At 52.1% G+C, this 71,727-nt stretch overlaps 2 protein-coding genes across 3 annotated transcripts in view; one reads left to right on the top strand and one right to left on the bottom strand.

The window, feature by feature from the left end:
* The window catches only part of LOC141225687 (uncharacterized), an 18,075-nt gene extending 8,782 nt beyond the window's left edge, over positions 1–9,293 (bottom strand). Inside the window, exons 1-4 of the mRNA XM_073667093.1 lie at positions 9,212–9,293; positions 575–721; positions 266–445; positions 59–182 (exon numbers count right to left, since the gene is read on the bottom strand). Of these exons, the coding sequence (XP_073523194.1) occupies positions 59–182; positions 266–445; positions 575–667 (397 nt within the window). The 5' untranslated portion in view covers positions 668–721; positions 9,212–9,293. The remainder of the gene's footprint in view (positions 1–58; positions 183–265; positions 446–574; positions 722–9,211) is intronic.
* Positions 9,294–46,631: 37,338 nt separating this feature from the next.
* Positions 46,632–71,221, top strand: LOC141225680 (uncharacterized). 2 transcript variants are annotated; one of them, XM_073667088.1, is made up of 9 exons: positions 46,632–46,693; positions 63,392–63,488; positions 63,584–63,654; positions 64,261–64,401; positions 64,531–64,710; positions 64,794–64,917; positions 65,001–65,098; positions 65,297–65,387; positions 68,491–71,221. In XM_073667088.1, the coding sequence occupies exons 4-9, from the start codon at positions 64,324–64,326 to the stop codon at positions 69,426–69,428; spliced, it is 1,509 nt and encodes a 502-aa protein (XP_073523189.1). In that variant the 5' UTR covers positions 46,632–46,693; positions 63,392–63,488; positions 63,584–63,654; positions 64,261–64,323; the 3' UTR covers positions 69,429–71,221. The 2 variants fall into 2 exon arrangements, with proteins under 2 accessions (XP_073523189.1, XP_073523187.1); XM_073667086.1 differs by lacking the exon at positions 46,632–46,693 and adding an exon at positions 50,820–51,858.
* Positions 71,222–71,727: the final 506 nt, after the last annotated feature.

Genomic DNA, 71,727 nt, shown 5'->3' with positions numbered 1-71,727 from the left:
AATTCATTCTTTACATACAGATAATTATAGGCTGTGTGTATTCAGTCTTGTCTATTACCTGGTGATGTGAGGGGCTGGGGAACCTCCATCATGACGTCTTTGTACAAATCTTTGTGTCCTTCTAAATACTCCCACTCTTCCATGGAGAAATAGACAGTGACATCCTGACACCTTATAGGAACCTGACACATACAATGATACAGTCATCCCCCCGATCCTTTCATTGTGTTACTGTATAATATCCCAGTATTCCCAGCAGTGTCACCTCTCCAGTCAGCAGCTCAATCATCTTGTAGGTGAGTTCTAGGATCTTCTGGTCATTGATGACCTCATGTATCAAGGCTTGAGATGGAGGCACTGTGAATGGGCTCAGGGGTCTTCCCCATCCCTCAGACATATGGACCTGACGGTGCTCACTAGAGGTTTTCTTCACTACTGTGTAATCCTGGTTATGGAGAGACACATTAATAAATCTTACTACAGACATTTCCAGAGTCCTCACCTCTCCAGTTCTGTCCATCTGTTATTCCCATAGATAAGAATGATGTAATGTGACATCATCAGAATCTCTCACCTCTCCAGTAAGCCGGAAGAGGATCTCTAGGGTGAGGTGTAATATCCTCTCCATCATCTTGTCCCTGTCCAAATCCACCTTTGATGATTCCATAAGGAAAATTCTCTTTAATAGATCTTCACTGAGAGGATCTGATATTGTAGGGACCTGAATGAGAAGATGATGAGCCGATGTAACATCATAAAAATCCTGTGTAATAATACAATTACTGGAGATAATAAAGGAAAACATATGAGGAGATATATTATTTTACAGTATTTAGTTTTTTCTTTACATCTAGTAATAAAACCTATATATTTTAGGCCACAGACAACAAGCAGTTTCTTCCTTGGAGTCTGTAGCTGAACTAGTTTCTCAAAGACTCATCTTCCATAAAGCTAATTCTCAGCTCATTTATCGACACTGGAATCGGCATTAGCAATACTGCAGGAGATATTCATTACACGTGACATGAGGAATAACTACTTCATGATGAGGACGACATCTTCATCTTCTACTACGGCTCCAGAAACATATTTGGCTAGAGTGCTTCACTGACTACATCTCCACCGGTCGTCTATATGAATGTTTCCCATCTTCCCTGGACAGTAATCTTCTATCACTTTAGATCTCATGTCTGATTCACACACAGAAGTTTGAGGCTTTGACACATGGTAAGGTTTTTAATATTATACAGAGTAGGACTATCCCGAATGGGTTCACCTTGCCGTGGTGGGATAGCTTTCATGCTATTTTTGATCAAAAACAGACAGCCGGGGGGAGGGAGCCGCCTGAAAAATGCTTGAGTTTCCCATAGACTTACATTGGGCTCGTTGCTCGGGTTGAGCACCCGAGTATTCCAATGTGCTCAACCCGAGTATCGAGCACCCGAGCATTTTAGTGCTCGCCCATCACTAGTTCTGAGTTTAAATCCCTGGTGCAGAAAAAATAAACTTTTATTTTTTAAATGATGTTGGCGAGCACACAAACTTCACTGATGCTTGGCTTTGATATCTGACTTTTCTCACACATCAGAATAAGAATCACAATTACTAAGTATTATCATGGTTAATCTCATAAGCCAAGAAAAACCTGTAGGGATACTGAACTTTTTATTATTAATTATTATTATTATTACTATTATCCTTTCAAACCAAAACTATGTTACACAGATGCCTTACCATTAAACTGTAGGTTCATTATCTGATTATTTAGGTAGTGATATATAATTATAATAATTACATAGCAAAAGTAAATTGGGAGTTTGCAGCCTGTTCTTGGGTGGATGGAAAGAAAAATTGACAATAAAGAAATGTTATCGTTAGACCCCTTTAAGAAATTATGCAAATGAACACTCACTTGGAAATAGATATGTAGTAAATTAGTGCCTCCCAATTTACTTTGGCTATGTAATTTACCATGCAAATAGACAGCTTGTCTGAAACTCTTAACACGTCACGATGACAATCAAAATGTCAGATATTTAAAAGTAAAACACCCCTGTAGTTTGTGTGCTAAATAGGGATAGTTAAAAAAAAACTAATAATAATAAAAATAATATTTCTATTGGGATTTGAACTGTGACACTTTAGTTTCAGAGGCTGATGCCTTACCATTGAGCTATCCAGGCAAGTGATAGTAACTGGCAGCTTTTCAACCATGAAACTACTCAGGGTGACTAAAAGTCATTGTGATTCTGATGTTTGAAGAAAGTCACACATCAGACTCACACATCAAAATCAAACATCATTTGAATTGGTCTTGCTTGCAGTCTGTGCATAAGTCCCAATGAGTTTCAATCAGATTTGCACTGAAAATTATAAAACCAAATGGAACTCCTAGGTTTCTTCAACTGAGTTAATAGCTCAGTGGTTAGTGCACTGGTGTCTGGATACAGAATTTTAGGTTCAAATCCCATCAGCGAACAGTGACTTTTTTTTTATTATTATTACAGTTGTAAAAGTCACTTATCAAAGTCACTTGTCAGAAACACTTGTTAGACAGGGTATTTAGCCTCAAACTGACATCATTATGATGTTTGATTTTGATATCTGATCATGTCCTAAAATAGACACAGTACTCCTGTGACTGTGTTAACCCCTCTAGTTGCTGGATGCTTCTAGAGCACAACACTTCCTGTCTCATGTGCTTGTGTTACTGCTAATAGCTGCTGAATGCTTTTAAAGCAACAGCACTACTTCGGCATGTCACACTCTGCAACAGCACTACTTCTGCATGTCACAACGGGCACTGCAGAAAATGACTTTGGTGGATGACGTTCAGGCCTTCCCAACGTTGTTTAAAATGGTCGCTGAGAGGGAGAAACTTGCGTCAGAGCAGTGGGCTGAGGTATTGGCGCCATACTTGACGGGAGAGCCCCAGAAGGTGTACTATGATTTAGCTTTGCAGGACGCCAAAGGGTATGGCAAGCTAAAAACTGAGATTCTCGCCCACTTGGGGGTGACAATGACTATCAGGGCACAGTGGGTTCACCGCTGGGGTAATCACCGGGACAAACCACCTCGCTTCCAAATGTTTGACCTGTTGCACCTGGTCCAGAAGTTGCCGGTACCGGATTCCCCTACACCTGCGCAGATGGTAGAGCGGGTGGTGATGGACCGGTTTGTGCACTCCCTGCCAAGGCCCATACAGACTTTGGTTGCCCAGGGTGATCCCTGGAATGCGGATGACCTGGTTGAACTGGTCGAGAGATACCAGGGGGTTGAAGGTTCCTTGGGAAGGCAGCCCACTGCATACTAGGGTTCCCAACAGGGGGCGGAGACTCAAAAGGGGGTGGGCCATCCAAGGGGTGACCAGCGAGAATTTTGGGTTTGCCCCACATAGTGACCTAACTCTGAAGGAAGCTTTTAATAATGTCACTGTTATAAATGGGCTTACACAGGGGCCGGGGGCTGACACAAGGTTTCCCCATTTTATGATGAGTGGGGAGTCGTTGTACCGGGTCAAGAAAGTGAGGGAGGAGCGAGTGGAGCAGTTAATAGTGCCGGGCCACTGTAGACAGAAGGTGTTGGACATGGCCCATTGACATGTCTTGGGGAGATATCTGGGAGTAGAAAAACCGCAGGAAATGTTTGTGCAGAGCTTCTATTGGCCCGGATGTAAGTATTGCAAGTCTTGCTCTACACGCCAGTTAACCGCCCCCACCTCTCACTTTCGAAGTCCCCTTGTGCCTTTGTCCATTATTGTGGAGCATTCAAGAGAATTGCTATGGAAATTGGTTGGTCCCCTAATTGAATCTGCCCGCGGGCAACATCAATATACACTGCTCAAAAAAAATAAACAGAACACTCAAATAACACATCCTAGATCTGAATGAATGAAATTTTCTCATTGAATACTTTGTTCTGTACAAATTTGAATGTGCTGACAACAAAATCACACAAAAATCATCAATGGAAATCAAATTTATTAACCAATGGAGGCCTGGATTTGGAGCCACCCCCAAAATTAAAGTGGAAAAACACACTACAGGCTGCTCCAACTTTGATGTAATGTCCTTAAAACAAGTCAAAATGAGGCTCAGCATTGTGTGTGTCCTCCAGGTGCCTGTATGACCTCCCTACAATGCCTGGGCATGCTCCTTATGAGGTTGCGGATGGTCTCCTGTGGGATCTCCTTCAGGATGGCACATCAATGCGAGCTGTGGCAAGAAGGTTTGCTGTGTCTGTCAGCGTAGTTTCCAGAGGCTGGAGGCGCTACCAGGAGACAGGCCAGTACACCAGGAGACGTGGAGGGGGCTGTAGGAGAGCAACAACCCAGCAGCAGGAATGCTACCTCCTCCTTTGTGCAAGGAGGAACAGGAGGAGCACTGCCAGAGCCCTGCAAAATGACCTCCAGAAGGCCACAAATGTGCATGTGTCTGCACAGTTAGAAACCGACTCCATGAGGGTGGTATGAGGGCCCGACATCCACAGATGGGGGTTGTGCTTACAGCCCAACAAAGTACAGGATGCTTGGCATTTGCCACAGAACACCAGGATTGGTAAAGTCGCCACTGGTGCCCTGTGCTCTTCTCAGATGAAAGCAGGTTCACGCTGAGCACGTGACAGATGTGACAGAGTTTGGAGACGCTGTGGAGAGCGATCTGCAGCCTGCAACATCCTTCAGCATGACCGGTTTGGCAGTGGGTCAGTAATGGTGTGGGGTGGCATTTCTTTGGAGGGCCGCACAGCCCTCCATGTGCTCGCCAGAGGTCGCCTGACTGCCATTAGGTACCGAGATGAGATCCTCAGACCCCTTGTGAGACCATATGCTGGTGCGGTTGGCCCTGGGTTCCTCCTAATGCAGGAGAATGCCAGACCTCATGTGGCTGGAGTGTGTCAGCAGTTCCTGCAAGATGAAGGCATTGAAGCTATGGACTGGCCCGTCCGTTCCCCAGACCTGAATCCGATTGAGCACATCTGGGACATCATGTCTCGCTCCATCCACCAACGTCACATTGCACCACAGACTGTCCAGGAGTTGGCGGATGCTTTAGTCCAGGTCTGGGAGGAGATCCCACAGTTGGATCAGCCTGTAGTGTGTTTTTCCACTTTAATTTTGGGGGTGACTCCAAATCCAGGCCTCTATTGGTTAATAAATTTGATTTCCATTGATGATTTTTGTGTGATTTTGTTGTCAGTACATTTAACTTTGTACAGAACAAAGTAGTCAATGAGAATATTTCATTCATTCAGATCTAGGATGTGTTATTTGATTGTTCCCTTTATTTTTTTGAGCAGTGTATATTGGTTATCCTGGACTATGCCACACGCTTTCCTGAAGCGATTCCACTGAGAGGCTCCTTCGCAAAGAGTATAGCCTGCGAGTTAGTCCACGCTTTTTCCCCAAACAGGCTCACCAAAGGGAGATACTCACCGACCAGGGAACTCCCTTTATGAGTAAGGTGATGAGGGAGTTATGCAAAGTCCTGCAATTCTCCCAAGTGAGGACTTCAGTATACCATCCTAAGACAGATGGCCTTGTCGAAAGGTTTAACAAGACTCTGAAGAGTATGCTGAGGAAGGCCATAGAAAGTGCCGCAGAGACTGGCATTGTCTCCTACCGTATCTCTTGTTCTCCATCCAAGAGGTTCCACAGGTCTCTACAGGGTTCTCGCCATTCGAACTCCTGTATGGCTGACATCCGCGGGGTCTCCTGGATGTCGCAAAGGAAACCTAGGAAGCGGAGGTCGCGCCCCACAGCAGCGTCATCGCGCACATCGCTCTGATGCAGGAGAGGATTGCGAAGGTGATGCCCATTATGAAAGAACATCTCCTCCAGGCACAATAAGCTCATGCCAGAGTCCACAACCGCTCAGCCAGAGTGATCCAATTCAATCCGGGAGACCAAGTGCTCGTGCTAATTACTACGGTGGAAAGTAAGTTCTTGGCCAACTGGCAAGGACCGTATGAGGTGGTGGAAAAAGTAGGTGAAGTGAACTACAAGGATCATCAACAGGGACGACGTAAGCCGTACCAGATATATCGTGTCAACCTCATCAAGCCGTGGCAAGACAGAGAGGCTGTGGAAGCTCCATGCTTGCTGGGCAAGCCAGAAGGGGACGTTGGAGGAGTCGCAATAGCGGAAACGCTACCGAAGGCCCAGAAACAGCAGCGTCGAGAGTTGTTGCAGAAGAACTGGGATCTGTCTACAATAATGTACTGCACCTACGCAACTTCTCATAAGCTAGAAGTCCAATAATGTCCATTCCCTAGTGTGCATGTCCGGAAGTGAAGTATTTTGCACTGAAAAGCTAGATAAACATGGAATCAATAGCGCTATATAAATTAATAAGAATAATAATAATAAAAAACTGATTGCCGCCGCTTCACTCGTACCTGTGACTGTGCATGCCCGTAGTTATCATTCCACACTGGAGCGCATCTAGGATCATGGTCACGAATGCGCATGCCCAGATGTCTGCGTTCCATGCCGGAGCATATATGGTGTTGGATTGCATTCCACAAACAAAAAAATCCTCTCTCTGAGATCAGGGTCATGGGAGACTAAAAACAACTATTGCACATCCTCCCATCATGCAATAGGCATGTAGATCTACTTTATCACTACAAAAAATATGGGATGATGGCCCACAGTATATTCCTAAATGGTGATATTTGACCCCTATTGCATAATTAGAGATACACAAGGAACACCACACTAGTTAGTTACTAAACAGTATAAGTGGGATATAACTGATAAGAAATAATTCTGATATAGAAGCTCAGATATCTTGATGAAGTAAAACAGTAAGTGAACCTCATTCACAGGGAACTGAGTAGCAATGGGTAGAGTATAAAACCCAAAAATGTAATCCAGAATGGGGCTGTATTCACACAAAACAGGCATAAGAAATTTGCTCATTGAGTTCCTTTGGAGCTTGTGAATCCAGTCTGGAAATCCACTCACTTTCCATTTTGAGGATACATCTATTGAGATCACCTCCTCTCACATTGGCTTTAACCACCTCAATGATGCAAAAGGAGATGTCTCCGGTTTCACCTCAATGTACACTGTTCATGTGTCTCACTAATGAGGTGTCCCGGCCATGGAATATTTCGCCCAAATGCCCCCCCACAATCCTCTTGGTCGTGCATACATAATCTAGGGGGCAGTTGCATGTGGCCATATATACAAGTCCTGAGGTTTTACAGCTGGAATAATCCCTCTAGAAAAAGGCTTCAACCGTAGATGAACTCGAGAAAGATTTATATGGTCTCATCCAATTACATGTACAACTTTCTCCACAACTAAAGAAACCACAGATTCTTCTATCTAGCCAAGTCCACTTGAGTGCAGGTTTTTATAGAAACTATGCACTAAACGGTCCCTAATAGACCAACCCTTTATGAAAGTTATTGTGGGAGTAGATCACACAGCACCCTCAGGTCCGGGTCGACCACAAGTACATACTAGTGTTTTCTGAGGATATTAAAGATATGGTCACTCTGATTGTGACAAGTTCCTATTACTTGAGTTATCCCATATTTTTCTTGGTGTCTTGGTTAGGTATGGAGGAGTGTCTGTCTATCCTGTTTTTCTGCAAACAATCGTGCGGAATCCAAAATATACTATGGGTACCTTTTTCCTTGAATCTGGTGTTCATGTCTATTGCCTGTATATTAATATCTGTGACATTAGAGCAGTTTCTACTCAACTGTAAAAAATCGTCCTTGGATATTGCTTGTTTTTTTTTTTAGTAATTTAATAGTTTATTAGTGCTCATAGGTTAATGGTAGATGAGTGTCCCTAGGGTCCCATCCCGTTCTTTCTTGATTAGTACATCCAGGAAAGGCAACTGGTAATAATTAAACTCTGATATAAATCTAAGGCCCACTCTATGGATATTGAGTACCCAGACAAATTCAAGAAATTGTTCACTCGTCTCTGACCAGATGATAAAAATGTTGTCAATATATCTATATAATACCCCAATATATGAATGCCACCACTTATTATCATCCCTGAATATTGTGGTTTCTTCCTATGAGCCAAGGAATAGGTTAGCATACGAGGGAGCACAGGGGCTCCCCATCGCAGTACCCCTGAGCTGGTGGAAGTACTTCCTGTGAAAAAGAAATATGTTGTGAGTAAGAGTGAATTTTAGAAGATCCTCCATGAAGTCATTATGTCTGCTACACTCTATTGATCTCGATTTCAAGAAATGTCTTACTACTCTGATACCGTCCTCATGCGGAATATTACTGTACAAAGCCTCAATATCTAGTAAGGCCTGCTCCCCTACATGCATGTATACATGCTCGAGGGTCTACATGTAGGGGAGCAGGCAAAGGGAAAACCAACTCCAGAGGGATTATTCCAACTGTAAAACCTCAGGTGGTACTGTGGAAATATTATACTGTGTGTAGGGGGATGGCGGTAGTGTAGGAATATAATATACACCTGTTTATATGGAATGTGTTCATGCCCTTGTAATCTTCATATACTGTATTTCATGTTCATCCCATGTGCAAGATACACAAGAAATCCATAATATCTCTCCATATGTTTGGACCTGTATGTTTCTATGTTCATTCTTTTTATTTATTCCCGATCTTCACTCTTTTTAGTACGTCCCGGAACATTAAACTGTGAGGGGGGCATCAAACATCCTGCATAAGGGGCATAATGGGGGCATTACACTGTGTGGGGGCATCATACATCCTGCATAAGGGGCATAATGGGGGCATTACACTGTGTGGGGGCATCATACATACTGCATAAGGGGCATAATGGGGGCATTACACTGTGGGGGGCATCATACATTCTGCATAAGGGGCATAATGGAGGCATTACACTGTGTGGGGGCATCATACATCCTGCATAAGGGGCATAATGGGGGCATTACACTGTGTGGGAGCATCATACATACTGCATAAGGGGCATAATGGGGGCATTACACTGTGTGGGGGCATAATACATCCTGCATAAGGGGCATAATGGGGGCATTACACTGTGGGGTAGTAAAGGGGTCCTGTACTATGAGAACAATACGTTTCCTCCCTTCCTGTCTCCATAGTTGGGTCGTATGTATCTATTACAGGAAACAGAACAAAAACCTTATGATTCTTATAAAGGGGCAACACAAGACCCCAAAAGTCTCCGTGCTGAAGGGGTTAATGCCCCCTGCGCCCAGTAATGGGGGTCTCCACATACCTCCACCTGCAGAGCCGCCACCACATATATGGCTGCTCTGTGTGCACAGGAGCTGTGATGAGGTCACAGGAGGGGAGGAGTCAGGGGTCACATGATCAGGGGCCTCAGTGGATGCAGGACTCTGCTGTGCTGGTTGTCATGGTGCTGGATGAGCTGAAGTTTATGTGTGGGGTCAGGAGGGGTTTACAGTGTGGATGTAGCAGAGCCGCGTGTGTACGAGGTGTACGGAGCGGAGCCGTGTGTGTACCAGGTGTACGGAGCGGAGCCGTGTGTGTACGAGGTGTACGGAGCGGAGCCGCGTGTGTACGAGGTGTACGGAGCAGAGCCGTGTGTGTACGAGGTGTACGGAGCAGAGCCGTGTGTGTACGAGGTGTATGGAGCAGAGCCGTGTGTGTACGAGGTGTACGGAGCAGAGCCGTGTGTGTACGAGGTGTATGGAGCAGAGCCGCGTGTGTACGAGGTGTACGGAGCAGAGCCGCGTGTGTGCGAGGTGTACGGAGCAGAGCCGCGTGTGTACGAGGTGTACGGAGCAGAGCCGCGTGTGTACGAGGTGTACGGAGAGGAGCCGCGTGTGTACGAGGTGTACGGAGCGGAGCCGCGTGTGTACGAGGTGTACGGAGCAGAGCCGTGTGTGTACAAGGTGTACGGAGCAGAGCCGCGTGTGTACGGAGCAGAGCCGCGTGTGTACGAGGCGTGCGGAGCGGAGCCGCGTGTGTACGAGGTGTACGGAGCAGAGCCGCGTGTGTACGAGGTGTACGGAGCAGAGCCGCGTGTGTACAAGGTGTACGGAGCGGAGCCGCGTGTGTACGAGGTGTACGGAGCGGAGCCGCGTGTGTACGAGGTGTACGGAGCGGAGCCGGGGGTGTACGAGGTGTACGGAGCGGAGCCGGGGGTGTAATAGGCGTACGGAGAGGAGCCGCGTGTGTACGGAGCGGAGCCGCGCGTGTACTAGGCGTATGGAGCGGTGCCGCGCGTGTACGAGGTGTACGGAGCGTCGCGTCGCGTGTACGAGGCGTACGGAGCGGAGCCGAGGGTGTACGAGGTGTACGGAGCAGAGCCGTGTGTGTACAAGGTGTACGGAGCAGAGCCGCGTGTGTACGGAGCAGAGCCGCGTGTGTACGAGGTGTACGGAGCGGAGCCGCGTGTGTACGAGGTGTACGGAGCAGAGCCGTGTGTGTACAAGGTGTACGGAGCAGAGCCGCGTGTGTACGGAGCAGAGCCGCGTGTGTACGAGGCGTGCGGAGCGGAGCCGCGTGTGTACGAGGTGTACGGAGCAGAGCCGCGTGTGTACGAGGTGTACGGAGCAGAGCCGCGTGTGTACAAGGTGTACGGAGCGGAGCCGCGTGTGTACGAGGTGTACGGAGCGGAGCCGCGTGTGTACGAGGTGTACGGAGCGGAGCCGGGGGTGTACGAGGTGTACGGAGCGGAGCCGGGGGTGTAATAGGCGTACGGAGAGGAGCCGCGTGTGTACGGAGCGGAGCCGCGCGTGTACTAGGCGTATGGAGCGGTGCCGCGCGTGTACGAGGTGTACGGAGCGTCGCGTCGCGTGTACGAGGCGTACGGAGCGGAGCCGAGGGTGTACGAGGTGTACGGAGCAGAGCCGCGTGTGTACGAGGTGTACGGAGCAGAGCCGCGTGTGTACGAGGCGTGCGGAGCGGAGCCGCGTGTGTACGAGGTGTACGGAGCAGAGCCGCGTGTGTACGAGGTGTACGGAGCGGAGCCGCGTGTGTACGAGGTGTACGGAGCGGAGCCGCGTGTGTACGAGGTGTACGGAGCGGAGCCGCGTGTGTACGAGGTGTACGGAGCAGAGCCGCGTGTGTACGAGGTGTACGGAGCGGAGCCGCGTGTGTACGAGGTGTACGGAGCAGAGCCGCGTGTGTACGAGGTGTACGGAGCGGAGCCGGGGGTGTACTAGGTGTACGGAGCGGAGCCGCGCGTGTACGGAGCGGAGCCGCGCGTGTACTAGGCGTATGGAGTGGAGCCGCGCGTGTACGAGGTGTACGGAGCGGAGCATCGCGTGTACGAGGCGTACGGAGCGGAGCCGGGGGTGTACTAGGCTTACGGAGCGGAGCCGGGGTTGTACTAGGCGTATGGAGCGGAGCCGCGTGTGTACAAGGTGTACGGAGCGGAGCGTCGCGTGTACGAGGCGTACGGAGCGGAGCCGGGGGTGTACTAGGCGTACGGAGCGGAGCCGGGGGTGTACTAGGCGTATGGAGAGGAGCCGCGCGTGTACGGAGCGGAGCCGCGCGTGTACTAGGCGTATGGAGCGGAGCCGCTCGTGCAGGAGGCGTACGGAGCGGAGCCGCGCGTGTACGAGGCGTACGGAGCGGAGCCGCGCGTGTACGAGGCGTACGAAGCGGAGCCGCGCGTGTACGAGGCGTACGGAGCGGAGCCGCGCGTGTACGAGGCGTACGGAGCGGAGCCGCGCGTGTACGAGGCGTACGGAGCGGAGCCGCGCGTGTACGAGGCGTACGGAGCGGAGCCGCGCGTGTACGAGGCGTACGGAGCGGAGCCGCGCGTGTACGAGGCGTACGGAGCGGAGCCGCGCGTGTGCGAGGCGTACGGAGCGGAGCCGCGCGTGTGCGAGGCGTACGGAGCGGAGCCGCGCGTGTGCGAGGCGTACGGAGCGGAGCCGCGCGTGTGCGAGGCGTACGGAGCGGAGCCGCGCGTGTGCGAGGCGTACGGAGCGGATCCGCGCGTGTGCGAGGTGTTCGGAGCGGAGCCGCGCGTGTACGAGGTGTACGGAGCGGAGCCGCGCGTGTTCGAGGTGTACGGAGCGGAGCCGCGCGTGTACGAGGTGTACGGAGCAGAGCCGCGTGTGTACGAGGCGTGCGGAGCCGCGTGTGTACGAGGTGTACGGAGCGGAGCCGTGTGTGTACGAGGCGTACGGAGCGGAGTCGCGCGTGTACGAGGCGTACGGAGCGGAGTCGCGCGTGTACGAGGCGTACGGAGCGGAGCCGCGTGTGTACGAGGCGTGCGGAGCAGCGCGTGTACGAGGTGTACGGAGCGGAGCCGCGAGTGTACGAGGTGTACGGAGCGGAGCCGCGCGTGTACGAGGCGTACGGAGCGGAGCCGCGCGTATGCGAGGCGTACGGAGCGGAGCCGCGCGTGTGCGAGGCGTACGGAGCGGAGCCGCGCGTGTGCGAGGCGTACGGAGCGGAGCCGCGCGTGTGCGAGGCGTACGGAGCGGAGCCGCGCGTGTGCGAGGCGTACGGAGCGGAGCCGCGTGTGGACGAGGTGTACGGAGCGGAGCCGCGTGTGGACGAGGTGTACGGAGCGGAGCCGGGTGTGGACGAGGTGTACGAAGAGAAGCCGCGTGTGTACGAGGCGTGCGGAGCCGCGTGTGTACGAGGTGTACGGAGCGGAGCCACGTGTGTACGAGGTGTACGGAGCGGAGCCGCGTGTGGACGAGGTGTACGGAGCGGAGCCGCGTGTGTACGAGGTGTACGAAGGGGAGGCGCGTGTGTACGAGGCGTACGGAGCAGAGCCGCGTGTGTACGAGGCGTACGGAGCCGCGTGTGTACGAGGCGTGCGGAGCCGCGTTTGTACGAGGCGTACGGAGCGGAGCCGCGCGTGTACGAGGCGTACGGAGCAGAGCCGCGTGTGTACGAGGTGTTCGGAGCGGAGCCGCATGTGTACGAGGCGTGCGGAGCCGCGTGTGTACGAGGTGTACGGAGCGGAGCCACGCATGTACAAGGTGTACGGAGCGGAGCCGCGCGTGTACGAGGTGTACGGAGTGGAGCCGCGCGTGTACGAGGTGTACGGAGCGGAGCCGTGTGTGTACGAGGTGTACGGAGGAGATCCGTGTGTGTACAAGTTGTACGGAGCGGAGCCGCGTGTGTACGAGGTGTTTACGGAGCAGAGCCGCGTATGTACGAGGTGTACGGAGCGGAGCCGCGTGTGTACGAGGTGTACGGAGCGGAGCCGCGTGTGTACGAGGTGTACGGAGCGGAGCCGCGTGTGTACGAGGTGTACGGAGCGGAGCCGCGTGTGTACGAGGTGTACGGAGCGGAGCCGCGTGTGTACGAGGTGTACGGAGCGGAGCCGCGTGTGTACGAGGTGTACGGAGCGGAGCCGCGTGTGTACGAGGTGTACGGAGCGGAGCCGCGTGTGTACGAGGTGTACGGAGCGGAGCCGCGCGTGTACGAGGCGTGCGGAGCCGCGTGTGTACGAGGTGTATGGAGCAGAGCCGCGTGTGTACGAGGTGTACAGAGCAGAGCCGCGCGTGTACGAGGCGTTCGGAGCCGCGTGTGTACGAGGCGTTCGGAGCCGCGTGTGTACGAGGCGTTCGGAGCCGCATGTGTACGAGGCGTTCGGAGCCGCGTGTGTACGAGGCATACGGAGTGGAGCCGCGCGTGTACGATGTGTACGGTGCAGAGCCGCGCGTGTACGAGGTGTACGGGGCGGAGCCGCGTGTGTACGGAGCGGAGCCGCATGTGTACGAGGTGTGCGGAGCAGAGCCGCGTGTGTACGAGGCGTGCGGAGCCGCGTGTGTACGAGGCGTGCGGAACCGCGTGTGTACGAGGCGTGCGGAGCCGCGTGTGTACGAGGCGTACGGAGCCGCGTGTGTACGAGGCGTACGGAGCGGAGCCGCGCGTGTACGAGGTGTACGGAGCAGAGCCGCGTGTGTACGAGGCGTGCGGAGCCGCGTGTGTACGAGGTGTACGGAGCAGAGCCGCGTGTGTACGAGGCGTGCGGAGCTGCGTGTGGACGAGGCGTGCGGAGCCGCGTGTGGACGAGGCGTACGGAGCGGAGCCGCGCGTGCACGAGGTGTACGGAGCAGAGCCGCGTGTGTACGAGGTGTTCGGAGCGGAGCCGCGTGTGTACGAGGCGTGCGGAGCCGCGTGTGTACGAGGTGTACGGAGCGGAGCCACGCATGTACAAGGTGTACGGAGCGGAGCCGCGCGTGTACGAGGTGTACGGAGCGGAGCCGCGCGTGTACGAGGTGTACGGAGCGGAGCCGCGCGTGTACGAGGTGTACGGAGCGGAGCCGCGCGTGTACGAGGTGTACGGAGCGGAGCCTCGCGTGTACGAGGTGTACGGAGCGGAGCCGCGTGTGTACGAGGTGTACGGAGCGGAGCCGTGTGTGTACGAGGTGTACGGAGGAGATCCGCGTGTGTACAAGTTGTACGGAGCGGAGCCGCGTGTGTACGAGGTGTTTACGAAGCAGAGCCGCGTATGTACGAGGTGTACGGAGCGGAGCCGCGTGTGTACGAGGTGTACGGAGCGGAGCCGCGTGTGTACGAGGTGTACGGAGCGGAGCCGCGTGTGTACGAGGTGTACGGAGCGGAGCCGCGTGTGTACGAGGTGTACGGAGCGGAGCCGCGTGTGTACGAGGTGTACGGAGCGGAGCCGCGTGTGTACGAGGTGTACGGAGCGGAGCCGCGTGTGGACGAGGTGTACGGAGCGGAGCCGCGCATGTACGAGGCGTGCGGAGCCGCGTGTGTACGAGGTGTATGGAGCAGAGCCGCGTGTGTACGAGGTGTACGGAGCAGAGCCGCGCGTGTACGAGGCGTTCGGAGCCGCGTGTGTACGAGGCGATCGGAGCCGCGTGTGTACGATGTGTACGGAGCGGAGCCGCGCGTGTACGATGTGTACGGTGCAGAGCCGCGCGTGTACGAGGTGTACGGAGCGGAGCCGCGCGTGTACGAGGTGTACGGAGCGGAGACGCGTGTGTACGAGGCGTGCGGAGCCGCGTGTGTACGAGGTGTACGGAGCGGAGCCACGCATGTACAAGGTGTACGGAGCGGAGCCGCGCGTGTACGAGGTGTACGGAGCGGAGCCGCGCGTGTACAAGGTGTACGGAGCGGAGCCGTGTGTGTACGAGGTGTACGGAGCGGAGCCGCGTGTGGACGAGGTGTACGGAGCGGAGCCGCGTGTGGACGAGGTGTACGAAGAGAAGCCGCGTGTGTACGAGGCGTGCGGAGCCGCGTGTGTACGAGGTGTACGGAGCGGAGCCACGTGTGTACGAGGTGTACGGAGCGGAGCCGCGTGTGGACGAGGTGTACGGAGCGGAGCCGCGTGTGTACGAGGTGTACGAAGAGGAGGCGCGTGTGTACGAGGCGTACGGAGCAGAGCCGCGTGTGTACGAGGCGTACGGAGCCGCGTGTGTACGAGGCGTGCGGAGCCGCGTTTGTACGAGGCGTACGGAGCGGAGCCGCGCGTGTACGAGGCGTACGGAGCAGAGCCGCGTGTGTACGAGGTGTTCGGAGCGGAGCCGCATGTGTACGAGGCGTGCGGAGCCGCGTGTGTACGAGGTGTACGGAGCGGAGCCACGCATGTACAAGGTGTACGGAGCGGAGCCGCGCGTGTACGAGGTGTACGGAGTGGAGCCGCGCGTGTACGAGGTGTACGGAGCGGAGCCGTGTGTGTACGAGGTGTACGGAGGAGATCCGTGTGTGTACAAGTTGTACGGAGCGGAGCCGCGTGTGTACGAGGTGTTTACGGAGCAGAGCCGCGTATGTACGAGGTGTACGGAGCGGAGCCGCGTGTGTACGAGGTGTACGGAGCGGAGCCGCGTGTGTACGAGGTGTACGGAGCGGAGCCGCGTGTGTACGAGGTGTACGGAGCGGAGCCGCGTGTGTACGAGGTGTACGGAGCGGAGCCGCGTGTGTACGAGGTGTACGGAGCGGAGCCGCGTGTGTACGAGGTGTACGGAGCGGAGCCGCGTGTGTACGAGGTGTACGGAGCGGAGCCGCGTGTGTACGAGGTGTACGGAGCGGAGCCGCGCGTGTACGAGGCGTGCGGAGCCGCGTGTGTACGAGGTGTATGGAGCAGAGCCGCGTGTGTACGAGGTGTACAGAGCAGAGCCGCGCGTGTACGAGGCGTTCGGAGCCGCGTGTGTACGAGGCGTTCGGAGCCGCGTGTGTACGAGGCGTTCGGAGCCGCGTGTGTACGAGGCATACGGAGTGGAGCCGCGCGTGTACGATGTGTACGGTGCAGAGCCGCGCGTGTACGAGGTGTACGGGGCGGAGCCGCGTGTGTACGGAGCGGAGCCGCATGTGTACGAGGTGTGCGGAGCAGAGCCTCGTGTGTACGAGGCGTGCGGAGCCGCGTGTGTACGAGGCGTGCGGAACCGCGTGTGTACGAGGCGTGCGGAGCCGCGTGTGTACGAGGCGTACGGAGCCGCGTGTGTACGAGGCGTACGGAGCGGAGCCGCGCGTGTACGAGGTGTACGGAGCAGAGCCGCGTGTGTACGAGGCGTGCGGAGCCGCGTGTGTACGAGGTGTACGGAGCAGAGCCGCGTGTGTACGAGGCGTGCGGAGCTGCGTGTGGACGAGGCGTGCGGAGCCGCGTGTGGACGAGGCGTACGGAGCGGAGCCGCGCGTGCACGAGGTGTACGGAGCAGAGCCGCGTGTGTACGAGGTGTTCGGAGCGGAGCCGCGTGTGTACGAGGCGTGCGGAGCCGCGTGTGTACGAGGTGTACGGAGCGGAGCCACGCATGTACAAGGTGTACGGAGCGGAGCCGCGCGTGTACGAGGTGTACGGAGCGGAGCCGCGCGTGTACGAGGTGTACGGAGCGGAGCCGCGCGTGTACGAGGTGTACGGAGCGGAGCCGCGCGTGTACGAGGTGTACGGAGCGGAGCCGCGCGTGTACGAGGTGTACGGAGCGGAGCCTCGCGTGTACGAGGTGTACGGAGCGGAGCCGCGTGTGTACGAGGTGTACGGAGCGGAGCCGTGTGTGTACGAGGTGTACGGAGGAGATCCGCGTGTGTACAAGTTGTACGGAGCGGAGCCGCGTGTGTACGAGGTGTTTACGAAGCAGAGCCGCGTATGTACGAGGTGTACGGAGCGGAGCCGCGTGTGTACGAGGTGTACGGAGCGGAGCCGCGTGTGTACGAGGTGTACGGAGCGGAGCCGCGTGTGTACGAGGTGTACGGAGCGGAGCCGCGTGTGTACGAGGTGTACGGAGCGGAGCCGCGTGTGTACGAGGTGTACGGAGCGGAGCCGCGTGTGGACGAGGTGTACGGAGCGGAGCCGCGCATGTACGAGGCGTGCGGAGCCGCGTGTGTACGAGGTGTATGGAGCAGAGCCGCGTGTGTACGAGGTGTACGGAGCAGAGCCGCGCGTGTACGAGGCGTTCGGAGCCGCGTGTGTACGATGTGTACGGAGCGGAGCCGCGCGTGTACGATGTGTACGGTGCAGAGCCGCGCGTGTACGAGGTGTACGGAGCGGAGCCGCGCGTGTACGAGGTGTACGGAGCGGAGCCGCGTGTGTACGAGGCGTGCGGAGCCGCGTGTGTACGAGGTGTACGGAGCGGAGCCACGCATGTACAAGGTGTACGGAGCGGAGCCGCGCGTGTACGAGGTGTACGGAGCGGAGCCGCGCGTGTACAAGGTGTACGGAGCGGAGCCGTGTGTGTACGAGGTGTACGGAGCGGAGCCGCGTGTGGACGAGGTGTACGGAGCGGAGCCGCGTGTGGACGAGGTGTACGAAGAGAAGCCGAGTGTGTACGAGGCGTGCGGAGCCGCGTGTGTACGAGGTGTACGGAGCGGAGCCACGTGTGTACGAGGTGTACGGAGCGGAGCCGCGTGTGGACGAGGTGTACGGAGCGGAGCCGCGTGTGTACGAGGTGTACGAAGAGGAGGCGCGTGTGTACGAGGCGTACGGAGCAGAGCCGCGTGTGTACGAGGCGTACGGAGCCGCGTGTGTACGAGGCGTGCGGAGCCGCGTTTGTACGAGGCGTACGGAGCGGAGCCGCGCGTGTACGAGGCGTACGGAGCAGAGCCGCGTGTGTACGAGGTGTTCGGAGCGGAGCCGCATGTGTACGAGGCGTGCGGAGCCGCGTGTGTACGAGGTGTACGGAGCGGAGCCACGCATGTACAAGGTGTACGGAGCGGAGCCGCGCGTGTACGAGGTGTACGGAGTGGAGCCGCGCGTGTACGAGGTGTACGGAGCGGAGCCGTGTGTGTACGAGGTGTACGGAGGAGATCCGTGTGTGTACAAGTTGTACGGAGCGGAGCCGCGTGTGTACGAGGTGTTTACGGAGCAGAGCCGCGTATGTACGAGGTGTACGGAGCGGAGCCGCGTGTGTACGAGGTGTACGGAGCGGAGCCGCGTGTGTACGAGGTGTACGGAGCGGAGCCGCGTGTGTACGAGGTGTACGGAGCGGAGCCGCGTGTGTACGAGGTGTACGGAGCGGAGCCGCGTGTGTACGAGGTGTACGGAGCGGAGCCGCGTGTGTACGAGGTGTGCGGAGCCGCGTGTGTACGAGGTGTACGGAGCGGAGCCGCGTGTGTACGAGGTGTACGGAGCGGAGCCGCGTGTGTACGAGGTGTACGGAGCGGAGCCCCGTGTGTACGAGGTGTACGGAGCGGAGCCGCGCGTGTACGAGGCGTGCGGAGCCGCGTGTGTACGAGGTGTATGGAGCAGAGCCGCGTGTGTACGAGGTGTACGGAGCAGAGCCGCGTGTGTACGAGGTGTACGGAGCAGAGCTGCGCGTGTACGAGGCGTTCGGAGCCGCGTGTGTACGAGGCGTTCGGAGCCGCGTGTGTACGATGTGTACGGAGCGGAGCCGCGCGTGTACGATGTGTACGGTGCAGAGCCGCGCGTGTACGAGGTGTACGGAGCGGAGCCGCGCGTGTACGAGGTGTACGGAGCGGAGCCGCATGTGTACGAGGCGTGCGGAGCCGCGTGTGTACGAGGTGTACGGAGCAGAGCCGCGTGTGTACGAGGCGTGCGGAGCCGCGTGTGTACGAGGCGTGCGGAGCCGCGTGTGTACGAGGCGTGCGGAGCTGCGTGGGTACGAGGCGTACGGAGCGGAGCCGCGCGTGTACGAGGTGTACGGAGCAGAGCCGCGTGTGTACGAGGCGTGCGGAGCCGCGTGTGTACGAGGTGTACGGAGCAGAGCCGCGTGTGTACGAGGCGTGCGGAGCCGCGTGTGTACGAGGTGTACGGAGCAGAGCCGCGTGTGTACGAGGCGTGCGGAGCCGCGCGTGTACGAGGTGTACGGAGCGGAGCCGCGCGTGTACGAGGTGTACGGAGCGGAGCCGCGCGTGTACGAGGCGTACGGAGCGGAGCCGCGCGTGTACGAGGCGTACGGAGCGGAGCCGCGCGTGTACGAAGCGTACGGAGCGGAGCCGCCCGTGTACGAGGCGTACGGAGCGGAGCCGCGCGTGTACGAGGCGTACGGAGCGGAGCCGCGCGTGTACGAGGCGTACGGAGCGGAGCCAAGCGTGTACGAGGCGTACGGAGCGGAGCCGCGCGTGTACGAGGCGTACGGAGCGGAGCCGCGCGTGTACGAGGCGTACGGAGCGGAGCCGCGCGTGTACGAGGCGTACGGAGCGGAGCCGCGCGTGTACGAGGCGTACGGAGCGGAGCCGCGCGTGTACGAGGCGTACGGAGCGGAGCCGCGCGTGTACGAGGTGTACGGAGGAGATCCGCGCGTGTGCGAGGTGTACGGAGCGGAGCCGCGCGTGTGCGAGGTGTACGGAGCGGAGCCGCGCGTGTGCGAGGTGTACGGAGCGGAGCCGCGCGTGTGCGAGGTGTACGGAGCGGAGCCGCGTGTGTGCGAGGTGTACGGAGCGGAGCCGCGTGTGTGCGAGGTGTACGGAGCGGAGCCGCGTGTGTGCGAGGTGTACGGAGCGGAACCGCGTGTCTGCGAGGTGTACGGAGCGGAGCCGCGTGTGTGCGAGGTGTACGGAGCGGAGCCGCGTGTACGAGGTGTACGGAGCGGAGCCGCGTGTGTACGAGGTGTACGGAGCGGAGCCGCGTGTGTACGAGGTGTACGGAGCGGAGCCACGTGTGTACGAGGTGTACGGAGTGGAGCCGCGCGTGTACGAGGCGTGCGGAGCCGCGTGTGTACGAGGTGTATGGAGCAGAGCCGCGTGTGTACGAGGTGTATGGAGCGGAGCCGCGTGTGTACGAGGTGTACGGAGCAGAGCCGCGTGTGTACGAGGCGTACGGAGCGGAGCCGCGTGTGTACGATGTGTACGGAGCGGAGCCGCGTGTGTACGAGGTGTACGGAGCGGAGCCGCGTGTGTACGAGGTGTACGGAGCGGAGCCGCGTGTGTACGAGGCGTGCGGAGCCGCGTGTGTACGAGGTGTACGGAGCGGAGCCGCGCGTGTACGAGGCGTACGGAGTGGAGCCGCGCGTGTACGAGGCGTACGGAGCGGAGCCGCGCGTGTACGAGGCGTACGGAGCGGAGCCGCGCGTGTACGAGGTGTACGGAGCGGAGCCGCGCGTGTACGAGGTGTACGGAGCGGAGCCGCGCGTGTACGAGGTGTACGGAGCGGAGCCGCGCGTGTACGAGGTGTACGGAGCGGAGCAGCGCGTGTACGAGGTGTACGGAGCGGAGCCGCGCGTGTACGAGGTGTACGGAGCGGAGCCGCGCGTGTACGAGGTGTACGGAGCGGAGCCGCGCGTGTACGAGGTGTACGGAGGAGATCCGCGCGTGTGCGAGGTGTACGGAGCGGAGCCGCGTGTGTGCGAGGTGTACGGAGCGGAGCCGCGTGTGTGCGAGGTGTACGGAGCGGAGCCGCGTGTGTGCGAGGTGTACGGAGCGGAGCCGCGTGTGTGCGAGGTGTACGGAGCGGAGCCGCGTGTGTGCGAGGTGTACGGAGCGGAACCGCGTGTGTGCGAGGTGTACGGAGCGGAGCCGCGTGTGTGCGAGGTGTACGGAGCGGAGCCGCGCGTGTGCGAGGCGTACGGAGCGGAGCCGCGCGTGTACGAGGCGTACGGAGCGGAGCCGCGCGTGTACGAGGCGTACGGAGCGGAGCCGCGCGTGTACGAGGCGTACGGAGCGGAGCCGCGCGTGTACGAGGCGTACGGAGCGGAGCCGCGCGTGTACGAGGCGTACGGAGCGGAGCCGCGCGTGTACGAGGCGTACGGAGCGGAGCCGCGCGTGTACGAGGCGTACGGAGCGGAGCCGCGCGTGTACGAGGCGTACGGAGCGGAGCCGCGCGTGTACGAGGCGTACGGAGCGGAGCCGCGCGTGTACGAGGCGTACGGAGGAGATCCGCGCGTGTGCGAGGTGTACGGAGCGGAGCCGCGCGTGTGCGAGGTGTACGGAGCGGAGCCGCGCGTGTGCGAGGTGTACGGAGCGGAGCCGCGCGTGTGCGAGGTGTACGGAGCGGAGCCGCGTGTGTGCGAGGTGTACGGAGCGGAGCCGCGTGTGTGTGAGGTGTGCGGAGCGGAGCCGCGTGTGTGCGAGGTGTACGGAGCGGAACCGCGTGTGTGCGAGGTGTACGGAGCGGAGCCGCGTGTGTGCGAGGTGTACGGAGCGGAGCCGCGTGTACGAGGTGTACGGAGCGGAGCCGCGTGTGTACGAGGTGTACGGAGCGGAGCCGCGTGTGTACGAGGTGTACGGAGCGGAGCCGCGTGTGTACGAGGTGTACGGAGTGGAGCCGCGCGTGTACGAGGCGTGCGGAGCCGCGTGTGTACGAGGTGTATGGAGCAGAGCCGCGTGTGTACGAGGTGTATGGAGCGGAGCCGCGTGTGTACGAGGTGTACGGAGCAGAGCCGCGTGTGTACGAGGCGTACGGAGCGGAGCCGCGTGTGTACGATGTGTACGGAGCGGAGCCGCGTGTGTACGAGGTGTACGGAGCGGAGCCGCGTGTGTACGAGGTGTACGGAGCGGAGCCGCGTGTGTACGAGGTGTACGGTGCGGAGCCGCGTGTGTACGAGGCGTGCGGAGCCGAGTGTGTACGAGGTGTACGGAGCGGAGCCGCGCGCGTACGAGGCGTACGGAGTGGAGCCGCGCGTGTACGAGGCGTACGGAGCGGAGCCGCACGTGTACGAGGCGTACGGAGCGGAGCCGCGCGTGTACGAGGCGTACGGAGCGGAGCCGCGCGTGTACGAGGTGTACGGAGCGGAGCCGCGCGTGTACGAGGTGTACGGAGCGGAGCCGCGCGTGTACGAGGTGTACGGAGCGGAGCCGCGCGTGTACGAGGTGTACGGAGCGGAGCAGCGCGTGTACGAGGTGTACGGAGCGGAGCCGCGCGTGTACGAGGTGTACGGAGCGGAGCCGCGCGTGTACGAGGTGTACGGAGCGGAGCCGCGCGTGTACGAGGTGTACGGAGGAGATCCGCGCGTGTGCGAGGTGTACGGAGCGGAGCCGCGCGTGTGCAAGGTGTACGGAGCGGAGCCGCGTGTGTGCGAGGTGTACGGAGCGGAGCCGCGTGTGTGCGAGGTGTACGGAGCGGAGCCGCGTGTGTGCGAGGTGTACGGAGCGGAACCGCGTGTGTGCGAGGTGTACGGAGCGGAGCCGCGTGTGTGCGAGGTGTACGGAGCGGAGCCACGCGTGTACGAGGTGTACGGAGCGGAGCCGCGCGTGTACGAGGTGTACGGAGCGGAGCCGCGCGTGTACGAGGTGTACGGAGCGGAGCCGCGCGTGTACGAGGTGTACGGAGCGGAGCCGCGCGTGTACGAGGTGTACGGAGCGGAACCGCGCGTATGCGAGGTGTACGGAGCGGAGCCGCGTGTGTGCGAGGTGTACGGAGCGGAGCCGCGTGTACGAGGTGTACGGAGCGGAGCCGCGCGTGTACGAGGTGTACGGAGCGGAGCCGCGCGTGTACGAGGTGTACGGAGCGGAGCCACGTGTGTACGAGGTGTACGGAGCGGAGCCGCGCGTGTACGAGGCGTGCGGAGCCGCGTGTGTACGAGGTGTATGGAGCAGAGCCGCGTGTGTACGAGGTGTATGGAGCAGAGCCGCGTGTGTACGAGGTGTACGGAGCAGAGCCGCGTGTGTACGAGGCGTGCGGAGCCGCGTGTGTACGAGGCGTACGGAGCGGAGCCGCGTGTGTACGATGTGTACGGAGCAGAGCCGCGTGTGTACGAGGTGTACGGAGCGGAGCCGCGTGTGTACGAGGTGTACGGAGCGGAGCCGCGTGTGTACGAGGCGTGCGGAGCCGCGTGTGTACGAGGTGTACGAAGCAGAGCCGCGTGTGTACGAGGCGTGCGGAGCCGCGTGTGTACGAGGCGTACGGAGCGGAGCCGCGTGTGTACGAGGCGTACGGAGCGGAGCTGCCCGTGTACGTGGCGTGCGGAGCCGCGTGTGTACGAGGTGTATGGAGCAGAGCCGCGTGTGTACGAGGTGTACGGAGCAGAGCCGCGTGTGTACGAAGCGTTCGGAGCCGCGTGTGTACGAGGCGTGCGGAGCCGCGTGTGTACGAGGCTTACGGAGCGGAGCCGCGTGTGTACGATGCGTACGGAGCGGAGCCGCGTGTGTACGATGCGTACGGAGTGGAGCCGCGGGTGTACGAGGTGTACGGAGCGGAGCCGCGCGTGTACGAGGTGTACGGAGCGGAGCCGCGCGTGTACGAGGTGTACGGAGCGGAGCCGCGCGTGTACGAGGTGTACGGAGCGGAGCCGCGCGTGTACGAGGTGTACGGAGCAGAGCCGCGCGTGTACGAGGTGTACGGAGCGGAGCCGCGCGTGTACGAGGTGTACGGAGTGGAGCCGCGCGTGTACGAGGTGTACGGAGCGGAGCCGCGCGTGTGCGAGGTGTACGGAGCGGAACCGCGTGTGTGCGAGGTGTACGGAGCGGAGCCGCGTGTGTACGAGGTGTACGGAGCGAAGCCGCGTGTGTACGGAGCGGAGCCGCGTGTGTACGAGGTGTACGGAGCGGAGCCGCGCGTGTACGAGGCGTGCGGAGCCGCGTGTGTACGAGGTGTATGGAGCAGAGCCGCGTGTGTACGAGGTGTATGGAGCAGAGCCGCGTGTGTACGAGGTGTACGGAGCGGAGCCGCGTGTGTACGAGGTGTTTACGGAGCGGAGCCGCATGTGTACGAGGTGTACGGAGCGGAGCCGCGTGTGTACGAGGTGTACGGAGCGGAGCCGCGTGTGTACGAGGTGTACGGAGCGGAGCCGCGTGTGTACGAGGTGTACGGAGCGGAGCCGCGTGTGTGCGAGGTGTACGGAGCGGAGCCGCGTGTGTACGAGGTGTACGGAGCGGAGCCGCGTGTGTACGAGGTGTTCGGAGCGGAGCCGCGTGTGTACGAGGCATGCGGAGCAGCGCGTGTACGAGGTGTACGGAGCGGAGCCACGCATGTACAAGGTGTACGGAGCGGAGCCGCGCGTGTACGAGGTGTACGGAGCGGAGCCGCGCGTGTACGAGGTGTACGGAGCGGAGCCGCGCGTGTACTAGGTGTACGGAGCGGAGCCGCGTGTGTACGAGGTGTACGGAGCGGAGCCACGTGTGTACGAGGTGTACGGAGTGGAGCCACGTGTGTACGAGGTGTACGGAGTGGAGCCGCGCGTGTACGAGGCGTGCGGAGCCGCGTGTGTACGAGGTGTATGGAGCAGAGCCGCGTGTGTACGAGGTGTATGGAGCGGAGCCGCGTGTGTACGAGGTGTACGGAGCAGAGCCGCGTGTGTACGAGGCGTACGGAGCGGAGCCGCGTGTGTACGATGTGTACGGAGCGGAGCCGCGTGTGTACGAGGTGTACGGAGCGGAGCCGCGTGTGTACGAGGTGTACGGAGCGGAGCCGCGTGTGTACGAGGTGTACGGTGCGGAGCCGCGTGTGTACGAGGCGTGCGGAGCCGAGTGTGTACGAGGTGTACGGAGCGGAGCCGCGCGCGTACGAGGCGTACGGAGCGGAGCCGCGCGTGTACGAGGCGTACGGAGCGGAGCCGCACGTGTACGAGGCGTACGGAGCGGAGCCGCGCGTGTACGAGGCGTACGGAGCGGAGCCGCGCGTGTACGAGGTGTACGGAGCGGAGCCGCGCGTGTACGAGGTGTACGGAGCGGAGCCGCGCGTGTACGAGGTGTACGGAGCGGAGCCGCGCGTGTACGAGGTGTACGGTGCGGAGCAGCGCGTGTACGAGGTGTACGGAGCGGAGCCGCGCGTGTACGAGGTGTACGGAGCGGAGCCGCGCGTGTACGAGGTGTACGGAGCGGAGCCGCGCGTGTACGAGGTGTACGGAGGAGATCCGCGCGTGTGCGAGGTGTACGGAGCGGAGCCGCGCGTGTGCAAGGTGTACGGAGCGGAGCCGCGTGTGTGCGAGGTGTACGGAGCGGAGCCGCGTGTGTGCGAGGTGTACGGAGCGGAGCCGCGTGTGTGCGAGGTGTACGGAGCGGAACCGCGTGTGTGCGAGGTGTACGGAGCGGAGCCGCGTGTGTGCGAGGTGTACGGAGCGGAGCCACGCGTGTACGAGGTGTACGGAGCGGAGCCGCGCGTGTACGAGGTGTACGGAGCGGAGCCGCGCGTGTACGAGGTGTACGGAGCGGAGCCGCGCGTGTACGAGGTGTACGGAGCGGAACCGCGCGTATGCGAGGTGTACGGAGCGGAGCCGCGTGTGTGCGAGGTGTACGGAGCGGAGCCGCGTGTACGAGGTGTACGGAGCGGAGCCGCGCGTGTACGAGGTGTACGGAGCGGAGCCGCGCGTGTACGAGGTGTACGGAGCGGAGCCACGTGTGTACGAGGTGTACGGAGCGGAGCCGCGCGTGTACGAGGCGTGCGGAGCCGCGTGTGTACGAGGTGTATGGAGCAGAGCCGCGTGTGTACGAGGTGTATGGAGCAGAGCCGCGTGTGTACGAGGTGTACGGAGCAGAGCCGCGTGTGTACGAGGCGTGCGGAGCCGCGTGTGTACGAGGCGTACGGAGCGGAGCCGCGTGTGTACGATGTGTACGGAGCAGAGCCGCGTGTGTACGAGGTGTACGGAGCGGAGCCGCGTGTGTACGAGGTGTACGGAGCGGAGCCGCGTGTGTACGAGGCGTGCGGAGCCGCGTGTGTACGAGGTGTACGAAGCAGAGCCGCGTGTGTACGAGGCGTGCGGAGCCGCGTGTGTACGAGGCGTACGGAGCGGAGCCGCGTGTGTACGAGGCGTACGGAGCGGAGCTGCCCGTGTACGTGGCGTGCGGAGCCGCGTGTGTACGAGGTGTATGGAGCAGAGCCGCGTGTGTACGAGGTGTACGGAGCAGAGCCGCGTGTGTACGAAGCGTTCGGAGCCGCGTGTGTACGAGGCGTGCGGAGCCGCGTGTGTACGAGGCTTACGGAGCGGAGCCGCGTGTGTACGATGCGTACGGAGCGGAGCCGCGTGTGTACGATGCGTACGGAGCGGAGCCGCGGGTGTACGAGGTGTACGGAGCGGAGCCGCGCGTGTACGAGGTGTACGGAGCGGAGCCGCGCGTGTACGAGGTGTACGGAGCGGAGCCGCGCGTGTACGAGGTGTACGGAGCGGAGCCGCGCGTGTACGAGGTGTACGGAGCAGAGCCGCGCGTGTACGAGGTGTACGGAGCGGAGCCGCGCGTGTACGAGGTGTACGGAGTGGAGCCGCGCGTGTACGAGGTGTACGGAGCGGAGCCGCGCGTGTGCGAGGTGTACGGAGCGGAACCGCGTGTGTGCGAGGTGTACGGAGCGGAGCCGCGTGTGTACGAGGTGTACGGAGCGAAGCCGCGTGTGTACGAGGTGTACGGAGCGGAGCCGCGTGTGTACGAGGTGTACGGAGCGGAGCCGCGCGTGTACGAGGCGTGCGGAGCCGCGTGTGTACGAGGTGTATGGAGCAGAGCCGCGTGTGTACGAGGTGTATGGAGCAGAGCCGCGTGTGTACGAGGTGTACGGAGCGGAGCCGCGTGTGTACGAGGTGTTTACGGAGCGGAGCCGCATGTGTACGAGGTGTACGGAGCGGAGCCGCGTGTGTACGAGGTGTACGGAGCGGAGCCGCGTGTGTACGAGGTGTACGGAGCGGAGCCGCGTGTGTACGAGGTGTACGGAGCGGAGCCGCGTGTGTGCGAGGTGTACGGAGCGGAGCCGCGTGTGTACGAGGTGTACGGAGCGGAGCCGCGTGTGTACGAGGTGTTCGGAGCGGAGCCGCGTGTGTACGAGGCATGCGGAGCAGCGCGTGTACGAGGTGTACGGAGCGGAGCCACGCATGTACAAGGTGTACGGAGCGGAGCCGCGCGTGTACGAGGTGTACGGAGCGGAGCCGCGCGTGTACGAGGTGTACGGAGCGGAGCCGCGCGTGTACTAGGTGTACGGAGCGGAGCCGCGCGTGTACGAGGTGTACGGAGCGGAGCCGCGCGTGTACGAGGTGTACGGAGCGGAGCCGCGTGTGTACGAGGTGTACGGAGCGGAGCCGTGTGTGTACGAGGTGTACGGAGGAGATCCGCGTGTGTACAAGGTGTACGGAGCGGAGCCGCGTGTGTACGAGGTGTTTACGGAGCAGAGACGCGTGTGTACGAGGTGTACGGAGCCGAGCCGCGTGTGTACGAGGTGTACGGAGCCGAGCCGCGTGTGTACGAGGTGTACGGAGCGGAGCCGCGTGTGTGCGAGGTGTACGGAGCGGAGCCGCGTGTGTGCGAGGTGTACGGAGCGGAGCCGCGTGTGTGCGAGGTGTACGGAGCGGAACCGCGTGTGTGAAAGGTGTACGGAGCGGATCCGCGCGTGTACGAGGTGTACGGAGCGGAGCCGCGCGTGTACGAGGTGTACGGAGCAGAGCCGCGCGTGTACGAGGTGTACGGAGCGGAGCCGCGCGTGTACGAGGTGTACGGAGCGGAGCCGCGCGTGTACGAGGTGTACGGAGCGGAGCCGCGCGTGTGCGAGGTGTACGGAGCGGAACCGCGTGTGTGCGAGGTGTACGGAGCGGAGCCGCGTGTGTACGAGGTGTACGGAGCGAAGCCGCGTGTGTACGAGGTGTACGGAGCGGAGCCGCGTGTGTACGAGGTGTACGGAGCGGAGCCGCGCGTGTACGAGGCGTGCGGAGCCGCGTGTGTACGAGGTGTATGGAGCAGAGCCGCGTGTGTACGAGGTGTATGGAGCAGAGCCGCGTGTGTACGAGGTGTACGGAGCGGAGCCGCGTGTGTACGAGGTGTTTACGGAGCGGAGCCGCATGTGTACGAGGTGTACGGAGCGGAGCCGCGTGTGTACGAGGTGTACGGAGCGGAGCCGCGTGTGTACGAGGTGTACGGAGCGGAGCCGCGTGTGTACGAGGTGTACGGAGCGGAGCCGCGTGTGTGCGAGGTGTACGGAGCGGAGCCGCGTGTGTACGAGGTGTACGGAGCGGAGCCGCGTGTGTACGAGGTGTTCGGAGCGGAGCCGCGTGTGTACGAGGCATGCGGAGCAGCGCGTGTACGAGGTGTACGGAGCGGAGCCACGCATGTACAAGGTGTACGGAGCGGAGCCGCGCGTGTACGAGGTGTACGGAGCGGAGCCGCGCGTGTACGAGGTGTACGGAGCGGAGCCGCGCGTGTACTAGGTGTACGGAGCGGAGCCGCGCGTGTACGAGGTGTACGGAGCGGAGCCGCGCGTGTACGAGGTGTACGGAGCGGAGCCGCGTGTGTACGAGGTGTACGGAGCGGAGCCGTGTGTGTACGAGGTGTACGGAGGAGATCCGCGTGTGTACAAGGTGTACGGAGCGGAGCCGCGTGTGTACGAGGTGTTTACGGAGCAGAGACGCATGTGTACGAGGTGTACGGAGCCGAGCCGCGTGTGTACGAGGTGTACGGAGCCGAGCCGCGTGTGTACGAGGTGTACGGAGCGGAGCCGCGTGTGTGCGAGGTGTACGGAGCGGAGCCGCGTGTGTGCGAGGTGTACGGAGCGGAACCGCGTGTGTGAAAGGTGTACGGAGCGGATCCGCGTGTGTACGAGGTGTACGGAGCGGAGCCGCGTGTGTACGAGGTGTACGGAGCGGAGCCGCGCGTGTACGAGGTGTACGGAGCGGAGCCGCGCGTGTACGAGGCGTGCGGAGCCGCGTGTGTACGAGGTGTATGGAGCAGAGCCGCGTGTGTACGAGGTGTACGGAGCAGAGCCGCGTGTGTACGAGGTGTACGGAGGAGATCCGCGTGTGTACAAGGTGTACGGAGCGGAGCCGCGTGTGTACGAGGTGTTTACGGAGCAGAGCCGCATGTGTACGAGGTGTACGGAGCGGAGCCGCGTGTGTACGAGGTGTACGGAGCGGAGCCGCGTGTGTACGAGGTGTACGGAGCGGAGCCGCGTGTGTACGAGGTGTACGGAGCGGAGCCGCGTGTGTACGAGGTGTACGGAGCGGAGCCGCGTGTGTACGAGGTGTACGGAGCGGAGCCGCGTGTGTACGAGGTGTACGGAGCGGAGCCGCGTGTGTACGAGGTGTACGGAGCGGAGCCGCGTGTGTACGAGGTGTACGGAGCGGAGCCGCGTGTGTACGAGGTGTACGGAGCGGAGCCGCGTGTGTACGAGGTGTACGGAGCGGAGCCGCGTGTGTACGAGGTGTACGGAGCGGAGCCGCGTGTGTACGAGGTGTACGGAGCGGAGCCGCGTGTGTACGAGGTGTACGGAGCGGAGCCGCGTGTGTACGAGGTGTACGGAGCGGAGCCGCGTGTGTACGAGGTGTACGGAGCGGAGCCGCGTGTGTGCGAGGTATACGGAGCGGAGCCGCGTGTGTGCGAGGTGTACGGAGCGGAGCCGCGTGTGTGCGAGGTGTACGGAGCGGAGCCGCGTGTGTGCGAGGTGTACGGAGCGGAGCCGCGTGTGTGCGAGGTGTACGGAGCGGAGCCGCGTGTGTGCGAGGTGTACGGAGCGGAGCCGCGTGTGTGCGAGGTGTACGGAGCGGAGCCGCGTGTGTACGAGGTGTACGGAGCGGAGCCGCGTGTGTACGAGGTGTACGGAGCGGAGCCGCGCGTGTACGAGGTGTGCGGAGCTGCATGTGTACGAGGTGTATGGAGCAGAGCCGCGTGTGTACGAGGTGTACGGAGCAGAGCCGCGTGTGTACGAGGCGTGCGGAGCCGCGTGTGTACGAGGCATATGGAGCGGAGCCGCGCGTGTACGATGTGTACGGAGCAGAGCCGCGTGTGTACGAGGTGTACGGAGCGGAGCCGCGTGTGTACGAGGCGTGCGGAGCCGTGCGTGTACGAGGTGTACGGAGAGGAGCCGCGCGTTTACGAGGTGTACGGAGCGGAGCCGCGCGTTTACGAGGTGTACGGAGCGGAGCCGCGCGTGTACGAGGTGTACGGAGCGGAGCCGCGCGTGTACGAGGTGTACGGAGCGGAGACGTGTGTGTACGAAGTGTACGGAGCGGAGACGTGTGTGTACGAGGTGTACGGAGTGGAGCCGCGTGTGTACGAGGGTGTAATGGGCGTTCTTACATTCTTATCCCACAGGTGTGTCACTGATTTCTTTACCACTCGGTTGGGTGTAAATAATATTATATTTGCTCAGAGCCGCAGCGAGGGGTTCAGCCAGGGGTGGACACACCGTCGATGCAGCCGCTCCCGGGCCCAGAGGTGGAGGGGGGCCCATGCAGGAAGGGGCGTAGTGCTCAGGCAGTAGACCACGCAGCTGCTATGGTGCCCCTTGACTGAGGGCTGATGCTTCTTAACCCCGTCCACTCCCACCCGTAATGATTTTTGATACCCTGGGCAGAGTGCGGACATTGAAATAGGGGGCATGTCATGCAGGAGAGAGGCCGCTGGCCAATGAACGCTTCCCCATCAGACTGATAAGAGCGCTCATTGGCTGCTGTGTCTGTCCTTCTGCAGGGACTTACAGGGGGTCTTCTGCCTCCTGCGGTTCCTTTCCCAGCAGCATTTCCTCAAAGAGTAGAGGGTGGGGGAGGAGAGTCCACAGCATCGGACAGCACATAGGGGCAGGAAGCTGAAATCAGTCCTGTCTGCTGTGTCCACTCCTCCACAGTGGGTTCTGCAGCCCTCTCCAGAAGATCGTGATATCATGAAAGATTAGTATATGAGTGTATGTATATGTGGCAGGGCTGCCGCCAGGAACTTCAGTCCCCATACTGGCCAAAAAATTTCGGGCACCCTTGAGACTCTGCCCAGGCTCCACCTCCACGCCTCCAACCTTCCACAGTCACACGGCCCACTCTTGGAAAAACTCCACTTCTGCACCACATCCTTATCAATCACACATTAAGGGTATGTGCTCACGCTCAGGAGGCGCCTGCAGCCCCGAAGCTGCGGGATAGACGTGCGGCTTCTGCCCTCATTTTATGCAATTGAGTTAGTCTGTGGAGAAAGTCCACATGTGGACCCGCAAGAGAAATTGACATGCTGCGGGTCTGAAAGACGTACTGCATGTCAGTTTCCGTGGGTGATCTATAGGTGCTCAGAGTCGCATAGTGGACATGGGATTTCTAGAAATCCTCTTCACTACACTGTGATCTGAATTATTAGGCAAGTTGTATTTTAGAGGATTATTTTTATTATTGATCAACAACTATGTTCTCAATCAACCGAAAAGACTCATAAATATCCAAGCTTAATATTTTTGGAAGTTGGAGTGTTTTTTTTTTTAGATTTGGCTATCTTAGGAGGATATCTGTTTGTGCAGGTAACTATTACTGTGCAGAATTATTAGGCAACTTAATAAAAACCAAATATAATCCCATCTCACTTGTTTATTTTCACCAGGTAAACCAATATCAGTGCACAAAATTTAGAAATAAACATTTCTGACATGCAAAAACAGAAACCAAAAAAATTAGTGATGAATATAGCCACCTTTCTTTATGATGACACTCAGCAGCCTCCATCCATAGATTCTGTCAGTTGCTTGATCTGTTTTCGATCAACATTGTGTGCAGCAGCCACCACAGCCTCCCAGACACTGTTCTGAGAGGTGTACTGTTTTCCCTCCCTGTAGATCTCACATTTTATGATGGACCACAGGTTCTCTATGGGGTTCAGATCAGGTGAACAAGGGGGCCATGTCATTATTTTTCTTCTTTTAGACCTTTACTGGCCAGCCACGCTGTGGAGTAGTTGGATGCATGTGATGGAGCATTGTCCTGCATGAAAATCATGTTTTTCTTGAACGATACCGACTTCTTCCTGTACCACTGCTTGAAGAAGTTGTCTTCCAGAAACTGGCAGTAGGTCTGGGAGTTGAGCTTCACTCCATCCTCAACCCGAAAAGGTCCCACAAGTTCATCTTTGATGATATCAGCCCATACCAGTACCCCACCTCCACCTTGCTAGCGTCTGAGTTGGAGTGGAGCTCTCTGCCCTTTATTGATCCAGCCTCTGGCCCATCCATTTGGCACGTCAAGAGTCACTCATTTCATCAGTCGATAAAACCTTTGAAAAATCAGTCTCAACATATTTCTTGGCCCATTCTTGACGTTTTATCTTATGTTTCTTATTCAAAGGTGGTCGTTTTTCAGCCTTCCTTACCTTGGCCATGTCCTGAGTATCGCACACCTTGTGCTTTTTGATACTCCAGTAACATTGCAGCTCTGAAATATGGCAAAACTGGTGGCGAATGGCATCTTGGCAGCTTCACGCTTGATTTTTCTCAATTCATGGGCAGTTATTTTGCGCCTTTTTTGGCCAACACGCTTCTTGCAACCCTGTTGGCTATTTGCCATGAAACGCTTGATTGTTCGGTGATCACGCTTCAAAAGTTTGCATCCCTCTGCAAAACATCTCACAATTTTAGACTTTTCAGAGCCTGTCAAATCTCTCTTCTGACCCATTTTGCCAAAGGAAAGGAAGTTGCCTAATAATTAAGTACACCTTATGTAGGGTGTTGATGTCATTAGTCAACATCCCTCCTCATTACAGAGATGCACATCACCAGATTTACTTAATTGGTAGTTGGCTCTCAAGCCTATGCAGCTTGGAGTAGGACAACATGTATAAAAAGTATCATGTGATCAAAATACTCATTTGCCTAATAATTCTGCACACAGTGTATGCTGTAACACCAGACTGCTGCAGGTTTGATGCTGCATAAGCACGCAGTGTCAAACCCACAGCGGCTCCTGACCAAGTGCACATACCCTAACAGTTCCCATAGAACACCATATCACATACATAGCAGCAGCTTTTGTTTTGGCCAAAAGATTTTGTAAGCCGCCGCCACGACAATGTAGACTCTTCTGGCAGGGCCCTACTCTACTCTAACATATTAAACATTTCTTAAAATATCCAGTACTCTATTTAGGTATATTTTTCTTTAAGGGAATGTGTCACATACATTTTTTCAAATAATATCACATACAAAGGGACAAAAACCGTCACACCATGGACGGACTGCATATTACCACCACATAGTGACCAAATAATACTACATACAAGGAGCAAATACCACCACACCATGGCCGTACCACATATTACCACCACATAATGACCGAACAACACCACATACAAGGAACAAATACCACCACACCATGACCAGACCACATATTACCACCAGATAGTGACCAAATAATACTACATATAAGGAATATAGAATTAAACCTCATACTCTTGTTCATGCATATTTGTATCCCACCCTGTATATAAACTGTTTATTGCAGGAAATTTGTGTGAAAACCACCGATGTTAGGAAATACACCCGCATCTGATCTGGTGCAAAGCATAATATCCTGGCAAAGGATCATAGAGCCGCAGATATACCGAGCATTATCAATCATATCAACGGGAGGCAAATAGATGCATCATTGTAAAACAGACGAAAACAAGTATGTACAAAACACTGGCGAGATTACTGTAGAACATTGCAATGGTGAATCAGATTAGATGGAACGTACAAATCCATGCTATCCAGGAGTTGGATGTATAACAGATCAATTGCAATGGGATACGTCTGCATAGAGTCTGATGAAAAACCTGATCGTGAGGCTATAGGTATAGCAAGCATTTCTATCTGTATCAATGAAAAACAGATTGTCATGGAAATATTGAAAATCTTTTCTTCTCCCCTGTCATAGATATTAAGAAGTCTCTCTCTCAGACTCCTCTACCCTCCTCCCCTATAGTAATTGTCCACGGGAGAAGAGCTGACACTTTGGCCAGTTGCCTGTATGCAAATCAACACACACATGAGAAGGGCCTTGTAAGCAAGTTCCATATGTCCGATAATAATGGGGCCTATATTTTGGGTGGCAGGGTCAGCTAAGGAACAATATGGCTATTTTCCCATCTCTGTAAGCCCCTCTGGGGAGCTGTGGCGCAAAAGTAACAAAATAGCAGACGGCAGCTATACCGTGTGTGGTCTCTGGAGAAAGGTAAAATCATAACGGAAAATATGGTATTACTTTCGGGCCTCTACGATCAACCCATGATAAGTTATCGCAAAAAACATATCTAATAAAAATATGAAGGCTGGAGACCAGCCCCTGTGATGTCATCACAGGGGGTACAGTACATACCAAAAGTTTGGACACACCTTCTCATTTAAAGATTTTTCTGTATTTTCATAACTATGAAAATTGTACATTCACACTGAATGCATCAAAACTATAAATTAACCCCTTAACAACATTTGACGTACTAATAAGCGTCTGTGCCCTGGGACTTAAGAGCCAGACCCGCATTAGTACGTCATGGCTGTGCGGGCGCGATCGCCGCCGGGTGTCAGCTGATTGTCACAGCTGACACCCGATACTATGTGCAGGGAGCGGTCCTGCACCGCTCCCAGCACATTAACCCCCGCGATGCTGCGATCGAAGTCGATCGCAGCATTGAGGGGGCAAGGGGAGGTGATCGCAGATACTCACCTCCTCTTCCGGCTTCCAGCGCTGTCTGCAAAGGCTTCCCGGGTGTTGCCATGACAACATCCAGGTCACCAGACAGCAGGAAGATTGTTTGGACATGCGCAGTGCATCTCCAAACAATCTTCTCCCTGTCCAGCGCTGACAGCCTGCATAGCACAGGGATGGTGCTGCATTCCTGTGCTATGCAGGCGATCAGAGAAACAAAAGTGAAAGTCCCAGAGTGGGACAAAGTAATAAAGTATATAAACTTTCAGAAAGCGAAAAAAAAAAAAAAAATTGCAAAAATATAAAAAAAAATAATAATAATAATCCACCAAAAATAAAAATATAATGTACCCATCAATAAATATTATTAAAAAAAAAAAATAAAAGTACACATATTTGGTATCGCCGCGTCCGGAACAACCTGACCTATAAAACTGTCCCGCTAGTTAACCCCTTCAGTGAACACGGTAAAAAAAAAAACAAAACGAAGCAAAAAACAATGCTTTATCACCATACCGCCAAACAAAAAATGGAATAACACGCGATCAAAAAGACAAATATAAATAAAAATGGTACCGCTGAAAACGTCATCTCGTCCCGCAAAAAACAAGCCACCATACAGCTCCATCAGCCGAAAAATAAAAAAAGTTATATCTCTCAGAATAAAGCTATGCTAAAAAATAATTTTTTCTATAAAATTGCTTTTATTATGTAAAAGTCCAAAACATAGAAAAACGATATAAATGTGGTACCGCTGTAAACGTACTGACCCGAAGAATAAAGCTACCTTATCAATTTTACCACACGCGGAACAGAATAAAAAAAAAAAAAAATTCCTGAATTGTTGGTTTTTGTTTATTCTGCCTCCCAAAAATCGAAATAGAAAGCGATCAAAAAATGTCACGTGCCTGAAAATGGCACCAATAACAACGTCAACTCATCCCGCAAAAAATGAGCCGTCACATAACTGTCTGCCAAAATCTGGAAAATCTGGAAAAATTATAGCTCTCAAAATATGGCGATGCAAAAACTAGATTTTACAAAAAATGCGTCTTTCAGTGTGTGACAGCTGTCAGTCATAAAAACCCCATATGATTCTGGTATTGCTGTAATCACACCAACCCGAAGAATAAAGTCGTCTAATCACTTATACCGCACGAGGAACGGCTTCAAAAATAAACTCTTGGGTTAGGATTGGGCTAGGGTTAGGGCTGGGTTTGGGGTTAGGGTTGTGCTAGGGTTAGGGTTGTGCTAGGGTTAGGGTTGTGCTAGGGTTAGGGTTGTGCTAGGGTTAGGGTTGTGCTAGGGTTAGGGTTGGGGATGGGGTTAGGGTTGGGGATGGGGTTAGGGTTGGGGATGGGGTTGTGATGGGGTTGGGATTTTTTTCAAAGGTAAGAAAAAAAGATGACGATATGGCGACTAGTGTTGAGCGCAAGTGCTCGCTACTTGAGTTTGCATCGGGTGCTCTGGTATGCATTGAGTATCGTGGGTATTTGAGTGACATGCTCGAGTCTCTGCCCCATATGCTTCGCGGCCAAAAAAACTTTACGGGGATTGCCTGCCATGCACGAGCGATCCCCGCATGTTTTTTTTGGGTGTCTAATTACCGTGAAACATGCGGAGCAGGGACTCGAGCATGTCACTTGAGCACACGCTGTACATGGTGCATACCTGAGTACCCGATGCAAACTCAAGTAGTGAGCACTTGCGCTCAAGACTAATGACAACTTATTCAATATGATGACCTAATGTAAACAAATTCTGTGTCGTACCTCTGGGTTCAAAATGTTCACTATACACCTTAATAAAATCCTTGAGGGGTATAGTTTCCAAAAGGGGTCACTTGTGGGGGAGCTCCACTGCTTAGGCACATCACGGGCTCTCCAAACGCAACATGGTGTCCGCTAACAAATTGAATGGAAAATCGGCTCAAATTGTTAGCGGACGCCATGTTGCGTTTGGAGAGCCCCTGTGTGCCCAAACATTGGAGCTCCCCCACAAGTGACCCCATTTTGGAAACTAGACCCCCCAAGGCACCTATCTGATCAGACCTTCATATCGACATCTCCCAGGCACGACTCGTCTTGTCACGATGATCTCCAGCCTAGAAAATAACAAGGTCACATATTGTATGCATACATGTGTCTCCCCCGCTCTGCGCCCCTGAATACAGATATGTAACCCCCCCTTTAATATACTATTAGCCACTTAGTAATCAAAATATAAAGTGATAAGCAGCACTGTGCCCCCCATTAACTATAATTTGCACCAGTCAATAATATAAATTACTCAGTCTCTGTGACTCTCCCCAATTAACTGTAAGGCTATGTGCACACGGAAAACATACAAGGCTTCACAGTACAAGCAAAGTGAAACCCCCATAATTGCTCTCTCCCAGCACCCCCATCATTGCTCTCTCCCAGCACCCCCATCATTGCTCTCTCCCGGCACCCCCATCATTGCTCTCTCCCGGCACCCCCATCATTGCTCTCTCCCAGCAACCCCATCATTACTCTCTCCCAGCACCCCCATCATTGCTCTCTCCCACCACCTCCATCATTGCTCTCTCTCAGCACCCCCATCATTACTCTCTCCCAGCACCCCCGTCATTGCTCTGTCCCAGCACCCCCGTCATTGCTCTGTCCCAGCACCCTCATCGTTGCTCTCTTCCAGCACCCCCATCATTGCTCTCTCCCAGCACCCGCATCATTGCTCTGTCCCACCACCCCCATCATTGCTCTCTCCCAGCCCCCATCATTGCTCTGTCCCAGCACCCCCATCATTGCTCTGTCCCAGCACCTCCATCAATGCTCTCTCCCAGCCCTCCCATCATTGCTCTCTCCCAGCACCCCCATCATTGCGCTCTCCCAGCACCCCCATCATTTCCTCTCAGCACCCCCATCATTACTCTGTCCCAGCACCTCCATCATTGCTCTCTCCCAGCCCCACATAATTGCTCTCTCCCAGCCCCCCACCATTGCTTTGTCCTAGCACCCCCATCAGTGCTCGCTCCCAGCACCCCCATCATTGCTCTCTCCCAGCAACATGTCATTGCTCTCCCCTTCCCCACCATCCCCATCATTGCTCTCCCCAGCCCTATCTGCCCCATTATTGCTCTTCCCAGCCCCATCATTCCTCTCCCCAGCCCCATTATTGCTCTTCCCAGCCCCATCAGCCCCATTATTGCTCTTCCCAGCCCCATAATTCCTCTCCACAGCCCCATCAGCCCCATTATTGCTCTCCCCAGCCCCATCATTCCTCTCCCCAGCCCCATCAACTCCATTATTCCTCTCCCCAGCCCCATCAGCCCCATTATTGCTCACCCCAGCCCCACCATCCCATCATTGCTCTCCCCAGCCCCACCATCAACATCATTGCTCTCCCCTGCCCCATCATTCCTCTCCCCAGCCCCATCATTGCTCTCCCTAGCCCCACCATCCCATTATTCCTCTCCCCAGCCCCATCAACCCCATCATTCCTCTCCCCAGCCCCATTATTGCTCTTCCCAACCCCATTAGTCCCATTATTCCTATCCCAAGCCCCATCACTCCTCTCCCCAGCCCCACCAGCCCCATTATTGCTCTCCCCAGCCCCATCAACCCCATTATTCCTCTCCCCAGCCCCATCAACCCCATTATTGCTCTCCCCAGCCCCATCAACCCCATTATTCCTCTTCCCAGCCCCATCAGCCCTCTCCCCAGCCCCAATATTTCTCTCCCCAGTCCCATCAGCCCCATTATTGCTCTTCCCAGCCCCATCATTCCTCTCCCCAGCCCCACCATTGCTCTCCCCCCACCTCCCCTCCCCACATTTCAGTAAAAAAAAACAAAAAAAACAACAACAACTTACCTCAGCTCGCTCTCCTGCAGCAGCATCCTCCTGGTTGCCGGCAGCTTTCTTCCTGACCCAGGCGCACGCTGCATGATGACGTCATCAAGCTGCGTGTGCCTGGGTCAGGGAGGAAGCCGAGGACGAACCCTCCAGCTCCGCTGCTATTCTCCTCCTGACAGCAGCGGAGCTGCAGGGATCGCTCCCTGACCACCGCGTGCAGGGAGCAGCTGCACCTTGCGGGCCCCTTGGTGCAGCTGCATGGTGGGGACCCGGCGCAACTGCACCGGTGGCGGTATGTCCACACCTGGACTGCTATGGGCTCCCCCGGCTTACGGGCCCCATAGCAGTCGCGTGGTCTGCCGCCATTGGCGGTACGCCACTGATTGCCGGTGACAAACCTATATTCTTCCTGCCACACGAACCTGTTAAAAACCTTCAGGACAGACGTAGCATCTTTCACATAGCCTGGTGTTTGAATAACCAGAGGATACAAATGTTCACCAGCCGTTGGCTTAAATTCTCATTCAATGAACACATACCCAAGATAATAGGGCGAAGGGGGGGGATACCCTTGTGTGTTTTGGTGAGCCCATGAAAAATGGGTAAAATGGGATAATCAGGTAACAGTCAGCGCTGAATTTTGTTATTAAACCCCGACAAATAAATGCCTTCCTCCAAAATAGTGGACAACATTGTTTTACACAAATTGATAGGATTCATAGAGAGCACCGGAGCAGATTTCCAATATCAACAGTTCTAATAGCACATACTCCGGGGCATCAAAACATTTAGTGTCCACACAGAATAATGATCTAGTGAATCCTGCTTTGAGCAGGGGGTTGGACCAGATGACCCAGGAGGTCCCTTCCAACTCTACCATTCTATGATTCTATGATCTCACACATGTTTCTTTCTTTGGTCTTGTAAACGTTAATTATCCGGTAATGGGTGGAAACAGACAGAAACCCCTTAATATGCGTTAAGCCTTCTGGATCTGACGTGTAAATACTAAATACCCTTCGGCTAATGAATTTCCGCAATGACCTGTTTTACATCTATTGATGAAATTCATACTGGTTCATTCCCAGCAGACATCTATATGGTGACATTCCAAGTTTTCTGAATTTATTTTGTGTTTTTCCAGTTATTATTTACCGGTGTACTTATTTGCCAGAGGGGGAAACGGATATGCATGAATAAGAGTATGAGGTCTAATTCTATCATATTTTTCACCATCATGGTGTTTTACATTTCTGGCTTGTTATGTGACGCTTGCAATGATCACCTTGTCTGTATTTGATCTAATTGCCTTCAATGTGAACTGTGGCTGGGATTTTCTTGCACACCTTTTGCATGTCTAATTGATTTCTCATTTCAGGTCATGTCAATCCATTGTGCTTGTATATATATGACTTGTCCTTTTCTCATCTGCTATGACTAAGGGCGCAACCGTAGCGCCAGAAACGTGTAAGAATTTTAACTTGTTTCCCTTTTTTTAAATGAAACAATAAAGTTTTTTCATACTTTGCCCGTTGGAGTGCCGATTTTCTCCTTTTAGTTTTCTTCATATGGCTGTGCTCACCAGCCGGACCGGCACCATACAGTGGATTATGTTCACCCTGTTTGAATTCAGCATTGCAGCTCCCTAACCCTCCCACCTTTGTATAATGTCACTGGTGATCCCTGTATTATCTGTACTCTGACACTATATACAGAGCTCCTGTGTATAATGTCACTGGTGATCCCTGTATTACCTGTACACTGACACTATATACAGAGCTCCTGTGTATAATGTCACTGGTGATCCCTGTATTACCTGTACACTGACACTATATACAGAGCTCCTGTGTATAATGTCACTGGTGATCACTATATTACCTGTACACTATACACTATATACAGAGCTCCTGTGTATAATGTCACCGGTGATCCCTGTATTATCTGTACTCTGACACTATATACAGAGCTCCTGTGTATAATGTCACCGGTGATCCCTGTATTATCTGTACTCTGACACTATATACAGAGCTCCTGTGTATAATGTCACTGGTGATCCCTGTATTACCTGTACACTGACACTATATACAGAGCTCCTGTGTATAATGTCACTGTTGATCACTGTATTACCTGTACACTGACACTATATACAGAGCTCCTGTGTATAATGTCACTGGTGATCCCTGTATTACCTGTACACTGACACTATATACAGAGCTCCTGTGTATAATGTCACTGTTGATCACTGTATTACCTGTACACTGACACTATATACAGAGCTCCTGTGTATAATGTCACTGGTGATCCCTGTATTACCTGTACACTGACACTATATACAGAGCTCCTGTGTATAATGTCACTGGGGATCCCTGTATTACCTGTACACTGACACTGTATACAGAGCTTCTGTGTATAATGTCACCAGTGATCCCTGTATAATCTGTACTCTGACACTATATACAGTATACAGTGCTCCTGTGTATAATGTCACTGTTGATCACTGTATTACCTGTACACTGATACTATATGTACAGAGCTCCTGTGTATAACATCACTGGTAATCAATGTATTACCTTTACACTGACTATATGTACAGAGCTCCTGTGTATAATGTCACTGGTGATCCCTGTATTACATGTACACTGACACTATACACTGTATACTATGTACAGAGCTCCTGTGTATAATGGCACTTATGGTAATATTAGTATTGTTTTTTTTTTATCAATGATCAGTATTGAAGTATTCGGTCACTATGTGGTGGTAATATGTGGTCTGGTAATGTTGTGGCGATATTTGTCCCTTGTACGTGGTATTATTCGGTGACTATGAGGTGGTAATATATACTCCAGTCATGGTGTGGCAATATTTGTTATTTTTATGTGGTATTATTGGTTCACTATTTTGTGGCAATATGTCCTCCGGCCATGGTTAGGTGGTATTTGCTCCTTGTATGTAGTATTATTTGGTTACTATGGGGTGGTAATATGTGGTCTAGTCATGGTGTGGCGGTATTTATGTATGTGGTAATATTTGGCCACTATGTGGTCCGGCCATAGTGTGACGGTATTTGTCCCTTGTATGTGTTATTATTGGTCATTTTAAAAAATGTATGTGACACATTCCCTTAAAGAAAAATAAATAAAAATATACCTAAAAAGAGTACAGGATATTTCAAGAAATGTTTAATTGGCTAGAGTAGAGCAGGGTCCGGCCAGAAGAGTCCACCTTGTCATGGTGTTGGCTTACAAAATCTTTTGGCCAATACAAAAGCTGTTGGCTATGTATGTGATCTGGTGTTCTCTGGGAACTGTTAGGGTATGTGCACACGGTCAAGAGCTACTGCAGGTTTGACACTGCGTGCGTATCCAGCATCAAACCTACAGGGGCCAGATGTTACAGCATAGTGCATGGATTTCTAGAAATCCCATATTCACTCTGCGATTCTGTGCAACTGCAGATCACCCGTGGAAATTGACATGCGGCGCATATTTCAGACCAGCAGCATGTCAATTTGACCTGTGAGTCCACATGTGGACATTCTCCACAAACTTTACCTTTATGAGGAAAGTCTGCATGTACAAAAAAAAAAATTGTGCCACTCATTTGCATAAAATGAGGGCAGAAGTCGTGCGGCTATCCCACAGGCGGCTCCTGACCGTGGGCACATACCCTTAATGAGTAATTGGTGAGGATGTGGTGCAGAAGTGGAGTTTTTCCAACAGTGGGCGGTGTGACTGATGAAGGTTCGAGGAGTGAAGGAGGAGCTGGGGTGGAGCCTGGTTGGAGTCTCAGGGGGCCTGAAAATTTTGCCAGTATGGGACCTGAAATTCCTGGTGGCAGCCCTGACCACATATACTAATCTTTTACGATATTAGGGTATTCTGGAGAGGGCTGCAGAACGCACTGTGGAGGAGGGGACACAGCAGACAGGACTGATTTCAGCTTCCTGCGTGCAGTCCGATGCTGTGGACTCTCCTCCCCCACACTATACTCTTTGAGGAAATGCTGCTAGGAAAGGAACCGCAGGAGGCAGAAGACCCCCTGTAAGTCCCTGCAGAAGGACAGACACAGCAGTCAATGAGCGCTCTCATCAGTCTGATGGGGGAAGCGTTCATTGGCCAGCGGCCTCTCTCCTGCATGACATGCCCCATTTTTCAATGCCCGCACTCTGCCCAGGGTATTAGAAATCATCACGGGTGAGCGTGGTCGGGGTTAAGAAGCATCAGCCCTCAGTCAAGGGGCACCATAGCAGCTGCATGGTCTACTGCCTGAGAACTACGCCCCTTCCTGCATGGGCCCCCCTTCACCTCTGGGCCCGGGAGCGGCTGCATCGACGGTGTGTCCACCCAGGGCCGGCTCCAGGTTTTTCTGGGCACCGGGCGAAAGAGTCTCAGTGGGCCCCTTTAACACATACCACGATTCATGACGCAGAGATACAGCGGAGAAATATATATATATATATATATATATATATATATAAACTACAATGCAAAGATTTCACTTCTTACATTACATGAGTGATATCTATTGTAAATTCCACAATAGCTCAGAAACCGGTGAATCGCTCCACACAGAATACTAGCCCCCATATAAGGCTCCATACGGAATATTGGTCCCCATATAAGGCTCCATACGGAATACTGGCCCCCATATAAGGCCCCATACGGAATACTGGCCCCCATATAAGGCCCCATACGGAATACTGGCCCCCATATAAGGCTCCATAAGGAATACTGGCCCCCATATAAGGCTCCATACGGAATACTGGCCCCCATATAAGGCCCCATACGGAATATTGGCCCCCATATAAGGCCCCATACGGAATACTGGCCCCCATATAAGGCCCCATACGGAATATTGGCCCCCATATAAGGCCCCATACGGAATATTGGCCCCCATATAAGGCTCCATACGGAATACTGGCCCCCATATAAGGCTCCATACGGAATACTGGCCCCCATATAAGGCCCCATACGGAATACTGGCCCCCATATAAGGCCCCATACGGAATACTGGCCCCCATATAAGGCTCCATAAGGAATACTGGCCTCCATATAAGGCTCCATACGGAATATTGGCCCCCATATAAGGCTCCATACAGAATACTGGCCCCCATATAACGCTCCATACAGGATACTGGTCCCCTTATAAAGCTCCATACAGGATAATGGCCCCCATATAACGCTCCATACAGGATACTGGTCCCCTTATAAAACTCCATACAGGATACTGGCCCCCATATAACGCTCCATACAGGATACCGGTCCCCTTATAACGCTCCATACAGGATACCGGTCCCCTTATAACGCTCCATACAGGATACTGGCCCCCATATAATGCTGCATGCAGGCTGTTACCCCCCACATAATGCCCCATACAGGCTGTCCCCCCCCTTATAATGCTCCATGCAGGCTGTTACCCCCCACATAATGCCCCATACAGCCCCCCCCCCCTTTTAATGCTCCATGCAGGCTGTTACCCCCCACATAATGCCCCATACAGGCTGCCCCCCCTTATAATGCTCCATGCAGGCTGTTCCCCCCCCACATAATGCACTATGCAGGCTGCCCCCCCTTTATAATGCCCCATGCAGGCTGTTCCCCACCTTATAATGCCCCATGCAGGATGTCCCCCCCCCCCTCTTTATAATGCCCCATGCAGGATGCCCCCCCCCCTCTTTATAATGCCCCATGCAGGATGTCCCCCCCCTCTTTATAATGCCCCATGCAGGATGTCCCCCCCCCTTTATAATGCCCCATGCAGGATGTCCCCCCCCCTCTTTATAATGCCCCATGCAGGATGTCCCCCCCCTCTTTATAATGCCCCATGCAGGATGCCCCCCCCTCTTTATAATGCCCCATGCAGGATGTCCCCCCCCTCTTTATAATGCCCCATGCAGGCTGCCCCCCCTTTATAATGCCCCATGCAGGATGCCCCCCCCCCTCTTTATAATGCCCCATGCAGGATGTCCCCCCCTCTCTTTATAATGCCTCATGCAGGATGTCCCCCGCTCTCTTTATAATGCCCCATGCAGGATGTCCCCCCCTCTCTTTATAGTGCCCCATGCCTCCATACATTAAAAAAAAAAAATCAAATACTCACCTCCCTTCTCCTCACCTGCTACCTGCTGCCCGGGTCCGAACTCCAGCGTTGTCGGTGTCTTCCCGCTCAGCGCTCCCTGTGACGGCTCAGGGGAGGGCGCGGTGAAAAGACGTCACTGCGCCCTCTGACCTGAGACGTCACAGGGAGCGCAGAGCAGGAAGACAGCGGATCTGCGGAGGCACGGGGAGAGGTAAGTATCGGGCTGCCGGGGCCCTGAGCAAGCGGGGGGGGAAGGGCGGGCGCTGACACCGCTCTCCTCCGCCCATAGCCCAGCGGGGTGCGCGACCGCCAGTGGGCCCCTCTGCCTGCTCAGGGCCCCGGCATTTGCCCGGGTGCGCCGGGTGCTGACGCCGGCCCTGTGTCCACCCCTGGCTGAACCCCTCGCTGCGGCTCTCAGCAAATGTAATAATATTTACACACAAATGAGTGGTAAAGAAATCAGTGAGACACCTGTGGGATAAGAACGTAAGAACGCCCATTACACCCTCAGATGACTTCCCTGGTGGGTACAGTGTCCGAAATGGGGTCACTTCAGGGGGTTGTGTTATTCCCACCTCAAGGGCTTTGCTATTGGCCCTCACAAGTGAGGACTGACAAACACACGCGGCTCCGATCCGTACACCTCGTACACACGCGGCTTCGCTCCGTACACCTCGTACACACGCGGCTCCGCTCCGTACACCTCGTACACACGCGGATCCGCTCCGTACACCTCGTACACACGCGGCTCAGCTCCGTACACTTCGTACACACGCGGCTTCGCTCCGTACACCTCGTACACGCGCGGCTCCGCTCCGTACACCTCGTACACGCGCGGCTCCGCTCCGTACACATCGTACACGCGCGGCTCCGCTCCGTACACCTCGTACACGCGCGGCTCCGCTCCGTACACCTCGTACACGCGCGGCTCCGCTTCCTACACCTCGTACACGCGCGGCTCCGCTCCGTACACCTCGTACACGCGCGGCTCCGCTCCGTACACGCGCGGCTCCGCTCCGTACACCTCGTACACGCGCGGCTTCGCTCCGTGCACCTCGTACACGCGCGGCTCCGCTCCGTACACCTCGTAAACGCGCGGCTCCGCTCCGTACACCTCGTACACGCGCGGCTCCGCTCCGTACACCTCGTACACGCGCGGTTCCGCTCCGTACACCTCGTACACACGCGGCTCCGCTCCGTACACCTCGTACACACGCGGATCCGCTCCGTACACCTCGTACACACGCGGCTCAGCTCCGTACACTTCGTACACACGCGGCTTCGCTCCGTACACCTCGTACACGCGCGGCTCCGCTCCGTACACCTCGTACACGCGCGGCTCCGCTCCGTACACCTCGTACACGCGCGGCTCTGCTCCGTACACCTCGTACACGCGCGGCTCCGCTCCGTACACCTCGTACACGCGCGGCTCCGCTCCGTACACCTCGTACACGCGCGGCTCCGCTCCGTACACGCGCGGCTCCGCTCCGTACACCTCGTACACGCGCGGCTTCGCTCCGTACACCTCGTACACGCGCGGCTCCGCTCCGTACACCTCGTAAACGCGCGGCTCCGCTCCGTACACGCGCGGCTCCGCTCCGTACACCTCGTACACGCGCGGCTCCGCTCCGTACACCTCGGACACGCGCGGCTCCGCTCCGTACACCTCGGACACGCGCGGCTCCGCTCCGTACACCTCGGACACGCGCGGCTCCGCTCCGTACACCTCGGACACGCGCGGCTCCGCTCCGTACACCTCGGACACGCGCGGCTCCGCTCCGTACACCTCGGACACGCGCGGCTCCGCTCCGTACACCTCGGACACGCGCGGCTCCGCTCCGTACACCTCGGACACGCGCGGCTCCGCTCCGTACACCTCGGACACGCGCGGCTCCGCTCCGTACACCTCGGACACGCGCGGCTCCGCTCCGTACACCTCGTACACACGCGGCTCCGCTCCGTACACCTCGTACACACGCGGCTCTGCTCCGTACACCTCGTACACACGCGGCTCTGCTACATCCCCCCTGTAAACCCCTCCTGACCCCACACACAAACTTCAGCTCATCCAGCACCATGACAACCAGCACAGCAGAGTCCTGCATCCACTGAGGCCCCTGATCATGTGACCCCTGACTCCTCCCCTCCTGTGACCTCATCACAGCTCCTGTGCGCACAGAGCAGCCATATATGTGGTGGCGGCTCTGCAGGTGGAGGTATGTGGAGACCCCATTACTGGGCGCAGGGGGCATTAACCCCTTCAGCACGGAGACTCTTTTGGGGTCGTGTTGCCCCTTTATAAGAATCATAAGATTTTTGTTGTTTCCTGTAATAGATACATACGACCCAACTATGGAGACAGGGAGGGAGGAAACGTATTGTTCTCATAGTACAGGACCCCTTTACTGGCCCCACAGTGTAATGCCCCCATTATGCCCCTTATACAGTATGTATGATGCCCCCACACAGTGTAATGCCCCCATTATGCCCCTTATGCAGGATGTATGATGCCCCCACACAATGTAATGCCCCCATTATGCCCCTTATGCAGGATGTATGATGCCCCCCCACAGTGTAATGCCCCCATTATGCCCCTTATACAGTATGTGTGATGCCCCCACACAGTGTAATGCCCCCATTATGCCCCCACACAGTGTAATGCCCCCATTATGCCCCTTATGCAGGATGTATGATGCCCCCCACAGTGTAATGCCCCCATTATGCCCCTTATACAGTATGTGTGATGCCCCCACACAGTGTAATGCCCCATTATGCCCCTTATACAGTATGTATGATGCCCCCACACAGTGTAATGCCCCCATTATGCCCCCACACAGTGTAATGCCCCCATTATGCCCCTTATGCAGGATGTATGATGCCCCCACACAGTGTAATGCCCCCATTATGCCCCCACACAGTGTAATGCCCCCATTATGCCCCTTATGCAGGATGTATGATGCCCCCCACAGTGTAATGCCCCCATTATGCCCCTTATACAGTATGTGTGATGCCCCCACACAGTGTAATGCCCCATTATGCCCCTTATACAGTATGTATGATGCCCCCACACAGTGTAATGCCCCCATTATGCCCCCACACAGTGTAATGCCCCCATTATGCCCCTTATGCAGGATGTATGATGCCCCCCACAGTGTAATGCCCCCATTATGCCCCTTATACAGTATGTGTGATGCCCCCACACAGTGTAATGCCCCATTATGCCCCTTATACAGTATGTATGATGCGCCCCCCACAGTGTAATGCCCCCATTATGCCCCTTATGTAGGATTTATGATGCCCCCACACAGTGTAATGCCCCCATTATGCCCCTTATACAGTATGTATGATGCCCCCACACAGTGTAATGCCCCCATTATGCCCCTTATGCAGGATGTATGATGCCCCCCACACAGTGTAATGCCCCCATTATGCCCCTTATGCAGGATGTATGATGCCCCCCACAGTGTAATGCCCCCATTATGCCCCTTATACAGTATGTGTGATGCCCCCTCACAGTGTAATGCCCCAATATGCCCCTTATACAGTATGTATGATGCCCCCACACAGTGTAATGCCCCCATTATGCCCCTTATACAGTATGTGTGATGCCCCCACACAGTGTAATGCCCCATTATGCCCCTTATGCAGTATGTATGATGCCCCCACACAGTATTGTGCCCCTTATGCAGTATGTATGATGCCCCCACACAGTATTGTGCCCCTTATGCAGGATGTATGATGCCCCCATTATGCCCCTTATGCAGTATGTATGATGCCCCCACACAGTGTAATGCCCAGTTATGCCCCTTATGCAGGATGTATGATGCCCCTCACAGAGTAATGCCCCCATTATGTTCCCTGTGTAGTATGTATGATGCCCCCACACAGTGTAATGCCCCCATTATGCTCCCTGTGTAGTATGTATGATGCCCCCATTATGCCCCTTATGCAGGATGTATGATGCCCCACATAGTGTAATGCCCCATTATGCCCCTTATGCAGTATGTATGATGCCCCCACACAGTGTAATGCCCCTTATGCAGTATGTATGATTTCCCCACACAGTGTAATGCCCCATTATGCCCCTTATGCAGTATGTATGATGCCCCCCACACAGTGTAATGCCCCTTATGCAGTATGTATGATTTCCCCACACAGTGTAATGCCCCCATTATGCCCCTTATGCAGGATGTATGATGCTCCCACACAGTGTAATGCCCCCATTATGCCCCTTATGCAGGATGTATGATGCCCCCCACACAGTGTAATACCCCCATTATGCCCCTTATGCAGGATGTATGATGCTCCCACACAGTGTAATGCCCCCATTATGCCCCTTATGCAGGATGTATGATGCTCCCACACAGTGTAATGCCCCTTATGCAGGATGTATGATGCTCCCACACAGTGTAATGCCCCTTATGCAGTATGTATGATTTCCCCACACAGTGTAATGCCCCCATTATGTCCCTTATGCAGTATGTATGATGCCCCCCACACAGTGTAATGCTCCTTATGCAGTATGTATGATGCCCCCACACAGTGTAATGCCCCATTATGCCCCTTATGCAGTATGTATGATGCCCCCCACACAGTGTAATGCCCCTTATGCAGTATGTAAGATTTCCCCACACAGTGTAATGCCCCCATTATGCCCCTTATGCAGGATGTATGATGCTCCCACACAGTGTAATGCCCCCATTATGCCCCTTATGCAGGATGTATGATGCCCCCCACACAGTGTAATGCCCCCATTATGCCCCTTATGCAAGATGTATGATGCTCCCACACAGTGTAATGCCCCCATTATGCCCCTTATGCAGGATGTATGATGCTCCCACACAGTGTAATGCCCCTTATGCAGGATGTATGATGCTCCCACACAGTGTAATGCCCCCATTATGCCCCTTGTGAAGTATGTATGATACCCCCACACAGTGCAATGCCTCCATTATGCCCCTTATGCAGGATGTATGATGACCCCCACAGTATAATGTTCCCCCAGTACCACCTGATGTTCTGCAGTTGGAATAAGTCTTGAGGTTTTACAGTTGGAATAATCCCTCTGGAGTTGGTTTTCCCTTTGCCTGCTCCCCTACATGTAGACCCTCGAGCATGTAGGGGTGCAGCCCTTACTAGATATCGAGGCTTTGTACAGTAATATTCCGCATGAGGATGATATCAGAGGAGTAAGACGTTTCTTGAAATAGAGGTCAATAGAGTGTAGCAGACATAATGACTTCATGGAGGATCTTCTAAAATTCACTCTGGTCTTACTCATAACTTCTTTCTTTTTGACAGGAAGTACTTCCACCAGCTCAGGGGTACTGCGATGGGGAGCACCTGGGCTCTCTCATATGCTAACCTATTCCTGGGCTGGTGGGAGTAAACCACAATATTCAGGGATGATCATAAGTAATGACATCCATTTATTGGGGTATGGTACAAATATATTGACTACTTTTTTATCATCTGGTCGGGGACGAGTGAACAATCTTTTGAATGTGTCAGGGAACTCAACATCAATAGAGTGGGCCAGAGATTTACATCCGAGTTTAATTATTACCAGTTGCCTTTCCTGGATGTACTAATCAAGAAAGATTGGAATGGGACCCTAGGGACTCTCAACTACCATAAACCTATGAGCACTAATAAACTATTGAAGTGGGATAACCACCACCCCATCCCCATAAAAAGAGAAATACCCAAGGGCCAATTTTTATGGTTGAGAAGGTACTGCCATAATGTCACAGATTTTAATATGCAGGCAATAGACCTGAACACCAGATTCAGGGAAAAAGGGTACTCATGGTACATATTGGATTCCGCATCATCGTTTGCAGAAAAATGGGAGAGACAGACACTCCTCCATACCTAACCAAGAGACCAAGAAAAAGATGGGATAACACAAGTAAGAAAAACTTATGACAATCAGAGTGACCGTATCTTTAATACCCTCAGAAAACACTGGGATATACTTGTGGCTGAGCCGGACCTCAGGGTGCTGTGTGATCTACTCCCACAATAACTTTCAGAAAGGGTTAGTCAATTAGGGACCATTTAGTGCATAGTTTCTACAAAAAACCTACACCCAAGGGGACTTGGCTAGATAGAAGAATCTGCGGTTTCTTTAGATCTGGAGAATGGTGTACATGTAATTGGATGAGACCATGTAAATCTTTCTCAAGTTCCTCCACGAGAAAAAACTTTTTTCAGAGGGATTATTCCAACTATAAAATCTCAGGACTAGTGTATATATGGCCACATGCACCCGCCCCCTAGATTATGTAGGCAAGACCAAGAGGGAGTCTAGGGGGGTGGGGGGGGGGGGGCATTTGGGTGATGTACACCATGGTCGGGACACCCCATTAGTGAGACACATGAACAGTGTACATCGATGTGAAACCGGAGACATCTCCTTTTGTATAATTGAGGTGGTTATACCCAATGTGAGAGGAGGTGATCTCGATAGATGTATCCTCAAAAAGGAAAGTGAGTGGATTTTTAGACTGGATTCACGAGCCCCTAAGGGACTCAATGAGCAAATTTCCTATGCCTGTTTTGTATGAATACAGCCCTATTCCGGATTACATTTTTGGATTTTATACTCTACCCCATTACTACTCAGTCCCAGTGAATGAAGTTCACATATTGTTGTACTTCATCGAGATATCTGAGCTTCTATATCAGAATTATTTCTTATCAGTTATATCCTACATCTACTATTTCATAATTAACAAGTGTGGTGATGCTTGTGTATCTCTATGCAATAGGGGTCAAATTTGACCATTTAGGAATATACTGTGGGCCATCATCCCATATTTTATGTCGTGATAAAGTAGATCTACATGCCGGCGGGGAACGTGACAGGCGCGGCCGTGTGACGTGTTTCCGGTGCGTCGGAGACTCCACCGGAAGTGGGCGGAGCTTGCGCGCGCAACCCGGAAGTCGCGTGGGAGCATGAAGATGCCGGGAGTATAGGACGCGCGAGCTGCTGGCAGTGGCGGTTAGCCCACCGGGGGTGGGGGTGTGTGACCTCCTTCCTGAACCTCCAAAAAAAAAAACACACAGGTACCAGGTATGGCCAGTATAAAAGATACCTGGCATCATACGGAGGTGCTTCCCAGCCCATTGTTTTTTGCCTTGGTAAACATGGGAGATTCACAGGAGCAGCTATCACCTCAGCAAGAACAACTGCTGCAGGAGCAGCCCTCTGGGGAGCCCTCACAACTGGCGGTGCAACGACGTTCCCGGTCTGGGTCCAATCGTTCGGCTAGAAAGTTCATCGCAAAAAGCAGAAAAGAAGGTCCGGTTGTTCGGCGTGATTCTCCGCTGGTTAAGATGGATTCTTCTGCTTCTACGGTACCAAATATTCCATGGGGTAAGTGGAATCTTCGTGAAAGTTCTACTAATTCTTCCTCCTTCTTCTCAGTCTAGAACATTTCTTGCTCTGAAAGAAAGTTAATTTAAAACTAAACATAAGGAATGTGTCTTATGCTGCAGCCCGCTCCCTGATGCATATGTTAAGAACTTATGCCAGCCTTGTATTGACAAGGTAGTAACGGAAGAAACTCCGGGGTTTTCCTTGGGCCTAAAGTCTTTAATTAAAGAAGAAATAGGCAAGGCTCTGCAGGGGAAATCTGAGTCCAGTTATGTTCCTAGGGACCCTCAGCCGGGCTCAGATTCTGATGTTTCAGATGTTTCTTCTTCTTCTTTATCTTCCTCTGATGGCGAGTCGGATAGACAGTGTTTTCCTCTGCAAGAGGTTGATGCCTTGGTGAAAGCTGTCCGGACTACCATGAGCATTATGGACACGAGGCCAGAAAAATCTGTAGAGGATGTAATGTTTGGGGGATTAGGACAAAAGAAGAAAAGATGCTTCCCCGTGAATACGAGAGTCAAAGATCTCATAGACAGAGAGTGGCAAAAAAACAGACAGGAAGGGCAGCGTTCATCCCTCTTTTAAAAGGAGGTATCCATTTGATGATGCCGCATGTTCCTCTTGGTCAAAGGCACCAAGGTTGGATGTCGCCATCGCTAAGGCATCAAAGAAGTCTTCTCTCCCATTTGACGACATGGGAGCATTAAGAGACCCCCTGGACAGACGAGCCAATACCTTCCTGAAAGGTGCGTGGGAGACAGCTGCAGGAGCTCTGAAACCAGCAGTAGCAGCCACCTGCACATCGAGAGCCCTAATGGTTTGGCTAGAACAGTTAGACCAGGGGTCTCAAACTCGGCTGGGTATATGGGCCGCACATGGAAAAAATTTGAATTTGGGGGGTCGCATTCTTTGTTCAATGTGACATTTTTAGTGATACCATTTTTTTTTGTATACACCTTTTGAATATTTTTTCCGTGTTTATTTTTTTATAGCTTGGGTCATTATGGATGTGGCGATAATAAACGTGCACTTTTTTGTGTTTACTTTAGTTTACATATAAAACAGCATTTTTAGTGCCCAATATTTTTTCATGCTTTATTTTTATTTTTTTGATTTTTACAATTTTGTTTCCCCCAATTGGCCACATTCAGTAATATTGTCTTACAATTAGCATCATATAATAATAATGGCAAACATCTTGTAGTAATGTGCCCCATCCAGGTCCCCATCTTGTGGCTATGTGCCCCATCCAGGTCCCCATCCTGTGGCTATGTGCCCCATCCAGGTCCCCATCCTGTGGCTATGTGTCCCATCCAGGTCCCCATCCTGTGGCTATGTGTCCCATCCAGGTCCCCATCCTGTGGCTATGTGCCCCATCCAGGTCCCCATCCTGTGGCTATGTGCCCCATCCAGGTCCCCATCCTGTGGCTATGTGCCCCATCCAGGTCCCCATCCTGTGGCTATGTGCCCCATCCAGGTCCCCATCCTGTGGCTATGTGCCCCATCCAGGTCCCCATCCTGTGGCTATGTGCCCCATCCAGGTCCCCATCCTGTGGCTATGTGCCCCATCCAGGTCCCCATCTTGTGGCTATGTGCCCCCTGTTCTTCACACACATAAAATAGAAAAAAAAAAAGATGATTCTCACCTGTCCTCCGTTCCCTCGGCGGCCTTCCTGCAGATGTGGCCCGCAGGCACCACAGAGTCCGACCCCTTGACGATCCCGACCTGGTCCAGGAGGAGCCGCCGACAGCAGCGCTGCATTGCCGCACAGAGACTGTCTCCCAGCACTGCATTTCCTTTGCCAGCCGCCGGCCAATCAGAGGCCAGCAGCTGATAGCTGCGTATGGCAATGACGTCATACTCGCTGCGCCGACACGCAGATATCAGCTGCTGGCCTCTGATTGGCCAGCGGCTGGCATTGGAAATGCAGTGCTGGGAAACAGTCTCTGTGCGGCAATGCAGCGCTGCTGTCGGCGGCTCCTCCTGGACCTGGTCGGGATCATCAAGGGGTCTGTGCCTGCGGGCCGCATAAAGCAGCCTCAGGGGCCGCATGCGGCCCGCGGGCCCCGTGTTTGAGACCCCTGAGTTAGACAATCAGCTAAAGGAGGGTGTCTCTAGGAAGGAGATTATTTCTTCCCTTCCCCGAATCCAGGGTGCTGCTGCCTTTCTTGCTGATGCGTCTGCGGATTCGGTTAGATTGGCAGCTAAATCATCAGCTCTGTCAAATGCTGCTCGACGAGCCCTATGGATTAAATGCTGGCCTGGAGATATACAGACGAAGTCTAGACTTTGTGCAATCCCTTGCGAAGGAGAATATCTTTTCGGCCAGACCATGGACGAGCTGTTGGAAAAAGCCGGAGATCCTAAGAAGGGTTTTCCATCTGTACCTCTACCCGCTTTTAAGAAATCGTTTCGGAAAAAGAAATTTATCCGAAGGAGATTTTTCAAAGAACAAGAAAAATTCGAAGAAAGAGGTCGCAAAGGTAGAGGCCTGCTCTTTGGTTCTTCTTCCAAAAACGAACAGAAACCAGGGGAATCGCAATCGGCCCAGGTGGGAGGGAGATTGTCGTTATTCCTCCCAGCTTGGGAGCGAATTTCACATAGTAATTGGATTTTGAGCCTAATTAAATTTGGTCTTAAATTTCAATTTCAAGCTCTTCCTTACAGAAGATTCTTGATTGTTCCCTCTAGTTCCTCCCCAGAACGGCAGACTGCCCTCGTATCGGAAGTTCAAGTCCTAATAAGGAAAAATGTCCTGATTGAGGTTCCGGATTCAGAAGAGGGTCACGGATTCTACTCCCCGCTTTTCCTGGTCCCCAAACCAGATGGGTGTTTCAGGACAATCATAAATTTAAGATCTTTAAATAGCTTCCTTAAAATCGACACCTTTAAAATGGAATCCTTAAAAACGATAATAAAATTGCTTTTTCCCCACTGTTATATGGTAGTTCTCGATCTTAAAGATGCTTATTACCATGTTCCCATTCATAAGGACTATCAAAAGTATTTGAGGGTGGCTATTGAAATAGGTGGGGTGGTTAAACACTTTCAGTATACTGCACTTCCCTTTGGGTTAGCTATAGCCCCGCAAATTTTTACCAAACTAGTGGCAGAGGTTATGGCCCATATAAGAGAAAAAGACATCTTAATAATCCCTTACCTTGATGATTTCCTGATAGTGGGGAACTCCTTTGTTCAATGCGAGGCCCACCTTCAGGTAACTATTTCTGTCCTGGAAGGACTAGGTTGGTTTTTAAATCTGGAGAAATCTAGATTGACTCCATTAAAAGCTCAACAGTTTCTGGGGGTCATTTTAGATTCTGAAAGACAATTATGCTATTTATCAGAAGAAAAGATTGCAAAAATCCAGGGCTTGGTAAGATATTGTATAGATAAACCGTCTATGACACTCCGTAAGGCCATGTCATTAATAGGGACCTTGACCTCGAGTTTTTCCGCGGTGCGTTGGTCCCAACTTCACTCAAGGGCACTTCAATGGGACATATTATATAACGATTCGATCCTAGCTGGACATCTAGACCGGGAATTTACCTTGGCCCCTCGCTCCTTACCATCCCTTCATTGGTGGTTAGTACACACTAATCTTTCTAGGGGGGTCCCTTGGGAATGTAAGCCTACTGCAGTCTTGACTACGTATGCAAGTGCTACAGGTTGGGGAGCTCATTTTGAAGGTAACTTAGTTCAGGGGACCTGGTCAGAGAAGGAGGTGCAGTTTTCCTCAAATGTTAAGGAACTTTTGGCCATGGATTATGCGTTCAACAAGTTCCTTGTATATTTACAGGGCCAGGATGTCCGTATACTCTCGGACAATCAAGTCTCAGTAGCTTATATAAATCACCAAGGGGGAACCCGTTCAAGAGACTTAATGAAAATAGCGGACAGACTTCTTCAGAATGCAGAGGTTCATTGTCACTCCCTTTCTGCTGTTCATCTAAGAGGGAAAGAAAACGTTACAGCAGACTTTCTCAGTCGTACTTCCATAAAAAAGGAGAATGGTCCTTGAACCTTCAGATATTCTCCAGGATTGTGGCTTTGTGGGGTCTTCCAACAGTGGACTTATTTGCAACAAAATCCAATCGGAAGGTGACAACATTTTGTTCCCTAAACCCCAGGGAAAATCCCCTGGCAGTGTACGCCTTCATGATTCCCTGGGAATTCCCTTTGGCGTATGCATTTCCTCCCATGATCCTGCTTCCATCAGTCATAAGGAAGATCAGGGCAGACAAAGCCAGAATAATTCTCATATGCCCCTTTTGGCCCAAAAGACCGTGGATCCCTTGTCTCCGGAGAATGTCCATAACAGACCCCTGGGTTCTTCCGGAGATTCCGGGCCTTCTCACTCAGGGTCCAGTTTCCCATCCTCCAGCCTCAAATCTCCATTTAACGGCATGGAATTTGAAAGGGAGCTATTAACTAACAAAGGGTTTTCCTCAGATGTAGTGAATACTCTCCTATGTAGCAGGAAACCCGTTACTACCCGTATTTATGCTAGGACCTGGAGAAAGTTTCTGTCCTTTTCAAATATTAAACCAGAGGAGGGGCCCGCTATTGGGAAAATACTAGAGTTTCTGCAGCGGGGTTTAGAACAGGGCCTTACCACGAGTACATTGAAGGTACAAGTTTCGGCCTTGGGAGCTTTGTTTTCTTCCGATATAGCGGCTAACTATTGGGTAGCGCGATTTATAAAAGCTTCCTTTAGGTGTAGACCTATTATAAAAACTAAATCCTCTCCCTGGGATTTAAATCTAGTCCTAAATGCTTTAATTGACCCTCCCTTCGAGCCCCTGGATTTAGCCTCCAATAAGATTATTCTTCTCAAAACAGCCCTGTTAGTTGCCCTGACTTCAGCGAGGAGAGTAAGTGACATACAGGCTCTCTCTATATCTCCACCATTTACTCAAATTCTAGACGATAGAATTATATTAAAACCTGACCCAGCCTTTCTTCCAAAGGTAGTCTCTCGGTTCCATAGGACTCAGGAGATTAGTCTTCCAACCTTTTGTTTTCCCCCTAAAAATCAAAAAGAGGAGAAACTACACACTTTGGATGTTAGGAGGTGTGTGCTTAAATACCTGGAGGTTTCACACAGTTTTAGGAGAGAGAGTTCCCTATTCATATGCCATCAGGGGGCTAGGAAAGGTTATAAAGCCTCAAAATCTACAATTGCGAGATGGATTAGAGAGGCCATCGCCCTCGCCTACTCTTCAGGGTAGAAGGAAGTACCAGAAGGGTTGAGAGCTCATTCCACCAGAGCAGTAGCAACCTCCTGGGCGGAGAAGACAGGGGTTTCCATTGAAGACATATGTAAGGCTGCCACCTGGTCTCCTCCCTCCACCTTCTATAGGCATTATAGATTGGATTTGGGTGACTCTTCTGATCTCACCTTTGGGAGAAGGGTGCTTCAAGCTGTGGTCCTTCCCTAGTCTCCTTTCGTCTCTGTAATTCTCTCGTGGTGCTGTCATGGGAGTACGAATAAAGCCTTAGTTACTTACCGGTAACAGGATTTTTCGGAACCCATAACAGCACCCTTATATTCCCTCCCTACACTGGTGTTTTTTCGCACTCCCGTTGAATTAATTTCCTTTTTTGCACCCTCGGGGGAAGTTACTTAAAGTAATTGGCTTAAAATGAATTTGTTTGTTGTAATTAACCTTGGCGGTCCTCTCATGCTCTGTTAACTAAACTGAGGCGGGAGAGAGGTGCCGCCCTTTTTAACTTGTAGGTTTCCTGCCCTTGATGGGCGGATCCTCTCTCTCTCTCGTGGTGCGGTCATGGGCTCCGAAAAATCCCGTTACCAGTAAGTAACTAAGGCTTTTCAGTGTCCCATTACACTGATCTCCGAGAGAGGATTTTTCTATGGTGGTATGCAATCCAATACCATATGCGCTCCGGTGTGGAACGCATGCTTCCGGACATACTCATTAGAAGATGGGAGACTGTGATGCACTCCGGCATGGAACGCACATGTCCGGGCACATTTGAGCTTTCTGCCCGCCCGTCTCCGTTGTTTTGTGATGAATTATGGGGAATACTTGAGAATTTATTTTTGTTCTGTCTTTAGTTGATCCCTCTGGTGCATCAGATAAGTCCTCAGAGAATTATAATTAGAGGAACCCATGGACACATTAGGATTTGTGAAGCTGACCTCCGCTCTCCTCTATTTCCTTTGAATTTATTGTGTGACTTGTATTTCAGAACAGTAGCTCTTGGTTTGTTTAATTTCCATGTGTAAATTGAATTTGACTCGTAGTCTTTGATATTTCTTTCAAACTTAGTTTTTTTGATGTCTGAGATCCGTCCTCCAGACTTTGTAAATTCTTTTGCATATTTTGTTTGAGTTTTGTATCCAAAAAGGCTTCTACACTTGGCGGAAAACTTTCACCAAGTTATTTTCCAAGAAACAAATATCAAACGCAATGTGACTTGGTTATCCTTTTACAAATTTATCTTTATTAAGTTTTGAAAAGGAAATACAAATACAAACACTGGGTACTAGTTGTGCAACAAGTAGTAGGTCAAACATTACCACATAACCATAACAATAACCAGTATTTCCAAAATACTTGAAAATGAAATAAGTAAACACAATCCAAAGTAGAGTCGCTGGTAGAACATTGGTTCAATGTGTTTTAGGATATACCAGTGTGGTGACTCAGACTTAAACATTAAGTCATTACATATTCTTGTGGATTAACAAATAAGGGCTATAAAAGAAAACAGTAAAAACACAAATACACACAAAGACAGAGGGAAGTGGGGGAAGGGATGTATGGGTAAGAGGGTTAGGGTAACGTAAGAGAGGCTCCTGAAGTATAGACTTAGCTTTCCCCTATGAGGTCAAGATAATCAGCGGAAGATTTAAACTCCAGTAGAACCATGTTTTATAACATTTATCATGGGAGTTATTGATCATGGAGGGGAGTTCGTCCGTTAGCATAATCTCATTTATTTTGGAGAACCATAGTGAGATTGTCGGGATAGTGTTACTTTTCCATAGCAAGGGAATACATGCTCTAGCCGACGTGATCAAGTGTCTCAGTATCGAGTTTCTTATATGTTTTTAAAGGGATGTTGCTGTGATGGAGAAGGATGAAAGCTGGGTCAAGGTCTGAAATAAGATCACTGAATTTACTAATCACTAGTAGAACTTTTCCCCAGAAAGGAGAAAGGAGTTTACAGGCCCAGAAAATATGTAGTATGTCACCCTCCTCCTCCCCACATCTCCAACACATGGGACTAGCATCTGGGAATATAGAGTGTAGGCGAGTTGGGACCCTATACCACCGAGAAAGCAGTTTATAGCTGGCCTCCTAAAATAGCGAGCTGATTGATGATTTGTGTGTCAAGGTGAAGATTTGCTTCCACTGATCTCTCGTTAAGGTGCAACCCAGATCTCTCTCCCATTGAGATTGGAAGCATGTTTTAGACTAGTCCAGGGATTCAATCAGTAGGGAGTAGGAGAGTGACAAAGTATGTCTTAATGGGCTGGTATTTGGTGACTTGGTTATCCTATAAGGTTTTTTTTTTACATGTGGACATACATCCTGTAAAGCATGCAACTATGTTAATAAAACCGACACATTTGAAGAAAATCTAAGGGGACAGCAATTTGCAATACACAATTTCATCAGTTGTAGCACTATAGGGGTCATCTATTTAATAGAGGGTATAGAGAGTTAACTACAATATGTGGGATGGATGTCAGATCCGCTAAAAAAATGTATTCGAAGACATTTATCTGACGCAATCAATCCCACAGCATTAAACCCGTCTGTGGTTTCAACATGCTTTTCACAAAAACATAAAGGGGATATCAGATCCTTCAGATATTAGGAATAGAAAAGGCTTATAAACCATTAAGAGGTGGAGATATGAAAAGAAAAATCTTAAATAGAAAGTCATATTGGATATTTAATTTACAAACTAGAGCCCCACAGGGAATGAGCATCAGACAGGATTAATATTACAGTCAGGGCCGGCGTCAGCACCCGGGCAAATGCCGGGGCCCTGAGCAGGCAGAGGGGCCCACTGGCGGTCGCGCACCCCGCTGGGCTATGGGCGGAGGAGAGCGGTGTCAGTGCCCGCCCTTCCCCCCCGCTTGCTCAGGGCCCCGGCAGCCCGATACTTACCTCTCCCCGTGCCTCCGCAGATTCGCTGTCTTCCTGCTCTGCGCTCCCTGTGACGTCTCAGGTCAGAGGGCGCAGTGACGTCTTTTCACCGCGCCCTCCCCTGAGCCGTCACAGGGAGCGCTGAGCGGGAAGACCTCGACAACGCTGGAGTTCGGACCCGAGCAGCGGGCAGCAGGTAGCAGGTGAGGAGAAGGGAGGTGAGTATTTGATTTTTTTTTTTTAATGTATGGAGGCATGGGGCATTATAAAGAGAGCGGGGGACATCCTGCATGGGGCATTATAAAGAGAGCGGGGGACATCCTGCATGGGGCATTATAAAGAGGGGGGGGACATCCTGCATGGGGCATTATAAAGAGGGGGGGGGGCATCCTGCATGGGGCATTATAAAGAGGGGGGGGGCATCCTGCATGGGGCATTATAAAGAGGGGGGGGCATCCTGCATGGGGCATTATAAAGGGGGGGGGGCATCCTGCATGGGGCATTATAAAGAGGGGGGGGGGACATCCTGCATGGGGCATTATAAAGAGGGGGGGGGGACATCCTGCATGGGGCATTATAAAGAGGGGGGGGACATCCTGCATGGGGCATTATAAAGAGGGGGGGGGGCATCCTGCATGGGGCATTATAAAGAGGGGGGGGGGGACATCCTGCATGGGGCATTATAAAGAGGGGGGGGCATCCTGCATGGGGCATTATAAAGAGGGGGGGGGACATCCTGCATGGGGCATTATAAAGAGGGGGGGCATCCTGCATGGGGCATTATAAAGAGGGGGGGGGACATCCTGCATGGGGCATTATAAAGAGGAGGGGGGGGACATCCTGCATGGGGCATTATAAAGAGGAGGGGGGGGGACATCCTGCATGGGGCATTATAAAGAGGAGGGGGGGGACATCCTGCATGGGGCATTATAAAGAGGAGGGGGGGGACATCCTGCATGGAGCATTATAAAGGGGGGGGCAGACTGCATAGTGCATTATGTGGGGGGGAACAGCCTACATGGAGCATTATAAGGGGGGGCAGCCTGTATGGGGCATTTGGGGGGTAACAGTCTGCGGAGCATTAAAAGGGGGGGGGCCTGTATGGGGCATTATGTGGGGGGTAACAGCCTGCATGGAGCATTATAAGGGGGGGGGACAGCCTGCATGGGGCATTATAAAGAGGGGGGGGGGACATCCTGCATGGGGCATTATAAAGAGGGGGGGGGACATCCTGCATGGGGCATTATAAAGATGGGGGGACATCCTGCATGGGGCATTATAAAGAGGGGGGGAACATCCTGCATGGGGCATTATAAAGAGGGGGGGAACATCCTGCATGGGGCATTATAAAGAGGGGGGGGCATCCTGCATGGGGCATTATAAAGAGGGGGGGAACATCCTGCATGGGGCATTATAAAGAGGGGGGGCATCCTGCATGGGGCATTATAAAGAGGGGGGGACATCCTGCATGGGGCATTATAAAGAGGGGGGGGGACATCCTGCATGGGGCATTATAAGGTGGGGAACAGCCTGCATGGGGCATTATAAAGGGGGGGGGGGGGGCAGCCTGCATAGTGCATTATGTGGGGGGGAACAGCCTGCATGGAGCATTATAAGGGGGGGCAGCCTGTATGGGGCATTATGTGGGGGGTAACAGCCTGCATGGAGCATTAAAAGGGGGGGGGGCTGTATGGGGCATTATGTGGGGGGTAACAGCCTGCATGGAGCATTATAAGGGGGGGGGGGGACAGCCTGTATGGGGCATTATGTGGGGGGTAACAGCCTGCATGCAGCATTATATGGGGGCCAGTATCCTGTATGGAGCGTTATAAGGGGACCGGTATCCTGTATGGAGCGTTATAAGGGGACTGGTATCCTGTATGGAGCGTTATAAGGGGACCGGTATCCTGTATGGAGCGTTATATGGGGACCAGTATCCTGTATGGAGCGTTATATGGGGGCCATTATCCTGTATGGAGCGTTATATGGGGGCCAGTATTCTGTATGGAGCCTTATATGGGGGCCAATATTCCGTATGGAGCCTTATATGGAGGCCAGTATTCCTTATGGGGCCTTATATGGGGGCCAGTATTCCGTATGGAGCCTTATATGGGGGCCAATATTCCGTATGGAGCCTTATATGGGGGCTAGTATTCTGTGTGGAGCGATTCACCGGTTTCTGAGCTATTGTGGAATTTACAATAGATATCACTCATGTAATGTAAGAAGTGAAATCTTTGCATTGTAGTGTATATATATATATTTCTCCGCCGTATCTCTGCATCCTGAATCGTGGTATGTGTTAAAGGGGCCCACTGAGACTCTTTCGCCCGGGGCCCAGAAAAACCTGGAGCCGGCCCTGATTACAGTGCAATTAATTGTATTTGTCTTTGATTTCCAGTGATTTTATTGAATGTCTCATGCATGAGTTGTATTTGTGTATTATCTTTTACTTCCATACAATACAGGGTTAAATTGTCTGAGAAGTACTCAGTAATCAATGGACACCCAGGAAAAGGAAGGATATAAAAGTATCACAGAGACTCACATGTTGTAAATCAGGAATAAGCATTGGTTTGGTATGTGGGCACTTGGTGGTATGCCATCACAGCAGGTTTTATGAATCCACAATAAATGTGAGGTTTTAACAATATAGACAATGCTGGAGAATCCATCTCTCCTCCTTTCTCTACTTGAACCTTGAAATGTCCCTGACCAGGGCGGCTCCATGCTTTGATCTTCAGACAAGGTGCATTGAATAAACAGTGAGCTGACCTCCCTCTCCATTTTACCATTATATGCATGTTTTCCCTGTAGTGATGAATATTTATTTTTGCTAAAACTGTGATATTTTCACGTTAAAACTTTTTTTAAACTTTTTTTTATAAGCGTTTTTATACAACTCTCCTTAGTGCGATCATACAACACAGAAGCCTCTGATCGCTCAGGTGATGCACTGTACTACTGTAGTGCCGTGTATCATCACTGCCTGTCAGTGTAATAGTAACTGCCCCATACACATGAGATAAGTGTTGGCTGATCGGTCATTTGGTAGACGGCTATCTCTCCAGACTCACAAATATTCCAGCTTTCCTGTGGTTTGTATGACTGACTGGTACTGTCGGGAGGCCCCCAAATACATTATATAGTCAACCAAAACCCCCAAAATCAGTGCTTCCTTGCAACTTTAGTCTAATGTTTATCGGGCGTTAAAAGGTAACTTATTGGACGCTACCTCTGGCCCGACCTAATAGACTTTCGTACATTGCAGGCCCAGACACCATTATTAGGCATTTCAGTATTGTAGGAACTAGGCAGCCCCATACAATCAAGTACTTGGGGAGGAAGGGCATTCAGCCGAACTCTGTCACGCCTTCTTAGATGCCATGTTTGCTTTTTGCAGGACAGCGCGCACAGCACCAGGAACTAGCGGTGGACACCGCGTTCCTCTAAGCCACTACGTGCAGCACCGCTTTATAACCAGGTACTAGAGGTCACAGGTATGCTACGTCCAGCTCTATTCTGTGTATCTCTGCCTCCATAGTCCCTCTCAGCTGATAACTCTGAGTCTGCCACTCTCTGCTCCTTTCTGCAGACCCAAGCAACCAGTGTCACCATATCTCCACACTTTTGAATTCCTACCTTTGAACACCATCCAGCAGTCTAGTAGGTGTCACCTCTCTTCAATTTGTATATATACTTGCTCTATACTATGATGTTGTATCAGCATTAATGGAGTTTGACGAAATATTATACACTGTTTGACAGCATGTTTATTGTTCAGGTTAAACAAGAGATATTATCATGTTATTGTGCTATGATCCATTTGTATATGCTTTTTTATTTTATTATTTATTATTATTATATTTATTGTTTTGTTCTTTGTGCTATTTCCAATAGTTCTTGATGAAGGTCAGATCGACCGAAACGTTTACTTTTGTTTTTGGACTGCATTAAAAAAAAAAATTTCTATAAGAACCATTGAGTGCTGAGGTTATTCTCAATGTCAATTCCAGTGTCAGAAAATTAGACGAGAATTAGCGTTATGGAAGATGAGTCTATGAGAAACGTATTCAGCTGCAGTCTCCGAGGAAGAAACTGCTTGTTGTCTGTGGCCTAAAATATATAGGTTTTATTACTAGATGTAAAATAAAAAACTGAATACTGTGAAATAATAAATATCTTCATATGTTTCCCCTTATTATCTCCAGTAATTGTATTATTACACAGGATTTTTATGATATTACATCGGCTCATCTTCTTCTCATTCAGGTCTCTACAATATCGGATCCTCTCAGTGAAGATCTTCTACATAAGAGAATTTTCCCATCAAAGATGGATATGGACAGAGACAAGATGGTGGAGAGGATATTACACCTCACCCTAGAGATCCTCTTCCGGCTTACTGGAGAGGTGAGAGATTCTGATGACATCACATTACATCATTCTTATCTATGGGAATAACAGATGGACAGAACTGGAGAGGTGAGGACTCTGGAAATGTCTGGAGTGAGATTTATTAATGTGTCTCTCCATAACCAGGATTACACAGTAGTGAAGAAGACCTCTAGTGAGCGCTGTCAGGACCCTGTGTCTGAGGGATGGGGAAGACCTCTGTGCCCAAGCACGGGGCCTCCACCTCACCCCCTGATACATGAGGACATCAATGACCAGAAGATCCTAGAACTCGCCTACAAGATGATTGAGCTGCTGACTGGAGAGGTGACACTGCTGGGAATGCTGGGACATTATATAGTAACGCTATGAAGGGATCGGGGGGATGACGGTATCATTGTATGTGTCAGGTTCCTAGAAGGTGTCAGGATGTCGCTGTCTATTTTTCCATGGAGGAGTGGGAGTATTTAGAAGGACACAAAGATCTGTACAAGGACGTCATGATGGAGATTCCCCAGCCCCTCACATCACCAGGTAATAGACAGGACTAAATACACACGGCCTATAATTATCTGTATGTAAAGAATGAATTCAGTCCCTCTATGTGTTTCCTCCAGATCTATCCAGTAAGAGGACAACACCAGAGAGATGTCCCCGTCCTCTTCTTCCACAGGACTGTAAACAAGAAGATCCCAATGTTCCTCAGGATCATCAGGTAGATGGAGAGAAGGTGTCATGAGATCTCCCCTATGATGTGTAGACGGCTGTGAGGGTCTTGTGCTCAGTCCTGTTTTATCCACCTGTATTATATGTTTTATACTTGTGTAATGAGAATGGTGGAGATGGCAGGATTAGAGCTGATCATAGATGGGACTTCTCCATCTGTCTGTGACTTTTACAATATTTGTTTCAGGGTGAAGATCTGACCCATATTAATACTACAGAGACATATGTGAGGGGTGATGAGCAGTGTAAGAAGGAGATTCCTACATATGACTACCCAGGTGAGTAGTAACCACTAAATACAGAGAAGTCACAGATTCTTCTCAGTCACCGGCTGTGGCTGCTTTATCAGTGGTGGAGTCCGGTCATATCACAATCGTGTGATCACCATTTTACCTCTAGACCACAACATTCTCCTCCGTCCGAAAATGTTCAAATTACTTTGGGAAATTCTGAAAGCCCTTTTCTATAGAATTTACAACCTGGAGGATCCACCTACCCCCTGGGATTAGGAGACGCTGTCCGTTACCTGCCCAGATCTGTAAACTACAAAGCCAAATGACAGTGTACATAGAATGTGCTGACAAGTGAGAAAATCACTTGAAGAAAAATATTATGATGGGTCTGTAAGAGAAAGCGGAGGGTAATGATGCTGTTGGCTTCCTAGAACCCTGATATCTTATTGGATGAATCTACATTCTCTCCCTTCTCTCCCTTCTGTGCTGTTGAATGTCCTCATATGGTCCCTACAAGACCAGGTCCAGTCTTTCTGGCCAAACTTCACTTTTATGATCGACATTAAATGTGCAGTGAGGCCAAGTGTGAATTTCTGTACAATAACAGCAGAGTTTCCCTTTATCCTGACTTTTCAATTTATTTTAAAACCAACTAACTTCAAACAGGATTGTGATAAACTATACAGAAAACATTACACCTGTGCCATGATATATCTCTAAGCTGTGCGTGGCTGATGGCTGTAATATACATTTACTCCCGCCTGCAGGAGATGTGTTGGCTCGAGCCCTGGTTTCATGGATTCACTCCACGTCATAAATTACATTACGATTTCAATCCTAAGAAATTCAGATTACTGCACAATCTCTCCTGAAATGGGGGCACTAATACTTTCTCTACTCTTCTGGTCAGGACTTATAGTAGCTCCAATAGTCCACCATAAATGAGTGTGACTCCGGTTTAGTGTTGGATTTCTCCCTTCATAGATACGTTGTTGTTGGGGATTTTACATGTTTTTATATTCTTTCTTTTTTTTACAAGTTCACTCTCTATGATAGTTTGATTGTGGTGGGATCGGCCGGCCTCACTTATGTGACTCTGTAACTCCCTGGTAGTCTTTCAGAAAGATCTCCATTGCCTCTTCCAAATGCCTGAGATCTAAATTTAAGAGGCCTCATCTCTACATTATTATAAAAAGTTCACTTTAAATGTCTAATATTTCTTCTTGAAACTCATCTGACAGAAAATATTGTCCCTTACGATAGTTTAGATTGCCAAGAGCCACCGAACCCCATACTCTAATTACCCCAGAGAGGTTTCACCACTAGTTACTCATTTTTCTCTGATGGAGACTGTTGAGTTTGTTCATTTCAGTAGATGTTTTATTGTGTATAGTCACAGTTTTTGACTTCAGTGATCCTCTGATTTAACCCCTTCCTGCAGCCAGTTTTCTGTTCCTAATCAGGGCCATTTTTCAAATCTGACGTGTGTCACTTTATATGATGATATCTCTGGAATTCTTCACAAAGGATAATAGGAAACAAATGGACCTTACAAATTATTTTCCAACTTCTCTTGAATCTGACAATGCCCTATATACGGTTGTACACTACTGTCTGGGCACATGGGAGGTTAAGAAGGGAAGAAGCGCCATTTAGCTATTAGGAATGCAGATTTTGCTGGAATAGTTTCCAGACACAATGTATTGGGGGCGCTGTTTATGGTCATTTGAAAGTTCAAAAGATGGCCACCACGAACAGGCTTGTCTTATCTACCCCGTTTACAGATTTCACAAATTACTTTGCTCATGACCGTTTAACCCCTCTACATGGATCTGGACTAACACAGAGATCCCTAGGCTTGGGCCATGGTGTTACCTGCTGTTCTGTGGAGTGAGATGGGAAGAAGAATAGTCGGGTAGCCGGGTCAGAACCAAGAGGATAGAGAAAATACAAAATCAGAAGACACAAAAGTAGTCAGTAAACGGGCTGAGGTCACAACAGAAACAAATACTCAAGCCAGGAGCTGAGCACAGAGGACTGAACCAGAGGAGAACAAGGCTGTATCTGGCAGCTTCCAGCAATATGCTTCCAGCTTTAGTAGGGTGCGGTGCTCTCCAATTGGATGAAGCAGAGAGCAGATTACTCCAGCTGGACAGCACATGCACCCATACTTCCAGACTGGATGGTACTACAGGTACCAGCAACCCTAATCTTAGTGGCTGTGCAGAGCCTGTGCCTCGCAGAGCTTCTGGTTCTGACGTCTCTTCCATCACCAGCGCTGCCTGCAGAATGAATAAGGTGGCTCCTGGTGTCAAAAGCGGACATCACACAAGTCGAAGCAGGAGGAGAAGTAGACGTCCCAGACGAGATGGTACACACCTTTTGCAGAAGCCCTAATATAACAAAATGGTAGAAAACCAGATCAGTAGAAATCCCCATAAAGTGACTCCATTTTGGAAATTATAACCCTCAGTGAATTAATCTATAGGAGTAGTGACTATTTTGACTCCACAGGCACTTTCCGGATATTAGCACGCAGTGGATGTTGGAGAGTGAAAATTGCAAATATGCTATTTTATTACCCAACACATAGTGCTCAGATTGTGCTCCAGTAGTCACACACCTTAAATTAAATGGGTTCTTTTCATTATAGTAATGCCAAATACATGGATGCTACATGTGATTTAGGCACATAACCAACTACAAAGCTCAGAAGTGAGGGGGAGATCTGACTTTGGGAGAGCAGATATTGCTGGATTGGTTTATGGAAGCCATGTTGCTTTTCAAGAGCCTTTGAGACACTAATAATGTGGAAACCTCTGTTATTCCATTGACATGTGATGGACCTGAGTGGGGACTTGTTTTTTGTGAGATAAGTAGAAGTTTTTATTGGTATTATTTCACCTACATAACATCATTTAGTGGCTTTTTATTCCATATTTGGGAGGCAGAATGAACAAACAGTTGAACACCACGCTCTACTGCTCCATTCTATGAGGTTTTCTATTAGACAGTCATTGTCCTGGTGAATAAGTGATTTTTTTTATATAACTTGCCTTTTTTATGGACAGTTTAAGTAGAAATGTTCAAAAATATAAAATTCAAGGATTTTTTATTAAAAAATAATAATTGGTTTTATTCTTGGCAGATGACTGTACCAGGAGATCAGAGGGACAGCTGACATCTTCAATTTTCAAATCAGATAATTTTCAGATCCAACAGGATACAATTGAAGTGAATGCCATTACTCCAGATATACCATCATCCCTTCACAGCAAAGATCTGTCATCTGATCCTTTGTTACAGGCCCTGTCTTCTGATTCATTACAGACTAAGGAAAATCAAAGTCACAAAACAAGCATTAAAAAACGATCTGCTCCTCATGCAAAGAAGCCATTTTCACATTCAGAATATAGAAATAGTTTTCCTCCCAAAAAGTCTTTTCTTAAACCTCAAAAAATTCACACAGCGAAGAATAGATTTTCTTGTTCCAAGTGTGGGAGGTGTATTAATCAGAAATCAGATCTTGTTACGCACCAGAGAACTCACACAGGAGAGAAGCCATTTTCCTGTTCAGAATGTGGGAAACGTTTTACAGAGAAATCATATCTTATCGCACATGAGAGAACTCACACAGGAGAGAAGCCATTTTCCTGTTCAGAATGTGGAAAATGTTTTACAGTGAAATCAACTCTTCGCAAACATCAGAGAACTCACACAGGGGAGAAGGCATTTTCCTGTTCAGAATGTGGGAAATGTTTTACAGAGAAATCAAATCTTATCAGACATCATAGAACTCACACAGGGGAGAAGCCATTTTCATGTTCAGAATGTGGGAAATCTTTTGCAAAGAAATCAAATCTTATCAAACATCAGAGAACTCACACAGGGGAGAAGCCTTTTTCATGCTCAGATTGTGGAAAATATTTTGGACACAAATCATATCTTTATAAACATCAGAGAACTCACACAGGGGAGAAGCCTTTTTCATGTCCAGAATGTGGGAAATGTTTTAACCAGAAAGCGCATCTTGATAACCACCAGAGAATCCACACATGGGAGAATGCCGCAACTACACCCAACTAGTCTCTGTAGAGATTAGAAAGGCCCTAGCTGCACAACTAAAAACTCCACCACACACTCAACTAACTAATAAGCCGTTGAGGAGTTTCTCATACGTCCTGAGGAACCAGAGGAGAGGCTGCAACACACTATCAACAAGGGAAAAGGAAAGTATGAAGGAAAATACAAAAACTCTTGAGTGAGAAACAAAAACACATTCATATAGGGCAAAGAAGGCAAGCTAAGGAGAACCACAAAAAAAGGCAACAAGTATAATCTCCCAGAAAACTAACATTGTTAGAATGAAAAGGTACTGGGGGGTAAAGCAAACTGACCGGGAGAATAGTTTCACCTTTGTGGTGAAACTTATAAAATTCATTCTCACCAACTGGAAAATGTAAACCTGTCCGTTTATAATGACCACGGACAAGATAAAGGTCCCTAACTCACATCAGGACCACAAGATCCCAGGTACTTTCAGCTGCATCACAACTAATGTAGTGTACTTAATTATATGTACCAAATGTCCAACTGGGGGTCTGTATGTAGGGGAGACAGGGCAAAAACTTAGAACAAGGATGAATTCTCATCGCCACACAATAAAAGAATAGCTCTTCTTGTGGCCAAACCTTTTTACGGCCACAACTGCTTCTCCCTCTCCCATGCTGATAGTTCTGCTTCAAGTCACTTGTCTTATCTATTGCATTATTCCTGTGCCCTGTTTTGTATTAATATGTGACTATTCAGATTTTGTGTTATACTATACAAAACCTACAAAAGACAAAAAATATATCACATACCCTACCATCATTATATATAAATGTAATGCAAAGTTGCATATTAAATATAGGGTACTAAGTGAACTATTTTTGATCAAAAAAAGTATACAAGCCGTCCCACCAGCGACAAGGTGACCCTAATTGGGACGGTCCTACACTGTCTATATTAAAAACCTTACTGTATATCAAAGTTGAAGTGATGCATATTAAAGGGTAGACAAATAGAACCGGGTCCCAATATCAGACCACATAAGCCCATGGTAAGCTACATATATACTGACCAGCTCAACAAGGGGGATGCCACACCCCTAATTTGCACAGAATGCAAACAAGACAAAAAAACAAGCAATCTTCACATTGCTTGGTTTTTTGTTTTGTGTTATACTATGTCTGATGAAGAGACCTGAGTAGTCTCGAAAGCTTACTGACTAATGGCTAACTGAAAAGATTGTATCAACCACTGAGGACTTTCAGATTTTTATATTTTTCTCCAAACAGCAATTTTAAGATCTCTCCACAGGTGTTCAATGGGATTTAGATCTGGATTCATTGCTGGTCATAACTGTCCAGGACTTTGTTTCCATCCATTTTCTGGGTGCTTCTTTAAATATGTTTGGGGTCATTGTCATGCTGGAAGATCCATGACCTAGCAAGCAAACCCAGCTTTCTGACTCTAGGCACTCTATTGTGCTCCAAAATCCTTTGCTAATCTTCAGATTTCATGATGCCTTGCACACAGTTAAGGTACCTGACCAGAGGCAGCAAAACAACCCCAAAACATTTTTGAAGTTCCACCATATTTGACTGTATGTGTTGTAAATTTATTGATTATGTTGCGCACCTTGGACAGAAGAACATCCGGATCTCTAAAGATGGACTTATAACCTTGAAATTATTGATATTTTTCAACAATTTTGGTTTTCAAGTCCTCAGACTCATGCAAAGATTGAATCAACTTATCCCTTTTTTATCTGTTTTTAGTTGTGATTTTCATATTGCCCACACCTGTTACTTGCCACAATTGCGTTTGAACAAGCTTCACTTGCTTGAAACAAAGTTGTTTACCCACAATTTTGGCAAGGTGTCAACAATTTTGTCCGACCCATTTTGTGTGAAATTGTTCAATTTACCTTTTTTTCTCTGTTTTCTTGTGTTGTTCCAATACATGCAAAGGAAATAAACGTGAATAACAAAACGTGTAATGGCAATAATTTTCTGGGAGAATTACTTCATTTTCTGGAACAATTTCAAGGGAGCCAACACTTTTGACTTGTTTTTGTTGCCTTTTTAATTTGTTGCAGCATATCATCCTCTACATGTTCAGCTATATTAGGAGGCTTGTAGCAAAGTCCAATTAGCAGCTTTCCATTATTGCCATTTCCATGTACATTACCCATACAGATTGTACATCAGGGATGTAAAGCTCAAAACATGCAAAGGGCCAAAATGAAAAACTTGGACAAAGTCATGGACCAACCAGTATACAGTATAATGGGCCCCACATAGTCCTCCATACAGAATAATGGGCCCCACATAGTCCTCCA

Source organism: Phyllobates terribilis, unplaced genomic scaffold, assembly GCF_046119375.1.
Source record: "Phyllobates terribilis strain yellow unplaced genomic scaffold, ASM4611937v1 Scaffold_411__1_contigs__length_1673714, whole genome shotgun sequence".
Lineage (NCBI taxonomy): Eukaryota > Metazoa > Chordata > Amphibia > Anura > Dendrobatidae > Phyllobates > Phyllobates terribilis.
The sequence above is the reverse complement of the archived record's forward strand: the minus strand, read 5'-3'. Positions and strand labels throughout refer to the sequence as shown.

Coding starts and splice junctions, on each gene's coding strand:
- LOC141225680 (XM_073667088.1), top strand. CDS start 64,324: ATGGATATGGACAGAGACAAGATGGTGGAGAGGATATTACACCTCACC. Junction 64,918..65,000: donor CCAGCCCCTCACATCACCAG/GTAATAGACAGG, acceptor TGTTTCCTCCAG/ATCTATCCAGTAAGAGGACA. Junction 65,099..65,296: donor ATGTTCCTCAGGATCATCAG/GTAGATGGAGAG, acceptor TATTTGTTTCAG/GGTGAAGATCTGACCCATAT.